The 72,089-nt window shown below is 37.7% G+C and overlaps 1 pseudogene; it reads right to left on the minus strand.

Moving 5' to 3' along the window:
• Nucleotides 1–33,499: 33,499 nt before the first annotated feature.
• Nucleotides 33,500–35,353, minus strand: LOC111891090 (uncharacterized; annotated as a pseudogene).
• Between the last annotated feature and the right edge of the window lie 36,736 nt (nt 35,354–72,089).

Raw genomic sequence — 72,089 nt, forward strand, 5'->3', positions numbered from 1 at the left:
CAAGGATAGAATATATAGGAGGGTGAGTGCGGCTGGAGGTGTGTGTGGTTGGCCTGTGTGCGGCTGGCTGGCCGCACACTCCAGTGTGCGGCCGCACACACCTGATTTGGTGTGCTTGGCCCGTTTTTCCAATGCCACGCTCAATCTAACCCATCCTCCAACACGTATCTCAATTATACTAAGCTTTAAGCACTCTTTTAGACCTAAAACTTCATTATAAAATAGCAAAACGAAGCTAACTTTAATAACAATGAAGAATGAAAGCTAGAAATATCGGGTTGTCACATATGAGTTTATGGTTTCTAAGTTTACAGTAGATGGGATTACAGATCTTAATGTTCTTGGAGCCTTGTTTGTGGTTTTTGAAGATTCAGAGTTTACGGTTGATGAAGATCTTGAGTTTAGAACCGTAAAAGGTGTTTACAGTTGGCAGTAAACTCCCAAAAAGCTCTTAAACACACGTTTTTGCAATAGATTCAGATCCTTTAACCACTTAGAATACCAAAACCAATGTTCGAACAATAAGAATATCAGTTTTAAGCACCCCAAATCTCGATTGAATGAAGCTTGACACCGGTTACTGCTCTGATACCAATTGTAAGGTCCAAATAAGGATCTTTACCAGTAATCAAGCAATAAACAATCACAGAAATAAGAACGAGATGAAAAGAAACCAAGCTTGCACACGATTATATTCAATAAATCGTCAGGTACAACTCAATGGATTGCTCTGTAAACTCTATGGCATCAACAACTACAAAAGACCAACTCCTCTACTATTTATACTCGACTTAGACCGCAAACTGTGTTTGCGACCGTAAACAGGGTTTACGGCCGTAAACTCTGTTTACGGTCGTGAACACACAAAATGACCAAATTCACATAAGCACCACATAAATTGTATTACAGACTCTTGCCAAAACAATATACACTGAAAGCCTAGACCAAACCATTAACTGGACTCTTTAGTGATATTTCCTATCGATATGCCTGGATCTCCCATGATCCCTTGGTTCCTTGTTTAAGGAAACCGCGCCTTCGTTATCACAGAAAATTTCCATAGGCTCCTTTATGGCTGGCACAACTCTAAGATCTCCGATGAAGTTCTTCAACCACATTGCCTCCTTCAACGCTTCGCTCGCTACTATGTACTCTGATTCACACGTGAATCAGCCATGGTCTCTTGCTTGGAACTTTTCCAAGTCGCTGCTTCTCCATTCAGGGTAAAGACCCAGCCCGACTGAGAGCGGAAGGTGTCTCGGTCGGTCTGAAAACTAGCGTCACTATACCCTCATACGCTTAAGTCATCACTCCCACCGAGCATAAGAAACCATTCCTTGGTCCTCCGAAGGTACTTAAGAATATTCTTGACTGCGGTCCAATACGCTCTACCAGGGTTCCTTTGATATCTGTTGACCATGCTCAATGTGAAGCCCACATCAGGGCGAGCACAAGTCATATCATACATGATCGAGCCAACTGCGGAAGCGTAAGGTACTCGACTCATCTCTACTATCTCGGCTACAGTACTTGGGCTTTGAGTCTTACTCAACTTGGTATTGCTTTGGATCGACAACTCCTCCTTCTTGGAATTCTCCATACTAAAACGTTTTAGTACCTTATCCAAGTATGTATTTTGACTAAGTCCTATTAGCCTTTTATGTAACAAACCGTTATTTCAAACCTATGTAATAGTGTAGGTCAATTTGTACTTCTTTTTAAATTAATAAAGAGAAATTTTAGCATACTATGTATATTTACATAATTGACCCTCAAAAATAAATCATTAAATAATCTTAATTGGGATGAACCAAGTGGTAGATATTGTAACAAGGTTTCCTAAAATATAAAGAACACTAAAATCCGAGTTTTAACAAAGAAGTTATGACCAATCGAAAATCCGCTACAAAACCGGCAAAACACTATTCAGTGTTAAAACTAAATTTTTATAAAAGGCTTTTTAGCCTTAACAATCTAAATGAAAGTCGTATTTTACGTTAAACCGAGAACTTTCATAAAACGAACGCCAAATTCTGACTTCGTATGAGGAAGTTATGATTTTTCTAAGTTTCAGTATAGCAGTGTACATCTAAAAACTCGAAATAAAGATCGAGTGGTTTTTAGCCGACACAACCTAAACGAGAATTGAAGGTATCGTCATTAGTAGTACAACGGTAAAAAGACAGACAAAACGGACGTCGGATGAAAAAGTTATGAATTTTTAACGGATTTTCCTATCCCGGTCTGTTAAAAATAATAATATTAAAAATAAATTCAAAATTAGCCAACGAAGTCTAAATGAAAGTCGTAGAGTATAATTTTACCTACGCGTGCATATAAAGAACGTCAAAATCGGAGTTTGTATGCGAAAGTTATGATTTTCGTAACTTTTGGCACAAAAATAAAGAAAAATAGGAAAACCGGGCAATTTCGCATATGACACGTCACCTCGCATGTGGCGGCTGCTGATTGGACCGAAGCCTTGCGTGGCACCTCCTAATTCTACCAACTCCGTGGTTCAATCCCACTCGGACAACCTTGCATGAGACACACCGGACCTCACCCTCGCACGCTCCTCGGATGCCCCCTTCGCACGTGTCTCCTTCCTACTGGACCGAAGTCTAGTCCAATCCGAGCCTCCCACCTTGCGAGTCTGCGGTCCAAAGTAGCCCAAATCCTCGCCACCTGTCTGACACGCATCATCCTTGCATGGCCTCGGGTCCGAAGCTTCGGCCAATATAAGGCATGCGAGGGTTCCGGAATTTTTTACACTTTTCACCCTAAATTTCACTCTCTTTCATATTTTCCACTTCCTTAACCTTATATACAACCCCTAAAGCCCCGGTATCAAGTCTCGAACCCTATGCAAGCCTCGAAGCCCCGAGATTCCCGAGAAGTAACCTCTCTCATGTCGAAACTCTGCCCGATTTGAGCCGGTTTCTAGACAAATAAACTCCTTTCTGGGAAATGAAACCCTGTCCGATTCACCACCTATCAAGTGAGTTCATACCCCTGTATTTTCATAATTTCTACTGCTTTAAGGGGGGAATACAAGTATAACACAAGAACTTTGTGTTACAAATAAATGATTTCAAAGCACGATAAAATGATTTTAAAGCATCAAAAATACTCCAAATATTGAACTCTTTTATAAACTTATATTTTTCCCAAATATTCATATATATATATATATATATATATATATATATATATATATATATACACACACACACACACACACACACACACACACAAATATGAATAGTTGAATACAAATATATAGAGTTAGGTTCAAATGTTTTCACTATCTATTGTGTGCATGTATGACTGATTCTGGACCAATCATTTTAGTTATTTTAAAAAAGTAATTAATGTATATTAAATGATGAAGATGTAATTAATATTCATTACATCTTCAACATGTAATATGCATTAATTACTTTTTTAAAATAACTAAAATGATTGGTCCATAATCAGTCATACATGCACACAATAGGTAGTGAAAACAAAATAACCTAACCCCAAATATATATATATATATATATATATATATATATATATATATATATATATATATATATATATATATTAATATAAGTAAGATTTAAAAGGCTTAGGACTAATAACTCATTCTAGGTCCTTTTCCTTGTTTGGATGTGGACTTATAGTACCGGTTATTTGTCCGAATGTCGTTTAAATTTTACTTATATATAAAATTATATATGTATATAAATATAACAGTTATTTCGTCGGTTTAATTACCCTTTCTAACATGTTGAGCAAAGGATTACACGCAAAAATAGTTAATTACCAATTCATAAAGTACATATAAATTATAATAGTAATAATTTATGATCCATAGAACAATAATTCATGATTCAAGTATACTAGAATAAACTGTTTTACATGAAACAAAGGTTTTGATTCAGAACAAATCAAGGGTTTACACTTGTCAAATACATGTTCGAAACACTAATTCAAGAACATACTGTCAATCATTTATTTCAGAATGATTGGGTTTTCATAAATAATATACAAGTAACATTTACATGCTTTTTATGAGACATTCAATTCAGGTTGTTTAATTCATTTTAGACAACCAAGGTAAAGCCTTGACATTATTGATGGGTTTTCGCCATAAGAACTTTCCTATGTGCGCATGCAAAACCCTAATGCTTGGATCTAGGCTTTCTAATAAACATGCTTTGAATCCAAGTCTTCTAATGACTAATTAGGTTAAATAACAACATTGAAACAGATCTAGAATCATACCTTTGAGTTCCTTTGTTGATCTTGAGGTCTTGGAGCTTCTAGAGTCACAAATGTCACTCCTCTAATGGCTTACAAACGCCAAAGCAAGAAGAATGATTTAGGAGAGAGGAGAGGGGAGGAATTTCGACCAGAGGTTCCTTACTTTAGGTCAAGTCACGAATTCCCTATGCCATGGGGTCTATTTATACTTGTAGACTCCTTAAGGGTTACAACCTAAACCCTAATTGGATAACTTAGACTTTAAGTTAATCCATATCCTTTCCTTGATAACCCTTTGGACGATTTTGGCTTATCATAGCCCTAGAAATCGTCCAAACCTATATCAATAAGGATTTACAGTCTAAAGTTTAACTATCAAACAATTGACAGTTTATACCCCTTTATTTAATTAATCTCTTTAAGTCACCAAATTAATTCTAATTAATTCTATGACTTATATTAATCAAATAACAAATATATTATTCACTATATTATTCCCATAATATATTAATAATATTTACTCTCTCTTATTAAATCATCCTATCAAGTTGCTAAGGTGAAGGCAACCCAAAAGGACCATGCACAACCGGATTAAATACTTGCCTAATATAGTTACAGACTTAGACACTATTCCAACAGTCTCCCACTTGGATAAGTCTAGTAACTATACAAGTACAATTCGGTTTGCAATCATAGCTCTCAAAGACGCTGTCAACTCAGGTCTAATCAATCTTGTCCTTTAGATAAGGGAACGTACAGTCCTCTGTTAGATATCATGCTGACAATCCTATGGAATGGTTAGTCAAGCATTTAGGTTTCTCGATCTCTGATTTATTTGACATAGAACTTAATCGAACACATCAATTCAGTTCTGACCGGGCCCGGCACATAAGTCAAATTAAATCATCGAGCGGCCGAGATATCGCTTTTACCTTCTTAGATAAAAGTTACAGATAAACTTCGACTTATATGCATTTACTTATTCATTAACCAACTATACACAACAAAGCGTTTTATAACACCGAGTTACTGATGCGTTTTCGCATTATCAATGTACAACCAATTAACAAATAATAAACCATATATCTAGGTTTTAAGACTATATGATATTATCGTCTTGCGATCACCCTTTTATATCTTATTCCATAAGGTGATTCCAGCAAGCGCGGGTTTATTCCAATGCTCAAAACTAGTTCATAAGCACTCATGAACGTTGCAGCAACCCTTTGCTATGTCTAACACCATTTAGACAATCTACACACCAATTCATGACAATCTTCATTCATATCTACTTCCAACATATGAATGATTGTGGACAATTTGAACAATTCGATTATTCTTAATAAACTCAATTATTCTGGAAGTCAAAACATGCAAAGTGAAACAATAGTTAAACAATTAACATAAGATAGTAACATTACTCATAAATAAAACTCCTTTATTTATTCATCAAATGTTAATTACATTTATCTATTTCACGTTTCTAATACTATCTAATCTATGCTAATATCATCCTTCAGTCCAATACTCCTAGCATGCTGTAAGTGCTTAACCCTACTCAGTCCCTTCGTAAGCGGATCTGCTGGGTTATCTTCTGATGATATCCTCTTCACTACGAGTTGTCCTTCTTCTACACGATGTCTAATGAAGTGATATTTTCTGTCGATATGTCTTGATCTACCATGATCCCTCGGTTCCTTGGTTAAGGCAACCGCGCCTTCGTTATCACAGAAAATCTCTACTGGCTCCTTTATGGCAGGTACAACTCCAAGATCACCGATGAAGTTCTTTAGCCATATTGCCTCCTTCGACGCTTCGCTCGCTGCAATGTACTCTGATTCGCACGTTGAATCAGCTACGGTTTCTTGCTTGGAACTCTTCCATGTCACTGCTCCTCCATTTAGGGTAAAGACCCAGCCCGACTGCGAACGATAGTTGTCCCGGTCGGTCTGAAAGCTGGCGTCACTATACCCTCGCACCTTCAAGTCATCACTCCCTCCGAGGACTAAGAACCATTCCTTCGTCCTCCGAAGGTACTTAAGGATATTCTTCACCGCAATCCAATGTGCTTTGCCAGGATTCCCTTGATATCTTCTAACCATGCTCAAAGCGAAGGCTACATCAGGGCGAGTACAAGTCATAGCGTACATGATTGAGCCAACTGCGGAAGCGTATGGTACTCAGCTCGTTTCTGCTATCTCAGCTTCGGTACTCGGACTTTGAGTCTTACTCAACTTGGCATTACTTTGTATCGGTAGTTCTCCCTTCTTTGAGTTTTCCATACTAAAACGTTTTAGTACCTTCTCTAAGTAAGTATTCTGACTAAGTCCAATTAGTATCTTACTTCTTTCACCTTATTCCCAAAATGTAATAAGCCTCTCCGAGGTCCTTCATAGCGAAGCACTTCCCGAGCTAGGACTTAACCTCCTGCAGAGTCGGGATGTCGTTTCCTATGAGAAATATGTCATCGACATATAGAGCGAGGAAGCTTACTATACTCCCACTGGCTTTGACATATACACAAGATTCGTCTTCGCTTCGTACAAATCCAAACTCTTTGACTTTCTCATCGAAGCAAAGATTCCATCTGCGAGATGCTTGCTTAAGTCCATAAATGGACTTCTCAAGCTTACACACTCTATTCGGATGCTTCGGATCCACAAACCCCTCGGGCTGAGCCATGTAAACATTCTCAGCCAACTTTCCGTTAAGGAAAGCGGTCTTGACATCCATTTGCCAAATCTCATAATCATGAAATGCGGCAATTGCTAGCATCACTCTAATAGATTTAATCTTCGCAACTGGTGAGAAGGTCTCATCATAGTCAACTCCAGGAGTTTGAGTAAAGCCCTTCGCAACCAATCGTGCTTTATATGTGTGTACGTTCCCATCCACGTCGGTCTTCTTCTTGAAGATCCATTTGCACCCAACGGTCTTACGTCCGGGCACGTTATCAACCAAATTCCAAACTTGGTTATCATACATGGATTGGATCTCGCTATCCATTGCCTCTTTCCATTTCGCAGACTCCGGGCCTGCCATGGCTTCCTTATAGCTATTAGGTTCATCAAGATTTATTAGTGTGCCATCACTAATATACGTGTCCGCTTCGGTAGTAATATGAAAACCATAAAACTGGGGTAGAACTCTAACTCTATCGGAACGTCTAAGAGGTAAGGATTTGTCAATCGGTTCAACCGGAGTTTCCTCCTCGGGTTGAGTGCCAGCGGTAGAGGTTCCTTCATCTATCGACTCTTGAATCTCTTCAAGCTCGATTTGCCTCCCACTGTCTCCTTGGCTTATGAGTTCTCGCTCTCGGAAAACTCCTCTCCTCGCAACGAAGACTACATTGTCCTTCGGTCTATAGAAGAGATATCCAAAGGATGTCTGCGGGTAGCCGATGAAAATACATCGCTCACTTCGAGGTTCAAGCTTGTCGTGAGTATCTCGTCTTACGAAAGCCTCGCAACCCCAAACCTTGATATGTGCCAACGAGGGAGCTTTCCCTGTCCACATCTCGTGAGGTGTTTTGGCAACCTTCTTAGTAGGGACTCGGTTAAGGATATGGGCAGCAGTTTCTAAGGCATACCCCCAAAAAGATTTAGGTAGTGAAGCACGACTCATCATAGAGCGAACCATATCCAATAAGGTTCGATTACGCCTTTCTGCCACACCATTCAACTGCGGTGTCCTAGGAGGCGTCAATTGCGAAACTATTCCACACTCCTTGAGATAATCGTGGAATTCAAGACTTAGGTACTCTCCTCCTCGATCGGATCGAAGCATCTTGATTTTCCTGCCCAATTGATTCTCCACTTCATTCTTGAACTCTTTGAACTTTACAAAGGTTTCTGACTTTTGCTTGATTAAGTAGATATACCTATATCTACTATAGTCATCGGTAAAAGTCACGTAGAAGCGGTTCCCATCCTTTGTGGTTGATCTAAACGGTCCACATACATCGGTATGTATTAGGTCCAATAGACCTTCACCCCTTTCACATGTACTCGTGAAGGGTGATTTAGTCATCTTTCCAAGTAAACAAGACTCGCATGTGTCATCTTCCCTAAGGTCGAATGACTCCAACACTCCATCCTTTTGGAGTTGGGCTATGCGTTTCTTGTTGACATGTCCAAGACGACAATGCCACAAGGATGCTTTATCCATGCTAGTGGAAGAATCAATATTCAAAACATCATTTCCTAAGTTATCAACAATCATAACAGTTTCATATATTCCATTACATGGTATAGCTTCAAAGTAAAAGACACCATTTAGATAAGCCAAAATAGAACCATTCTCATTATTAAAAGAAAATCTAAATCCTTGTCTATATAAACCATGAAATGAAATGATGTTTCTAGCCATTTCTGGCGAATAGCAACAATTGTTCAAATCTAAACATAAATTATTCCTAAGCACTAAAGAATACACTCCAATCTTGGTCACAGGCGATGATCTTCTGTTCCCCATGATTAGATTGATCCTTCCTTGCTCCACATCCCTACTTCTTCTTAGTCCCTGCACATTAGAACAAATGTGATAACCACAACCGGTATCAAGAACCCAAGAAATAGCATGATTAGAATCGTTAGATTTAATTGTGTATATACCTGCGAAAGATTGCTTGATCTTTCCTTCTTTGATTTCTTGCAGGTACTCTGGGCAGCTTCTCTTCCAATGTCCTATCTTGTGGCAGTGGTGGTGCTCTGCCTCCTTCGGGTTAGGGCAGGGCTTAGCGGGATCAACTTTGGTCCCACTAGAAGAGGCACCATCTCGGGCTTTAACCTTGCGATAGTTCTTCGATGAAGCTTTCCTCTTCTTTCCCTTTCCTTGACCAATAGCCAAGACAGGAGCAGCAGGCGGATTGGGAGTTGGTGCAACAGACTTGTATGTGAAGTTGCTCTCAGCGACCCTCAAGAGACCTTGGAGTTTGCTTAGGGTGACCTCTTCTTTGTTCATGTGGTAGGTCATCCTAAATTGGTTGTACATCGGGGGCAAAGAGTGAAGCACCATGTCGATCGCCAAGTCTTCCCCAAAGTCAACATTTAACTTGCGAAGGCGGTCGACATACCTTTGCATCTTTTGCAAGTGCACGGTAAGAGATTCTCCATGACCCATCTTCGCGGAAATCATGTTAGTGAAAATCTCATACCGCTCTTGTCTCGCGTTTTGGTGGTACCTCTCCAATAAGTCTTGGTGCATCTCGTACGGGTACATGTCCTCGTAGGACTTTTGGAATTCGGAGTTCATGGTGGCGATCATGATGCAATGTACCTTCGTTGCATCTCGCTCATGAGTTTCAAAGGCGGTGATTTCGGCTGGAGTAGCGATTTCGTTGTTGATTTTCTTGAGCTTCTCATCAAGGACATACTCCTTGTCCTCATAGCGAGCAATCGTGCGAATGTATCTTATCCATTCGCTAAAGTTCGTTCCATCGAAGGTGACCTTTTGGCAAAGGCTCATCAACGTGAAAGAACTAGCAGCAGCGTTGTTTGCGTTTGACATCTATAATTAGAAAAGGACAAAGATAGATTAGAATATGAATCCCTAATTATCACCCAATAAGAAAAATTAGGGCTAGGATCCAACAATAACATTTACATATTAGAAAAGGGATGCCGTAATCTAACATGCAAATAAATTGAAGGTAAGTGAATGACGATTCACTAATTCTCCATCACAAAAACCTAAACTATTAGTCCTAAGTGTTTTTGAGAATTCCTAGGTTCGGATGAGATTCATTGAAACTATTCAATGGCATGTTTAAATCTCGATATGCCCCTCTTGTTTGTGACTGGGATGCCGAGGATCACAAAGCGGGTGTGAATTACCATGCAAATTCACATGGTGCCTTCATTGTAATGATCACCTATTCGATGTGCCGGTAAACCACACACGCTCCATCGAACTATGATAAACAATGAATCACCATTTGCCACCTTCGCTTAGAACCAATTAGTGTGCCGGTAAACCACACACGCTCCACTAACATCTTAGCAAGGTGCAAAGTGTAATTTCATGGGATTGCATCAATTCACTTTTCCTAAAGTAACTAGGATTGGGAAATTTTAAAATATGTGTAGTTACTTTATATTTCTTATTATACTTTTAATGAGAGGATGAGGTTGCCCTATCCTACCCGTTCGGCTAACGACCCTCCACCAATCAAGCAAGCGGTGGGTGTGAGTGTACACCCATTAAGCGCCATTTTATAGGCCGCAACCTTATACCCACCTTATAGATTGGCTTCGTGAATGAGGCCTACTAACGGTAAGACTAGCATTTAGTTATACATATATATATTATACTAGTAATATCATATTAGTATAGGGTTGTATTTTAAAACTTTTAAAATCTAGGGTTTTGAAATTTAAGTTGTCTAAATTAAACTTTTAATCACAAATATAAATTTCAAAACTTGAGGGCAAGTTTTAAACATTTAAAACATGGAGGATCAAATAACAAATAATTCCAATTAACAATTAATATCCTAATTATCTATATTTGATTTATTCAAGATTTCTTTTGAGATAATTATCAAAATGATCAAAATAATTAATTAATTATCATATAAGGAAATTAAATATTTTATTATAAGATAAATATCTTTAATTAGATCAAGATTGCAGTTATATTTATCATAAAAACGAATTAACGTTGATCTAATTAGTTTATGGAAAGTTTAGATAAGATAATTACAAAGAATTCCCGAATCTGGCCATTCCTGACGCCTGGACTCGCCGAGTACACAAGGGGACTCGCCGAGTCAGGCCTACTCGCTGAGTCCACCTTGGGACTCGCCGAGTTAGTGACTCAGAAACCTAAAAATCGAATTTTGCAGGTTTGTTTCAGTTAATCAAGCAACAATTTAAAGAAAACCAAGCTAGGCTCTGACACCACTGATGGGTTTTAGCCATAAGAACTTTCCTATGTGCGCATGCAAAACCCTAATCAAATAACAAATATATTATTCACTATATTATTCCCATAATATATTAATAATATTTACTCAAATAACAAATATATTATTCACTATATTATTCCCATAATATATTAATAATATTTACTCTCTCTTATTAAATCATCCTATCAAGTTGCTAAGGTGAAGGCAACCCAAAAGGACCATGCACAACCGGATTAAATACTTGCCTAATATAGTTACAGCCTTAGACACTATTCCAACAATTATAACCAGAATCCCCAGCCCGGGGATCGAAACAAGTTGTATGTAGATCAATATCGGGATTGACAACCCCGCACTCAGGCTGCTAGCTACAGTCAGGCATACACGCCAATGAGTGGCAATTGTTATCAACAGTTTAAACGCCCACAAAGCGTTTGTTTCAGGCGATCATGTCTTATTATGGTTATAATAACTCATTAAAAAGATATTAATAACACGTTAGTGTATAAACAACTAAACGTAAGTACATCTTCAAAGTACCAGTTTACAAAATATAAAGTACAATGGTATAGTACAGTTTTCAATAACAGCTGGTGAAGCCAGGCACACTCTCAGTTACAAGTTTTACAAATACAGAACATTGGTTTACAAAATAGAACGGTTTTATGGGAATAAAACTACTTTTCATATACAACAGAAAATATGGGATTTTCTGGAACAGTTTTCATATTCAAGATACAAAGACACCCTTTCAAACATAAAGACTTATGTACTCACTCAACTTATTGTTGATACTCTCTTTTCAAATTACTTGTATTCTCAGGGAAATAATAACAGGTACTCCCCGAGCTTTCTGAGAAGATGGAGCCATTATGAGACATATCTTCTTCTTTTTTATAACTATTTTGGTTTCAATATACAATGATTGAACACATGTAAATACTTATACTTATAAATACAATGGTTTTTTGTACTTTGATTACTATGATGCATGTGTTGTGATACTACAAATGAAGTCCTCCACCCCCGTACGTTTCTGCCGTCTGGTTTGGGGGTGTGACATTTTACTCCTGTTTCTCACTATCCTTATTCCCATAATATAGGCACCCTCTTTGAGGTCCTTCATAGCGAAGAACTTCCCAAGCGAAGACTTAACCTCTTGTAGGGTTGGGATGTCGTTTCCTATGAGTAGTATGTCATCGACATGCAACACGACGAAGCTAACTATACTCCCACTGGCTTTGACATATACACAGGACTCATCCACGCTGCACAGGAAGCCAAACTCTTTGACTTTCTCATCGAAACAAATATTCCATGTACGAGATGCTTGTTTCAATCCATAAATGGAATTCTCAAGCTTACACACTTTATTAGGATGTTTCACATTGACAAAACCCTCTGGTTGACTCATGTAAACATCCTCAGCCAACTTCCCATTAAGGAAAGCGGTTTTGACATCCATCTACCATATTTCATAATCATGAAATGTAGCTATGGCTAGCATAACCCTAATAGATTTTATCTTCGCAACTGGTGAGAAGGTCTCATCATAGTCAACTCCAGGAGTTTGAGTAAAGCCCTTCGCAACCAATCGCGCCTTTTAAGTGCGTACCTTCCCATCCATGTCGGTCTTCTTCTGGAAGATCCATTTGCACCCGACCGTCTTACGACCCGGAACATTGTCAACCAAATTCCAAACTTGGTTGTCATACATGCAATGAATCTCGCTATCCATAGCCTCTTTCCATTTTGTAGACTCCGGGCCTGCCATGGCTTCCTTGTAGCTGTTAGGTTCATCCAAATTTACTAGTGTATTATCACTAATAAACGTATCACCTTCAGTAGTAATATGAAAACCATTAAACTCCGGTGGAAAACTAACTTTATTGGAACGTCTAATAGGTAGGGACTCATCAACAGGTTCCACATGATTTTCCTCCTCAAGTTGAACGCCAGTATTAGAGGTTCGTTTATCGTTCGATTCTTGAAGCTCTTCAAGATCAATTTGCCTCCCACTATCCCCTTCGCTTATGAGTTCTAGCTCTCAGAAAACCCCTCTCCTCACAACGAAGACAACATTGTCACTCGATCTATAGAAGAGATTGTTGGATTAGTGTCTAAGCCCGTAACTATATTTGGTATGTACTTGACCCGGTTGTCCATGGTCCTTTTGAGTTTCCTTCACCAAAGCAACTTGATAGGATGATTTATGGAGAAAGAGTATTAATTATGATTTGTTAGTATATTATATGAATAATATATTAAAGGAGAAATTATATTGTTTAATTAATATTAGTCAAGATTTAATTAAGAATTAGTTTTGTGACTAAAAGACATTAATTAAACTTAGGGGGCTGGAATTATAATTATAAGATAATTGCAATTAGGCTATGGATCACCTTGGAACATAGGTCGGACGAATTCTGTGGGAAGCCCATAAGGAATTCGTCCAAGGGGTGTTCTAAAGGGCGTCCATGGGTTGCTTGGATCCTAAGCAGTCAAATTAGGGTTTCCTTGTTTGATAACTCTAATGGCCTCACTATATAGATACCCCAATGGCCCCCAAAAACGTGGTGAACTCTTTTGGAAGAACCCTAGGACATTTTTGGTGCTCCTCCTCCTTCTCGTTAGTCATTCTCTTGCTCTTTGTGTTTGTAAACCATTAGAGGAGTGACATTTATGACTCTAAGGTCCAAGGAAAGAAGATTGAAGAGATTCAAGCCATTCTACAAGAGGTAATCATCTAGAACTGTTCTTGCATGTCAATTTCAAAATTATTATGCCAGATCTAGGGCTTATAAGTGTTGGATGGATTGCATGTATAATAGAGAAACCTAGATCCAAGCTTTAGGGTTTGCATGACCACATAGGATGTTCTTTTGTATAAAACCCATCAGTGGTATCAGAGCCTTGATTGATTTCTATTGTATTTGATGTGTACATGTTCATCTATTGCTTGAAAAATCTATTTCTGCCCTCTGCCCCACTGAACTCAGAGAGTCACTTGCTGGACTCGGCGAGTCCAAACAGTGACTCAGCGAGTCGGGGAGTCGGACAGAGGGAAAATCAGGATTTTTGCTGTTTTTAATGAAGGATAATTACCAAAAACATTTTTCATTAATAAAATCCGATTTTTATCAATATTTGGTGATTATCCTTACCAAAATAGAAGATAATTGTCAAAATTAAGATAATTACCTGTTTTATAAGATAAATATTAATTATTTGTAATTTTGTTTTAAATTATCTAGTAAGAAATTGAATTAGGTCAAATTGAGATAATTACCAATTATTTGATTAATTTTAATTATTTGTAATTTGATCTTAATAGTTTTGAAAAGTTTCAAAACTTGCCCTCAAGTTTTGGAATTTCAATTTTTGATTAAAAGTTTAACTTTGAAATATTTAAATTCTAAGCCCTAATGATTTGAAATGTTTCAAAACTTTCCCTCAAGTTTTGGAATTTAAATTCTAATTAAAAGTTTAATTTTAAAATGTTAATTTCCAAAACCCTAATTTTTTAAAAAGTCCAGATTGCACCCTTATGGTTTTATTAAATTAATTTAGTGTATAATTAAAAGAGAGTTAATAAATCCATATGGTTTACATTTAATTAAATTAAAAAATATAATTTGTTAAATTAGACCACATAGTATTTTAAAAGTGTAAAATACATCCTTATACTATATATAAAATTAAAAGTCTAATATTATATATGTATAACTAAAATGCCAGTCTTACTGTTAGTAGGCCTCATTCATGAACCTGGTCTATAAGGGGTGTTTAAGGAAGCGGCCTGTAAAATGATCGTCATTGGGTATCCACTCTTACCCACCGCACTCTTGACTAGTGGAGGGTCATTAGCCGAACGGGTAGGATAGGGCAAACCTTTTCCATTAAAAGTATAATGAATTATAAAGTAACTAAATGGTTTTACAAAATTCCCAATCTTAGTTACTTTAGGCAAAAGTGAATTTGATGCAATTCCATGAAATTAAACTTTGTACCCTTGCTAAGACGTTAGTGGAGCGTGTGTGGTTAACCGACACACTAAATGGGTTCTAAGCAAAGGTAGCAAAGGGTGACTCGATGTTTTTCATAGTTCGTTGGAGTGTGTGTGGTTAACCGGCACATCAAATAGGTGACTGTAACATTGGGGGCACCATGTCAGTTTGCATGGTTATTCGCACCCTATTTTTTGATCCTCGGCTTCCTAGTCACAAATCGATGGGCATATCGAGATTTAAACATTCCATTGAAAAGTTCAATGAATCTCAAAGGATTTAGGAGTTTTCAATACATTTAAAACTTGATCTCTTTTTCGTTTTTCATGGTAGAAAATTAGTAAATCGTCATTCACTTACCTTCAAATGTTTTGCAATTTAGGTTACGCCATCCCTCTTCCAAGTTGTAGAGTATTGTGTTAGGTTCTAGCCTTAATATCTCATTTGGGTGTTTTATTAAGGACTCAATCAATCAACTAACTTGAATTTTCTCCTGTTTTGTAGATGTCAAAGTACGACAACTACGGTCTTCCCAAATCCCTTGGAACAAGCTTTCCACATGAAGATGATATTCCATGATTTGATCGAGGAACAAAAGATCATGCTTCACTTCCTCCTCCTCCTATTGTTCTCCCTAACCCACAAGTTCAAAGGCTTGAAAAGTTCAAGCTCACTCAAACCCTTTTGGCAAGTAAATATGAAGTAGGAAAGTCAGTGTGTGCACACGTCTTTGAGATGAAGTCACACATTGATAGGTTAGGAATGTTGGGCGTCGATCTCTTAGAAAAGTTGGGTGTTGACTTGGTTCTTCACTCACTTCCCGACTCATATGGTAAGTTTGTTAGAGAGTACTATATGATGGAACACGACGTGTCCCTCATTGATTTGACTTATTTGCTTATTGCTGCTGAATCAGCAATGATTTGGCACACTAGTAGAGAAAATTTGTCTGGTAAATCAATTTCCCAACCTTCTACGGGCAATGGCAACATTGGATGTCTAAAAAAGTTTTCTTTATGCAAGAGAAAGGTTGTGTCTGAGATAGTCCAGTGTAACATTCCAGAAGAATCCATTTGTTTCTACTGCCAAAAGTAGGGACATTGGTTACGAAGCTGCCCTATCTACCTAAGTGATCCAAGAGATGGGAGAGTCAAGATGTATGACTCTGCTTCAGGTAAAATCTAGTATCTAACTCTATTAAGTTCGGAGATTCTAAATACATGATGTGATAAGATTACATTTGGTGTTTTGTAGGATCGAAGAAAAGAGAGGAAGCTTAAAGGAAGAATTAAGCTGAGTCTGATCACGAAGAAATGGATTTCGATTGCATGATTCGATGATTGGATTTTTAGAGCTGCAACTTTTAGAGTTATGATATATTGCTTAGGAATATGTAATAGCGTAGTTTTCATTTGATTTGCATTGTAAGGACAAGTTTTTCCGCACCTTTATAAATAAAACAACTTTTGGTTTTGTCTTATTTATATATTTCCTTGCAATGGGATGAATGAAAATTGACGTTTGTGTATTTCTAGTTTTAGCAATGTTGAAATGGATGTGATTCTTAGTTATGTTATTTGTGGTAATGTCGAGAATTTCCCAAATAGGGAAAGATTCTTGTCACCCGAGTTTCAATTGGACAGAAACTTGGAATCATACAGCATGTATTGTATGACGAATGAGAACCTTCATATTTGGAAAATTAAGACTATGTCCTTGACAAAGAGTCAAGTGAAGGACTAGGAGAACTGGTACAAAATGTTGTGCACTAGTCAAGTCCACCACAAAGAATGATAAAATTATTCATCATGATTTACTAAAAGTCTAGTAAATGTGGTTATGCTTACACGATTAAGTGTGATTCTGAATCATTGAAATGTTTCAATGTACAGCGGAACGAATAAGAAGAATCAATTAGGCAGAAAGATAAAAGTTTCTCCAATCTAAGAAGAAGGGAGTACTTTTGTATCGGGTTTTATGATCGTCTTAATGATTAAGAACCATATCACAATTGATCCTCTAAGGACATCTTAGTGCACTAGTATATCTAATAAGAGGAATCGGAAATTGTTGAAATGGATAAATCAAAAGGATGAGTCATACTTCGTTCAGAAAATCAAGTCTTAGAGTCATACTCCAAGATTGTGAATTGAGTGACACATCTTAAGAAGGTCTAACACACTCATCAAATGTGAAGTAGAAAATTGTTTTTCTTACTCTTACACATTTGAAATTAGTAAGTTGTGATGTCTTGGAGAAGACAAAGACCAACTAAGACCAACTGTGTGTAGTGATTTGTCTTGATATAGACACACACTAATTCTTGAATATTTGTTTTATCAATAAATGTTTCTTGATGAGAGAATCTAAAATGTCAAGAGGTTAGTGGGAGTCTAAATGATCTTGAAAAGTTTCAAGAACTAATCAAGAGTAAACCTATTAAACACTAGCATATGACTTGAGGATTGTAGCCTATCGTGTTGACATATTCTTGTTTCAGTGCCAATCCAGTTGAGTTGATTATGCATATGAGTTCTACGAGTTCTCAATAGACTGCATAAGGCAAGAACCTTGCTCAATGAAAGTACATTGACTGGCATGGGTGAGCTGCTAAATAACTTGGAAACAATGGTGGGACCCTTGATGGCAAAAAATTAAGTATTAACAAGTTCTGTCCATAAGAGTTTAGATTTGTCAAAAACATTATCTTATGATTATGGTTATGACAAATTCGCATGGATAGGAACACAAGCACCATAAAGTCTAACTACCATAAGGTTTCTCTCCTTCATGAAAATGATTGTTAGGAAACGCTTTCACTAAGAGAGAATTTAAGGAGATAGCGATTATGTAAATTGCATTCTTATAACGACGTAAATTTTCAAAACAATTTTTCATTTTAAAACATAATTTCATTCAAGACAAAACCATAAAATCCAATGTAACATGGTCATTATACAAAACATATCAAATCCCAAGATCAAAACATATCCAAATTTGTCTGTGTGTGTACGAGTCACGCCGGCGCCTTCCCACGGTCCTCACTAGTACCTGAAACACATTACACATAAACACTATAAGCAAGAAGCTTAGTGAGTTCCCCAAATACCACTTACACACAAACGCCTTTCCAGGCCATACTCTACACGACCTTCCGGTCCATATGTCCTAGGGGACTTCCGTCCCAGTCCCAGTAGACCTTCCGGTCCTACTCATACAGTCCTTCCGGTCCATGACTCCCCGACCTTCTGGTCCATGTCATAATGCCTTCCGGGCCATATCATACATAGCATACATAAAACATACATAACGCAAACAGAACATGCAACACATAGCATACAGTACATGCATCTCATAGCATACAAGACCTTCTGGTCACACATAGGTACCTTTCCAGGTACAGTATAGTGAGAAGACTCACCTCGGGTAAATCTCGAACTCTGTGAGATAAGATCTAGCCTCCGCCTAATCATAACAAACACTTCTCATTAATACATTTCCCCAAGGCTAGACTCTTTCCTTTCCTATCATTCTCAGAAGGGTAAAAGACCATTTTACCCCTCTCATGGCTCAAATACCCAAAAGTTGACGAAACCCTAAAAGTCAACAAAAGTCAACCTTCCGAGGTACACAGCGCGTACCAGATCTGTACGATGAGCGTACCCAGAGGCTTCACAGAATCGGGTTACGCGGCCCCTTATGCCGCGCGTACTGGGATTACGCCCAGTGTAACTCCCAGTTTTCTCCTCCTTTTCATTTAGGTCTTAATCGGTTAAGACTTGCGTCCAAAATTCAAATCTGACTTCTCTAATACGACTTAATTCATAAAGTTGGTGACTTTAAGCCTTTGCATGGCTGTGGAAGTCACCAACACCCAAAACACTCCATTTACAACATTAAAGGTCCATATCTCATGCATGAACAACCTTTAACAACCAAGACTGGATTTTTATCACATAACAACACTAAATGAGCTAGTATGGGACAGATTTCGGCTTCTATGAGCTCAACTACTCAAAAAGCTATGAACTTGGGGACCAAAAACCCTAAAACTTCTCTCTACAAAGCATGAACAGAAAAGATGCAAAGCTTGAAGCTTTTTACCTCATAATGAAGCTTCTTTCACTGCTAAACTTAGATCCAAAAGCTTGAGCTCCAACCCTTCCTCTTCTAAGGCTATCACTTTGCTCCAAATGGCCAAGAACATAATACACAGCCCTCCTAGACACTCCCTTTCTATATGAACGAGATTTAGGGTTTTGAAATGGTAAAGCTCTGGAAAAGGTGGCCAACAAAAGGGCCTTAAGGTTGCTTAAATAGGGAGGCTCAACATATTAGGGTTTCTCTTCTGGGCCGGGTCGCCCCGCGTACCTGGCGACCCTTCCCGCTCAAGACGCTGACGAGTACGCTGACCGTACACCCCAGTACGCCCCGCGTACTCGCCAAACATGCATTTCCTTAACAAGGGCCAAATGTTCTAACTGCTCAAAGATGAAGGTTCATAAGGTATACCTGATTTTTGGGATGTTACAATTCTCCCCCACTAGAACCAGACTTCGCCCTCGAAGTCTCATGCTGTGAACAACTCCGGATGCTGCTCCCGCATCTCCGACTCCGACTCCTAGGTCAGCTCAGACCCTTTTCCGATGTTACCACTGGTCCTGCACCAAGGGCACTTCCTTGTTCCTCATAACCTTGATCTTCCGATCCAATATTGCGATCGGCTTCTCGGCACAATTCAGACTCGTGTCCACCTGGATATCCTCTAATGGTACCACTACCGACTCATCGGCTATACACTTCCTCAGCTGCGACACGTGGAAGGTATTATGAATCTGGTCCAACTTCGCAGGTAGCTCCAAACGGTATGCTACTCTGCCCACCCTCGCGATCACCTTAAACGGCCCAATATACTGGGGCCCCAGCTTGCCCCTCTTCCTGAATCGAATCACTCCTTTCCAAGGAAACACTTTCAGGAGTACAAAATCCCCGACCTGGAACTCGAGCTCGAATCGTCGCCTATCCGCATAACTCTTCTGGCAACTCTGAGCGGTCAACAACCTTTGTCTGACCCGCTGTATCTGCTCTGTCGTCTGAAGCACTATCTCCGTACTCCCCATCACACATTGCCCTACCTCACCCCAGCAAATGGGAGTCCGACACCTCCTCCCATACAACAGCTCAAAGGGTGCCATACCAATGCGCGAGTGATGGTTGTTGTTATAGGAAAACTCATCCAAGGGAAAATACATGTCCCAACTCCCTCCGAAGTCCAATACACATGCCCGAAGCATGTCCTCGAACGTCTGAATCGTCCGCTCACTCTGTCCGTCCATCTGTGGGTGGTATACGGTACTAAAATGCAGCCTCGTACCCAATTCCTTGTGAAACTTCTTCCAGAATCTGGAAGTAAAACACACATCTTGGTCTTAAACAATCGAGATCGGTACTCCATGCTGCGATACCACCTCCCTCACGTACAGCTCTGCCAGCCTCTCAGCAGAAGAACTCCCACTGATAGCAAGAAAGTGAGCGCTCTTCGTCAACCTGTCCACAATCACCCAAATTGCATCGACACCTCTTGCAGTCCTTGGCAATTTGGTGATAAAATCCATGGTAATCTGTTCCCACTTCCACACGGGAATCTCTAATGGCTGCAACTTACCATGTGGACGCTGGTGTTCGGCCTTAACCTTGCGACAGGTCAAGCACCTCTCCACGAACCATGCGACATCTCTCTTCATACAGGGCCACCAATATTCCATTTTTAGGTCCAAAAACATCTTAGTGGCCCCGGGATGGATCGAGAACCTCGATCTATGTGCCTCCTCCATCAAGATGGTACGCATTCCGCCCACAAACGGTACCCAAATCCGACCCTGAAAGGTCATAAGTCCTTGACTATCGGTAACGAACTCCGATAACTGCCCGATCACCCATTCCCTTTTGTGGTTCTCCGGTCTAACGGCCTTCGCCTGGGCCCCTCGAATGGTGTCCAACACCGGAGTCATCATTTTCAATCTCATGCAAACGTCTCATATCGGGGCGCTCTCTGCCCTACGGCTCAAGGCATCGGCTACAACATTAGCCTTGCCCTGGTGGTATAGGATCTCACAATCATAATCCTTTACCACTTCCAACCATCTCCTCTGGCGCATATTCAGGTTGGGCTGATCCATCAAGTACTTCAAACTCTTGTGGTCCGTGTATATGGTACACCGAACCCCATACAGATAGTGACGCCAGATCTTAAGGGTGAACACCACAGCCCCCAGCTCCAGGTCGTGGATGGGATACCTCGTCTCATGAGGCTTCAGCTACCTCGATGCATATGCTATCACATGCCCCCTCTGCATAAGCACTACTCCTAACCCGGATATCGATGCATCACAGTACACCACGAAATCCTCCATCCCTTCCGGGAGTGCAAGCACCGGAGCTTCACACAATCTCTGGCAAAGTGTCTCAAATGAGGTCTACTGCTTCGGACCCCAAGAAAAAGCGACACCCTTCCGGGTCAACTTGGTGAGTGGCACGGCGATCTTGGAGAAATCCCCGATAAATCTCCGATAATAGCCGGCCAATCCTAGGAAGCTCCTGATCTCGGTGGGCGATCTCGACACCTCCCACCTCATGACCGCCTCAATCTTGGCCGGATCGACCAAAATCCCATTTTGGTTGACAAGATGCCCCAAGAACTGGACCTCTCGTAACCAGAACTTGCACTTGGAGAATTTGGCATAAAGCCTCTACAATCTCAGAACCCCAAGGATCTGGGATCTCCCTCAAATGCTCCTCATGCTGCTCTCTAGATCTCGAATACACCAAAATAACATCAATGAACACGATCACCGACCGATCCAGCATCGGCCTGCACACCCTGTTCATGAGATCCATGAACTCTGCTGGCGCATTAGTGAGCCCAAAAGGCATCACCACGAACTCGTAATGCCCATAACGAGTTGTGAACACCGTCTTCTTGATATCTTCATCCTGAACCCTCATCTGATGATAACCCGACCTCAAGTCTATCTTGGAAAGCCAATTCGCCCCCTGCAACTGATCGAACAGATCATCGATCCTCGGTAACGGATAATGGTTCTTGACCGTCACCTTGTTCAACTCCCGGTAGTCAATGCACATCCGGTGTGAACCATCCTTTTTCTTGACAAAAAGGATCGGCGCTCCCCAAGGCGAGATACTCGGTCAAATAAACCCCTTCCCCAGCAGCTCCTGAAGCTGCGAGGATAATTCCTGCATCTCTGGCGGTGCGAGGCGATAAGGCGCCTTGGCGATAGGTGCTGCTCCCGGAACCAAATCGATACGGAACTCCACTTGCCTCTTGGGAGGCACACCCGACAATTCCTTGGGAAAAACATCCGGGAACTCGCACACTATCGGAACCTCATCAATTGAACTTGACCTCCCAGCGGCCACTCACGTGTCCATCACATAGGCTACAAATCCACTGCAGCCCTGCTGCAAACTCTATCTCGCCCTGGCAGCCGAACAAAACGCTGACCCATATCAGGTTCCCTCGCCATACACCATAAGTACTACCCCACTAGGGTCTCGTATCGTCACCAACTAACGCTCGCAGTCTATAACAGCTCCAAATCGGCTCAACCAATCCATGCCCACTATAACACACACGTCCCCCATTGCAATCGGGACCAGATCTATCGGGAACTCCACACCGAATATCTCAAGGATACATCCTCGAATCACATCCGTAGCATACACCACTCGCTCGTCAGCTATAGAAACTCACAAAGGTCGACTCAACACCTCTCGACGGATACTAATGTACTGACTAAATGCCAAGGACACAAATGACCAACTCACACCCGAGTCAAATAACATCAAAGCAAGTACAGAACTCACAAGAAAAGTACCTACGCATATCATCATATAAGCACAATATCTCAACTCAAAAAAAAAAGATAAATACATAATACATACCGGCACAACATCGGGCGCTGCGCGGACCTCCTCCGCAGTCAACTGGAAAGCTCTCCCACGAGCCTTCAGAGCCTCGGTCTTCACTGGCCAAACCTCGGTAACCCTAGCAATAGGCGCAGATCCCTGTGTTGAACCCTGATGCAACTGCAGACAATCGGCCTTCCGATGGCCAGTCTGGTTGCAATGAAAGCAAACCATAAATCCCTTGGGGCAATCCTTGGCGATATGCCCCTCCTTGCCACATTTGTAGCAAGCACCCGATCGGCAGACCCCCTCATGTCCCTTACCGCACTTCCTGCAAGTGCGGCTCTTCTGGACTCCAGTCCTTGAATCAGCGAACTTGGTCTGCTTGGCTGCCGGCTGAGACTGAGCCGGCTGCCGATCCATCCTCTGAGACTCGGCCTCCTCCCTGGCCTGAGTCTCCAACTCAATCTCCCTCTTCCGGGCATTTTCCTGGAGCTCAGCAAATGTCCGGTACGTCGAGTTCGACACGAACTCCCGAATTTCTCTCCTCATAACGCCCATATACTGGCTCATATGTTCCTACTCAGTAGACACCTGCTCAGGGCAGAACATTTCCCTCTCATGAAACTTCCTCATAATCACAGTGAGCGAATCAGTACCCTGCTTGAGGGTCAAGAACTCCTGAACCAACCGCTCCCTCCCCACCAGGGGAACATACTCATCTCAGAACATGGTGGTGAACCTCTCCCAGGTCACCTCTATGATCTCTGCAACTGTAAAGCTTTCCGTCACGAACTTCCACCAGTCCTTCGCTCCCAAGCGAAGCTGGTTCAATGCGAATCGAACCCTCAGATGCTCCGGACATGAACACGTATAGAAGCATCCCTCAATATCAGCAATCCATCTCATCGCAGCGATCGGATCCTATGTCCCATAAAACTCAGGTGGCTTCGTGTTGCTGAACTCCCAAAACAACAACGAGTCACCACCCTGAGGCCTAGCAGCAACCACAGCTGAGGTAGCTACAGCGGCTGCAGCCTCAGTCACCGCGACATACTGCTCATCGAAGGTCTCAATCAGTGTGGTCTTGATAGACCCAAACATCTCTGGAATCTCGGCCCTGATCGCCGCCGCCACCTCATCGTGGATCATCTGACGAAGCTCCTCTTCACTCACACCGCTCACCTCAGGTCTGTGGCGTGTCCCAACCATGATGTCTTTGTAATATAACATAATAATATCAAAGACTCATTCGAGCATGCTCGCACTCGATAACTCAACCCTACTTGTTCCTTAGTACCCAAAGGATTCTTACTTAGAGTGCGCACTGATCCGTTGTCTTCGGTAGTACGGGCCCTTATACTACCGTCTACACCGCATCAGTATTCACCCTAAGTCCTCCTCCTTGGATTCCAGATCACAGGTACTCTATATTTCACAGGCATAGGCTACCCTTCGGTAGACCTCTTATCAGCCCCTCACTGCTACCTACTCACTCTCAAGCATCACATAGTAGCACAGTCCTTCCTAGGCTAATGCATCACAAAATCAGGCCACTCTAGTCCTAATATGAATGCCTAGCCAACTCTAGCATGCATAACATATTATATCTCATAACACATAACGTAAGGGCATTTTGGGGATTCACCGTTCGGGCACTGGCTGACTGTACACACTGCTCCGCTCTGGTTGTCTCAAAATCTCTTGATTTTTAGAAAAAAAATAGCTTTATCGTTTGAAAATTTTCTCAAATCCTCAGTTTGAGTTCAGATACGCCCGAAGGTCCATCCGAGTCCCTCAAACTAAGGCTCTGATACCAACTTGTAACGACATAAATTTTCAAAACAATTTTTCATTTTTTAAACATAATTTCATTCAAGATAAAACCATAAAATCCAATGTAACATGGTGATTATACAAAACATATCAAATCCCAAGATCAAAACATATCCAAATCCGTCTGTGTGTACGAGTCACGTCGGCACTTTCCCACGGTCCTCACTAGTACCTGAAACACATTACACATAAACACTATAAGCAAGAAGCTTAGTGAGTTCCCCAAATACCACTTACACACATACGCCTTTCCAGGCCATACTCTACACGACCTTCCGGTCCATGTGTCTCAGGGGACTTCCGTCCCAGTCCCGGTAGACCTTCCGGTCCTACTCATATAGACCTTCCGGTCCATGACTCCCTGACCTTCCGGTCCATGTCATAGTGCCTTCCGGCCCATATCATACATAGCATACATATCACATACATAACGCAAACAGAACATGCAATGTATAGCATACAGTACATGCATCTCATAGCATACAAGACCTTCTGGTCACACATAGGTACCTTTCCGGGTACAGTATAGTGAGAAGACTCACCTCGAGTAAATCTCGGACTCTGTGAGATAAGATCTAGCCTCCGCCTAATCATTACAAACACTTCTCATTAATACATTTCCCCAAGGCTAGACTCTTTCCTTTCCTATCATTCTCAGAAGGGTAAAAGACCATTTTACCCCTCTCATGGCTCAAATACCCAAAAGTTGACGAAACCCTAAAAGTCAACAAAAGTCAACCTTCCGAGGTACACGGCGCGTACCAGATCTGTACGCTGAGCGTACCCAGAGGCTTCACAGAATCGGGTTACGCGGCCCCTTATGCCGCACGTACTGGGATTACGCCCAGCGTAACTCCCAGCTTTCGCCTCCTTTTCATTTAGGTCTTAATCGGTTAGGACTTGCATCCAAAATCCAGATCTGACTTCTCTAATACGACTTAATCCATAAAGTTGGTGACTTTAAGCCTTTGCATGGCTGTGGAAGTCATCAACATCCAAAACACTCCATTTCCAACCTTAAAAGGTCCATATCTCATGCATGAACAACCTTTAACAACCAAGACTGGATTTTTATCACATAACAACACTAAATGAGCTAGTCTGGGATAGATCTTGGCTTCTATGAGCTCAACTACTCAAAAAGCTATGAAGTTGGGGACCAAAAACCCTAAAACTTCTCTCTACAAAGCATGAACAGAAAAGATGCAAAGCTTGAAGCTTTTTACCTCAAAATGAAGCTTCTTTCACTGCTAAACTCGGATCCAAAAGCTTGAGCTCCAAACCTTCCTCTTCCAAGGCTATCACTTTGCTCCAAATGGCCAACAACACAATACAAAGCCCTCCTAGACACTCCCTTGCTATATGAACGAGATTTAGGGTTTTGAAATGGTAAATCTCTAGAAAAGGTGGCCAACAAAAGGGCCTTAAGGTTGCTTAAATAGGGAGGCTCAACATATTAGGGTTTCTCTTCTGGGCCGGGTACGCCCCGCGTACACATTGGTACGCCCCGCGTACCTGGCGACCCTTCCCACTCAAGACGCGGACGAGTACGTTGAGCATACACCCCAGTACGCCCCGCATACTCGCCAAAAATGCATTTCCTTAACAAGGTCCAAATGTGCTAACTGCTCAAAGATGAAGGTTCATAAGGTATACCTGATTTTTGGGATGTTACAATTCTCAAACCCGATTATGATTACGGCATCCCTCTTCATAGTTCGAATTGTGAGATTTGGCAATTAGTTTAAACATTTAAGACTTTTTTCTATAAGTGCTGAAATTGTTTAGACACACATATAAGCTATCTAAGGAAAGTTGTATGAGGTTGAGAAGCTTAGATAAAGGCTTATCGTAGCATATCGTATTAGAAATAAGTATTGTTTTCTAAAAGTCCAAATGTTTTTTGAATATGTGTCAAAGCTAGTGGGAGCATAAATGTTATGCTGGTATGGAAACAATTATCATGTTAGTGGGAGCATGATTATTATTTTAAGTATTGCAAGTTGGCAATATTAATTATAGAAAAACAAAAGTTTCACCTTGCAAAGTTGCAGGGTTTAAAAATTGTTTTTGCTATAATTAAGGGAGAGAATGTTATACTTCGTTTCCAATCTAAAAGCTTAGATCGAGAAATTTTAATTGAATTTAGTCAAGGATATATTTATTATTTGCATTCTCAAAGTTCGATTATGATTACGGCATCCCTCTTCATAGTTCGAGTTTTGAGAACAAAGCAAATAGGAATATTATGACAATATTATAGCAAGAAGCTGATAAAGTATCATGTTTTTCATTATGAATCGTATCCCATATGCTTTGGGTATAGGTTCGATTTCATATGCTGTAATATTCGACCGTTCTAAAATTTTCCAAATGCCTAGGGCATTTAGATGGAAAAATGGAATACAACCGGATTTGACTAAAATAATTAAACAACTGTGAAGGACAAACTAAGGTTCTCTAAGGATTGGTCACTTGTGGGCAGTTAGAAGTATAGTAACGAATGGACCATAATGGCCTTATTATGACTAGATATGATTCTATTAATAATGAGTTTTTGTATGGAAAATATGGAAATGCTTCCATATTGGGAGTTGGATATCGAGAATCTATGTCACTTGGATCGCTTCATGGATTTTATAGTGAGTGATTGGTGAGATGATAATATCTTGTATTCTTCAAATCGAGATGTGTGAGTTGTATTCTGCAAGTCGGTTGCACATTGATAATGTGCAAACGCACCAGTAACTTGGTGTTACAAAACATATTGTTGTGTGTGATTTGATGAGCCCATATATCGCTTTTACTCTTTTAGGATAAAAGAAACAGATAAACTTCGACTTATATGCATTTACTATTCACTCATCAAATCATACACAACAATGCATTTTATAACATCAAGTAACTGATGCATTTACGCACTATCAATGCATAACCTACTCGCAAACAATAAACCATATATCTAGGTTTAAAGAGTATATGATATTATCGTCTTACGATCACTCGTGATAAATTCCATGAAGTGATACAAGTAAGCGTGGGTTTAATCTAATGCGCAAATCTTTTTTCATAAGCATTCATGAACGTTGCAACAAACTTTTGTTATGTCTAATACACTTTAGACAGTCTACAAACCAATTCATGGCAGTCTTCTTTCATATCTACTTCCAACATGTGAACGACTGTGGACTGTTCGAATAATCTTATTATTCAGGAAGTCAAAACATACAAAATGAAACAATAGGTAAATAATTAACACAAGATAGTAACTTTACTTATAAATAATACTCCTTTATGGAGAAAGAGGATTAATTATGATTTATTAATATATTATATGAATAATATATTAAAGGAGAAATCATATTTTTAAATAATATTAGTCAAGAATTAATTAAGAATTAGTTTTGTAACTAAAAGACATTAATTAAACTTAGGGGACTGGAATTGTAATTATAAGATAATTGTAATTGGGCTATGGATCACCTTGGAACATAGGTTGGACGAATTCTATGGGAAGCCGATAAGGAATTCGTCCAAGGGGTGTTCTAAAGGGAGTCCATGGGCTGCTTGGATCCAAAGCAGTCAAATTAGGGTTTCCTTGTTTGATAACCCTAATGGCCTCACTATATATAAACACATATGGCCCCAAAAAAGTGTTGAACTCTTTTGGAAGAACCCTAGGACGTTTTTGGTGCTCCTCCTCCTTCTCATTAGTCATTCTCTTGCTCTTGGTGTTTGTAAACCATTAGAGGAGTGATATTTGTGACTCTAAGCTCCAAGGAAAGAAGATTGAAGAGATTCAAGCCATTCTACAAGAGTTAATCATCTAGAATAGTTCTTACATGTCAATTTCAAAATTAGTATGCCAGATCTAGGGTTTATAAGTCTTGGATGAATTGCATGTACGATAGAGAAACTTAGATCCAAGCTTTAGGGTTTGCATGAGCACATAGGATGTTCTTTTGTATAAAACCCATCTGAGATATCCAAAGGACTTCTATGTATAGTTGATGAAAATACACCGCTCACTACGAGGTTAGAGCTTGTTGTGAGTCTCTTGTCTTATGAAAGCCTTGCAACCCCAAACCTTGATATGTGCCAGTGATGGAGCTTTCTCTGTCCACATCTCGTGAGGTGTTTTAGCAACCTTCTTTGTAGGGACCAGGTTAAGGATATGGGCGGCAGTATCTAAGGCATACCCCCAAAATGAGATAGGTAACAAAGCACAAATCATCATGGAACGAACCATGTCCAACAAGGATTGATTATGCCTCTCAGCCACACCATTCAACTGCGGTGTTCTAGGTGGCATCAATTGCGAAACGATTCTGCATTTCTTGAGGTAGTCGTGGAATTCAAGACTAAGGTACTCACCACCTCGATCGGATCGGAGCATCTTGATTTTCCTGCTCAGCTAATTCTCCACTTCCTGCTTAAACTCTTTAAACTTTTCAAAGGTTTCTGACTTGTACTTGATTAAGTAGATATAACCGTATCTGCTATAATCATCGGTGAAAGTCACATACAAGCGGCTTGCATCCCTCATGGTGGATCTAAAGAGTCCACACACATCGGTGTGTATGAGATCCAATAAACCCTCACCCCTTTCACAAGTACCAGTGAAGGGTGACTTGGTCATCTTTCCAAGTAAACAAGACTCACACATGTCATCTTCCCTAAGGTCGAATGATTCCAACACTCCATCCTTTTGGAGTTGGGCTTTGCGTTTCTTGTTGACATGTCCAAGACGACAATGCCACAAGCATGCTTTATCCAAATCATTGGAAGAATCGATATACAACACATCATTTCCTAAGTTGTCTACAACCATCAAAGTTTCATATATTCCATTACAAGGCAATGCGTCAAAATAGAAAACACCATTAAAGAAAGAATTAAAGAACCTTTTTCATTATCAAACAAAAATCTAAAACCTTGTTTATATAAACCATGAAAAGAAATGATGTTTCTTTCCATTTCTGGCGAATAGTAACAATTATTCAAATCTAGTCCTAACCCACTACTAAGCACTAAAGAGTAAACTCCAATCTTGGTGACAGGCGACGCTCTTTTGTTCCCCATGATCAAGTTTATCTTCCAATGCTCCACATCCCTACTTCTTCTTAGGCCTTGCAAATTAGAACAAATGTGAAAACCACATCCTGTATCGAGAACCCAAGAAATAGCATGTGATGAGTTATTAGATTGAATAGTATAAGTACCTGTGAAGGATGGTTTTATCTTTCCATCCTTGATGTCGTGCAGATACTTTGGGCATCTTCGTTTCCAATGCCCTTTCTCATGGCAGTAGTAGCACTCTGCATCCTTTGGGTTGAAGGAGGGTGCAGCGAGACCAGCCTTGGCTCCACTAGAAGAGGTGTCATCTTAGGACTTTCCCTTATGATGGATCTTGGAAGGAGCCTTCCTCTTCTAACCCTTCCCCTGCCCAATAGCCAAGATGGGGGCAGCAACAGTAGGAGTTGATGCAACAGATTTTTCCTTGAGGTTTCTCTCAGCAGGCCTTGAAGCTTAATCAAAGTGACCTCCTCCTTGTTAATGTGGTTGGTCGTGCGGAACTGGTTGTAACAAGGAGGTAAGGAGTGAAGAATGATATCAATCACCAGCTCTTTATCAAAGTTAACATTTAACTTTAGCAGGCGGTCGACATATCTCTGCATTTTCTGTAGGTGGGTCGTGATGGACTCTCCGTCCTTCATCTTGGTAGTGATCATCGAAGTGATGATCTTGTACCACTCCTGCCTGGCACTTTGGTGGTACCTGTCCAGTAAGTCCTAATGCATCTCATAAGGGTAGTAGTCCTTGTAGGACTTTTGGAGTTCGGCAGTCATAGTCGCGAGCATGATGCAATGGACTTTCGTAGCATCGCGCTCACGAGCCTCAAAGGCAGCGATCTCCTCGGGGATAGTAGTGTTGACATTCAGTTCTTTCAGCTCCTTGTCGAGGACATACTCCTTGTCCTCGTAGTGGGTAACCATTCGAATGTTGCGGATCCAATCATTGATATTGGACCCATCGAAAATCACCCTCCCACAAAAATTCATGAGTGAGAATGAGTCGGAAGAGTTCGAGCAGGAAGCGTTATTGTTGTTTGAGGTAGACATCTGAAAAAGAAGAGAGACAAAGTTTGATTAGATAAGAATCCCCAATTAAACACCCAAATGAGAAATTAGGGCTAGGATCCAACAACATTATTCACAATTTAGAAGAGGGATGTCGTAATCTAAATAGTAAATAATTTGAAGGTAAGTGAATGATGATTCACTAATTCCCACCATGAAAAATGAAAGAAGATTAAGTTTTAAATGTATTGAACTCCTAGATCTTTTGAGATTCATTGAACTTTTCAATGACATGTTTAAATCTCGATATGCCCTTCAAGTTTGTGACTGGGATACTGAGGATCCCAAACAAGGTATGAATAACCATGCAAACGTACTTGGTGCCCTCAATGTTACAGTCAGCTAATCAATGTGTCGGTTAGCCACACACGCTGCATTGATCTATGACAAACATCGAGTCACCCTTTGCCACCTTTGCTAGACCCAAATTAGTGTGCTAGTTAACCACACACGCTCCACTAACGTCTTAGCAATGGTACAAAGTGTAATTTCATGGAATAGTATCATTTTCACATTTTTCCTAAAGTAACTAAGATTGAGAATTTTATAAAAAAACATTTAGTTACTTTATTAACAATTATACTTTTAATGAGGAATTAGTTGCCCTATCCTACCCGTTCGGCTAACGACCCTCCACCAATCAAGGAAGCAGTGGGTGAGAGTAGACACCCATTAAACTGTCATTTTATAGGTAGCAACCTTATACCCCCCTTATAAATCGGCTTCGTGAATGAGGTCTACTAACGGTAAGACTGGCATTAATCTTATACACATATATAATCATTATTCTTATAATATTATAATAGTATATAAGGGTTGAATTTTAAACTTGTAAAATTCTAGGGTTTAGAATTTAAATATTTCAAAATTAAACTTTTTAATCAAAATTTAAATTCAAAAACTTGAGGGCAAGTTTTGAAACTTTTCAAAAACTTTCTAGATCAAAATTCAGATAATTTAATTAAACAACTAATTGATGATTATCTAGTTTTGACCTAATCCAATTCCATGGCAAGATAATTCTTTCAAATAATTTAAATAATTAAATTTTATCATATAAGACAATAATTATCTAATTAATTGACAATTATCTTCTATATTGATAAGGATAATCACATCATATTAATAAAATTCAGATTTTATCAATCAAAAACGTTTTTAGTAATTATCCGAAGTCAAAGTTGGCCAAAATCCCGAAATTTCCTTGGTCTGACTCTCCGATTCGCCGAGTCACCATCTAGACTCATCGAGTTCATCAGGTGACTCGACGAGTTTGTTAGGCAGAAAGCAAAATTTTTGATATGAAGCAATGAATAATCATACAATGCATCAAATAAATAGAAACCAATAAATGCTCTAATACCATTGATGGGGTTTGAGCAATACATCAGTCATACGGTGCATATGCAAACCCTAAAGCTTTGGATCTAGGTTTCTCTATTGTACATGAAAATCATCCAAAGCTTACAACCCTAATCTAGCATACAACAAAACTTGAAAATAACATAAATAACCAATAAAAATGTTACCTTCATTGTTGCTTGAAGATCTTTAGCTTATGAGAACCTAGCACCTCAAATGTTATGCCTCTAACGGATCACAAACACCAAAGAAAATTGGATGATCTTGGAGAGAGGGGATGAGAGGCTCAAAATCCGCTTTAAGACTTCTTAGGGTTTATAGTCGCCAATTTCTGAAGCCCTAGGGGTCCTTATATAGTGGAGCTGCTAGGGGTTCATCCAAAACCTTAATTGGATAGCTTAGGCCTTAAGCAGTCCAATGGAACCTTTTGGAATAAGGCCTTGAACAATTTCAAGGTGGGCTTCCACCCTAATTTCGTCCACCCCTTTATCCATATGATCCACAACCCAAAATCCAATTATCTTATAATTATACCAGACCCCTAAGTTTAATTAATATCTTTTGATCACAAAATTAATTTCTTAATTAATTCTTGACCAAAATTAATGAATCAACATGATTTCTCTTTTAATATATATTGATATAATATATTAATAAACCATAATATCCTCTTTCTCCACTAATCATCCAGTCAAGTTGCTCTGATGAAGACAACCCAAAAGGACCATGCTATAACCGGGTCATGTACATACCAAATATAGTAATGGACTTAGACACTAATCCAACAATAAGTTCATCTTCTTCAACAAAAACAACATTGCTTCCAATAACTTCTGCAATAATTTGCCCTTAAGAAGATTTGAGACGATTTATGTGCCTAATTTTCCCTTGAGAAGCATAACATGTTCACACATCTAAATATTATGTTTCAAGAAGAAGCTCACTCACAAATTAAATTAAACATGCACTAAAACTCAAGCTTTTATGACACAAACATTTGATCAAACAATTTGATTGCGAAATACACACTTGTTTGAAAAAAAAGTAAAGGAAATGTACCTTAGTTCAAACTACCTTGAAAATCCCTTCAAGTATTTAGGATCTCGTTTTGCCCATTCTTGAAACTTCTTAAACCACCGATCCAAGATATCCATTGGTACTGCAAATTTGCTTCCATCAACTTCATAAAAAGATTGCATAAAAATAAACAAATTCTCGCCAACCTTTACAACCAGCCTATCGATCTTTTTCTCTGATGACATATCAAGTGATAGGAAAGAGGCCAGGTGTTCAACGAAAAATGTCAATTTTTGCCGAGAGAGTGGAGACGTCAAGGGTGGTCAGCTCTTTCCGAAGTTCTTCGCCACCTAGATCAGGCCAGAGGAGGGAGCCGATGGCGAAAGGGTGGGCTATGGTTACTACGTCGACGAATTTGAAAGGGGAGTCATGCGATAGGATGCAGACAACTAGGGATTTATCGGGTGGAAGATTGAAGCTATTGAGGAGGAAGATGCACAATTGGCGAATTGAATCATAAGCCTCACTTGCAAAAGAGGTGGGTATTTGTGGTATTAGGCGAAACGGGTTGTGGTGTTATAGGGATGGCCTGTAGATAAACAGGGGATAAATTAGGTTAAAAGTCAATGCTATCATGATTATAGGGAGTATTTGTGGATTATACTTACCAAATTACTAAGTAACCCTTATTGATTTATCTAATTATTTAATTTTTTTATTTAATTTTGATTAGCTCACAATCATTTCCACATCTACACAGTAATTAGTTAGAATACTTGAACATTTCTATCTCTCTCTCTCTCTCTCTCTCTCTCTCTCTCTGTGTGTGTGTGTGTGTGTGTCTATATATATATATATATATATATATATATATATATATATATATATATATATATATATATATATATATATATATATATAGGGAAGAGTTATTTGGAAAACAAAAAATCCCTAAAAATCATAAAAATGCATAAAAAAATACCTAGACATTACAAAACTTTTTTTCAATTTTTTTATCAAAAAATCGCAGCCTTTTTGAAAATTCCGCTGAAAAAAAAAATAAAAAATCAATTTTTTTTTGTAAAATTTTCAACGATTTTATGTTAAAAGCTGCGATTTTTTGATAAAAAAATTCAAAAAAAAGTTTTGTGATCTCTAAGTATTTTTTATGCATTTTTATGATTTTTAGGGTTTTTTTTGTTTTCCATACAACCTAAACTTATACATATATATATATATATATATATATATATATATATATATATATATATATATATATATATATATATATATATATACATATATATATATATACATACATATATATATATATATACATACATATATATATATATATATATATATATATATATATATATTATACCTTAATATACATATTTGGTCAAAGGCTGAAATTCAAGAGGTACAACCCTTAATGGATGATATACAACAACTTTAAGCATTCCAAAAAGATCAGATCTTATGTGGTCAATCATTGAAGAAGTCAAGAGAATGACTTCAATTTACTAACCGTAAGCAATTTTTTTGGCACATATTTCGGCTTTTGACCTTGTCATTCTCATTTGAATTCATCAGCTGGCCACCTACAAAAATCCTATGCTCACGATTTCCATCACAACAATCGCATATATCACCTAAATTTGTTTTCTAGAAACCGAACTACAAAATTTTACATCCACCAACAATCACCACTCTTACGTTGCTGCTAAATCGGCTGCCTTCATCCACCCATTGTCTGGTAAACCTACCACCACCATCATTTTTTCATACCACTCATTACCACCATTTCCACCGCCAGCAAACCACAACACTATCATGTGTATTTCCCCTGAACTTTTCCATTTCCCTGCTCTAAAGAAACCCTTGAAAGTTTGCTCTAATGCCATCATGAGTTCATATTCGTTGATGACTAACGGCTTCGCCACCTATTGCGATCTACCATCTTCCCCCACCGGCCTACCCCTCATCTCAAACTTTCATCTAAAATTTTGAATTTAATAAACCCACACTCCACTGTCACTACCACCACCACTCAGTTCGCCGTCATCATCTCATATGTCGACCCTTCGTTCCCGGTACCACCTCTGTTGGTTGGTCCAATTCCACTCCCCGGTGGTCAGTGTTTCATTCGCCATCCCTGTAAATGTACATATAAACCTTCACACCTTCTCTTCAATAACCTCAATCCCTCATTTAAAAAAATCTCACTTCAGAACCTTTGTTCAAATGATTCTTAAGACTATGAAGATTTAAACATGTACTCATCACTCTTTGTACCTATTTAGAGGTAAGCATCGTATCTATCTATTGTTTTTGATATTCTGGTAAAACAATGATCAGATGATTACCAGATTTATTAATCAATTTCACTATATACTGTGTTGAATTTATGTTTTTCTTAGTATAAGCTCCCACGATTTTAGAACCAGCATCGATTCCAAGCGCTAATTTTCACTCTCCATTCTGATTTGAAGGTAAGCAACAACTCTATCATTCTTTTGGACCCTTCCGATGTATCTTTTATATTTATTAATCTAGGGTTTTTATTTGTTTTTATTATGTGCTGTTGCATTTCTAATTGTTTTGATTTCCGTCTCAATGATCATTTTACATGGATTTGGTGCATTTTATCCAGTAGGTGGCAAATCAATGATATGTTAAAAGTTTTGTAAATAGCCAGGCCTAATGATCCTCCCATCAATAATGAAGTTCAGGTTTTGGATCCGATTCTAGCCACCATGACCTTCAAACCCACTCACCACGGTTGTGTATGATAGTGTTTGTGTTCTTGAAGATGGTATTCTGTATGATAGTGTTTGAATCTTCCCAAGGAGGTAATGATAATATCAGACCCTTTTAGAATGGCTGTGAAACTTCAATTGAGTTTTACACAGTCAAAACTGATTGGAGCCTTTGTGGTAATTAAAAGAAATGTTTTGAACAATTATGCATTATTCTATCTGTTTAATCTTTGTGTTTAATCTAAATAAATGTTTTTTGTATATAAACATAGTGACAATTACAAATACAGGTCTGGTAAAGCATTAGGGATTCATGTTACTCAAACATTATCATGTCAATCCTCATAACGGACATAGGAAGGTTGTTCTACTGCCCATAAGGGAACCTGCTATTCAAATACAAGTTGAATCCATCTATTTTTTTTTCTACTTCTACATATGGTTATTTTAATGTTTGTTAATGTTGTTGTTGTTCAGTGTTTGTATGGTGGTCCTCCAAAGGGTCCACAATTAAAGGAATTGCAACGAGGAGAAGGCATTGTTGGGGTTACTCCTGCAGGTAGACTTAACGACATTCTTGAACTTAGGAAGGTTGACTTTCTTCAATTCGCACTCTTTATGGTATGCTTGATATGGGTTTTGAATCTCAAATAAGGAAGATTGTAGATGAAATAGCCCGCCCCTAGCAGACAAAGTCTCATGTATACCACAACCATTTGGCCAAATGAAATTAAAAAAATTGTGGGTGATCTTCTTATCAACATTGTTCAGGCCAACATAGGCAATGAAGTTGAGCTTGCTGCAAACAGGTTCATTACACAGGATTTGTCTGCATGGCTCGAACATGGAATAGCTAAAGCTTGAGCTGGAGTCGGAGCTGAACCTGATGCTGAAGTTTATGACCAATTTAGCCTTTGTAGTCCCTCCTTTACATGATTAAATGATATTTTTATGAAGTAAGTTTATTTTACCCTCAATGACCATTTTACCCTTTATAATCAAATCTTCTAAAACTTTCCTCTTCATATACACATTGTACCTTCAAAACATGCAAATATGCCTATATTTACCTATTTATGAATTGCTTTTTAGATTGTTTTGTACTTGAAATGATAATAATAGTCGAATTTGTTTGTAATATAGTGACCGTATGTAAAATAAACTTACCTCATCGTTACATTATTTATAGAAATTTAAAACAATTTGACAATTGGTAATCTTTTTTTTTTTAATTTTTTTTACCTTTAATCGTTTTTGGTTTGTCTTTTTGATTTATGGTTCTGTTAATAAGTTAAGTCAGGTAAAGAAGGTAAAGTTCTTAATTTCTTAAGTAAACAATATGCACATTCCATATATGACATTCTTTTACTTGGATTCAAACCGTTTAGGTAATCAAGGTCATATATCTCTTGATTTTTTAGTTTATTACTTTTTATGACTGTGATTTTTTTATATATAAATATTTTTGATTTTTGTTTTATTCACTGCAATTTTAAATATAGTTAGCAATCGTTGGTTAAATTGTATTGGAATTTATTATTTGATGAAGAAAAAGATGAAGCACGTGAAAACTTGAAGAAGACAGGGACAAAAAGATCAATTACAGTGTTTAGATTTAGTAAACTATTTGAGCAAATGAATTAATCATCTCTAGAAACTCATTTCTGAAAAAAAAAAAAAAATTTCGCACCCGGCGCTTGGCGCGAATAAACGGCTAGTATATATATATATATATATATATATATATATATATATATATATATATATATATATATATATATATATATATATATATATATATATATATATATATATAAAGTCTTAAACACAATCATCAAGCTTGATGTACAACATATCAATGCTATAAGTCTTAATTAAGAGGTACAAATTGTTGAACACTTGGTACTAGCCATCTATGCATGAGCTGGCCATTAATTTTGCTGATGCGTTGAAAAAAATAGAAAGACAAAACTATCATCCAATCAAAACTCATCACACGGATCACAATCTATTCTCTATTATCTTTCTCATTCAACGGATAAGAACAAAACTCCAACAAACATAACATTAATCAACGGCTGCAAACCAATATAAGGAAAACAAATTCTTAATACCGTTCCAAAATTATAATCTATCTTACATTTTTTGTTTGTCTTAAAATAATAATTCATCTCTAAAAATAAATAATTTTTTATCAAAATACCCCTTATTATTACTTAACCAACAAAGCATTTAATGGAACATTAAATGCAAAGTAAAGACAAAACTGTCATTTATTATATAAAGTTAATGGTAATTAATACTCCCTCCGTCCCAAAATTATAGTCCATCTTTCCTTTTTGGTTTGTCCAAAAATAATAATCCATTTCTAAAAATAAATATTCTCTCCGTCCCAAAATTATAGTCCATCTTTTCTTTTTGGTTTGTCCCAAAATAATAGTCCACTTCTAAAAATAAATAACATTTTTACTAAAATACCCCCTCATTATTACTTAACCAACTAAGCATTTAATGAAACATTAAATGCAAAGTAAGGATAAAACTGTTATTTTATTAAATAAAGTTAATGGTAATTAATGTTTTTCTTAATCCATGTGTTTTTTGTCTATGGACAATATTATCGGAACGGAGGGAGTATTTTTCTTAATCTATATGTTTTTTTATCTGTAGACAATAATATTAGGACGGATGTAGTATTTAAAACATCACACGGATTGTAATTTTGGGTGTTCCATTTTGTCTCCGTATTTATAAACTCTCTTTTTAAGCATTCATTTTCATTCTAAACAAGAACCCACACTCTTACAAATTGTTGTAAATCTTAAAGCTTGATTATATGGTAGTCGTCGCTTTCTTGTATTTTTAAATTTCATATTTGCAGACCCAGAGTTGAACACCTATGTATTTTTGCTTCTTGTGTATTTGATTTATATCTTTTTTTTCTTTTGATTTTTCATGTTTTTCTTTATTTATTTTCTAGGCTAAAATTTGTAAACTAAAAAAGCTTCTTGAATCATCGTTTCTTTCATTCTTTTGCTTTGTCCCATATAGAAGGCTAAATAATAAGGAATATTACAAATACATGTAAATCAGTGCATATAAATTTGTATTTATAAGTTGTTGTGATTAAATTCTAGAAAAAGAACGCATGAATTCTAATCGGCGCTTCATGTTTGCAGTATTTTTCTAGCCTTCATTTGCTTTGATTTTATTTAATGTTCTTTATTATCTGAAAGTTTTCAAAAAGAGATCATCATGCTTTATCTTGTCTTCTTTTAATTTACACATTCTTATTTTTATGTTGAGTTACAACAATTTATTAAATTACTCTTTATTGAACAGTCTTTTAAAATAAATATCTAAACTCACTTATTTCTTATTTCAAAACCCACTTATTTCTTATTTCAAAACTCCTTTGTTTGTTCATACATAGAATCTTTTAGATACGAAGAACCAAAAAGTTAAAATATGAAAGAAATCTTGTCCTCTACGTTTTGAAAATTGATTTTAATGAAAAAGAGTAGTTGCTTCGATCAGATATGACAAACCCTGATATATAAGAAATTAATCAACAAAACAAAAACAATTCAGCAATAAACTAAACAAAAAAAAAAGTAGAAAAGGTAATCTTCAAATGAAACTTTGATTTTCTCAAAATACAAAAAACATAAGAACCTCAACCAAATAAACAAAAAAAAAAAAAAAACATAAGAAAACCTGCATAAAAATGATTAGAAAATCATTCTTATGTGAAATAATTGGTAAGAAAATATATTACTAAGTATGTGAAATATTGATTTTATATTTTCTTACCAATTATTATGACAAATTGACATTATGTGTCTAGGATTTTGTTGGGATTAACATATAAAATTAATTTAAATGTTTTATATTCTATCGATTTATAATGAAAAGATATTGCGAACAAAATATCAATTTATCAATTTAAAAACTCTATCCCCATAAACTTATTTGAAAAGATATCTTACATGTAAATCCTTTTAGCTATATAATTTAATATTTAACTGGCGCATTGCAAAAGAATGAAAAAGAAAAATAAGAAAAAAGAATATATAATTTAATATTTAACTTCTTATATTTTCATATCATCTATAGTTTTGAAAAACATGTAATATTTTTATTTTAAACGTAGTTTGATATTTTTTATATTTAATATAATATATTTTTATCTTTTTAATTCGAAATGAAACAAATAAAATGGAAATTTATCATCATCTTAATATTATTCGTTGAAAGGAAATTAATCGTTGTTTGTTGCCAAATGAAGAGTAATAGATGAAAATTACTATTTGTTGCTCATCTAGAGACCGCTGATCGCCGAAAAGAACAAATCGTCAGATGAAATAAATCGAATGGAAACCTGTTGACGACTGCCGAAATGAAAATAACTTTCGTTCAAAAACTAATCGCCGGAATGAAACAAAATGCCGCCGCCACATCGCACGGGTACGCTACTAGTATATATATATATATATATATATATATATATATATATATATATATATATATATATATATATATATATATATATTAAATTATTTTCATAATTGTATGTGTATTAAATGATATCCATAATTATAATTATGTTTTTGTAGAAACTAATTAAATTCGTCATTAATGTCAGCAATAACTTTCTTTAATTCGTATCTAGGTTTTTATGTATGCGTTCGTTTTATATTTCAGGACCCACTCACCTTAAAATACCATAAAGTTCAATGGAACATGAAGAACGAGAGTGTATTTTGCAAGAATACAGTCTCATTATGGTAGAATACACTCTCATTCTTCTAAATACAAGTTAATTCTGAAAGAATATTATTGTTGACATAAATAACAAATTTAATTAGTTTCTATACAATAATTATAAATATGGATATCATTTAATATACATATAATATTTACTAAATTCTTATTGGTACATTCTAACACACAAATAGATGTGAAAAACATTTGAATCTAGCTCTCTCTCTCTCTCTCTCTCTCTCTCTCTATATATATATATATATATATATATATATATATATATATATATATATATATATATATATATATATATATATATATATATATATATATATATATTTACTATATTATTAAACATATTCAACATTTCTTGAAATTTAAGAGATACCATTGTTTTAACATAATGTACATTAATATTAAGCTTACAGTCTACATATCATACGTACGTATTTATTTTACGATACCTAAATATATATTTTACAATATTACAAGCGGTTACCCTAATCTCCTTTACACAACAGCCACCATCAAACCAAATCTCTACCGTCTCTCTCTTGGTTTCGTTGCTGAATGTCTCAGCGCCTCCATCGTCGCCACCTGACTCCGGCAACATCACACACCCGTAGCGCACCACCATCTGTCTCCACCAAACATATAATCGACCCCCTGGAAGTCCACCTTTTCTGTCGCCTATATCCTTCACCCCTGTTGTCTCCCCCGCTTCTACCTTCTGTCAATACGAGTAGCCCTAACCCTATCCTGCTGCCACGTTCAACCATCATCTGGTCGTCGTCGCTACAACCTATTAGCGGGTCACTGTCCACCATTTCGTTCGATTCTTAGCAAACCACAACGATCGGATGAGATCAATAAAAGTTGGCTTCTCCTCAAATTACAACATCAAACAATCTTCGCTCCAATCTATAACTCTCTTTCTATTTTCTTTTCTTATGCCGTAATTTATGTCCTAAAACCCTATTTTTTTCTAAATCGTTAGTCAGACAAAGGATTATTCTTCTTCCAAATGTTAATTTTGTGTAAATCGCCCTTTTGGGTGTTGATGAGTTGTTGCTTAAGTTTACAGCTTATGTTAGGTTTTACGAGGTTTGTGCTCCTAAAAAAGGAGACTAGGTTTATGTATCTACAGCACCTGCAACTATTGGACAACTTGTTGGTCAACTCAATAAGTTACATGGATGTTATGTGGTTGGAAGCACTGGAACAACCCAGAAAGTACATATTACCTGTTTCTTATTTACTTAATGAGCTTAATGATTAAACACTTAATATGGACATATACATGGCTGATGACTGTTTTGTTTTTACTTAACCTGAAGAAATTCCTTATCTATTTCTTACTGTTGAACTTGTTGTTTGTAGGCTGACTATCAATTTTTCTGCAAATTATTTCCTTATCTACCCAAGAAGTTGCAAGTGCAACCATGGATCGACAACCAAAAGTTCTGATGCTCAGCCTAGAGACAAATTCAAACGTGATAGTCTTTACGTAGACAAGTAGGGGAAATTAAGAAACTTCAATCATAAAAAAGTTTCAAGGAATAAGTTCCTTTTTCATTATCGCAGAATCTAAAGTATTGCTTTAATGATCTTATGAAATGCATATTGTATTGCTTTTGTATAGGTGGTTCTTTAAGGGGACAGGGATGGAAATATGGATCAGGGTTTGTGGATGGAATATTTCCTATGTTGAGTCCTGATGCACAAGAGATTTTAAACTTCATGAAAAAGGAAACTAATGTGAACAAGGTATGGGATGCTCTTAGTAGTCTTCCTCCCACTCACACTACATGGGATGATATCATCAGTGTTGCTGTTTAATTTCGTCTCAATAAAAGATGGGATCCAATCATATTAGTAAGAACCATTTTGTTGTCTTTGTATTACATTTATGACACATTGGTTTGACCATTTGTCAACATCTACTCTCATTACTGATGTGTGAATGGATTAGTGAGAGCCTATTGTACATCTGGATTACTAGACAAAGCTGAAGATGTCTTTATGGAAATGTTGATGTTTATGCTTATAATGCATTTATGGAAGCTTACAGGTCATCTTTTAACACTTTCATCTTGTGGGTCTCGTTTATTATGATATTTTTTGTCACAATTTAACAAATTTTGTATATTTTTCCAACAGCCGGGCAGGTTTTCCTTATGGTGCTGCAAAAATCTTTTCATTAATGTAGCATATGGGATGCGAACCATGTGGTGTGAGTCAATTTTCAGGTTTCAAGTCAAATTTTACACTTCTATATTCTCAGGAAATGCAACTGAAAAACCAGAATTAGAAAACTATTGCAGTGCTCAAGTATTTGAAGGACACCCGTTCATCGTAGAAGCCGGAGTTAGTCTGGGAGGAAAAGATGTCAAGCAAGTAAGTTTATGTAATAAGTGGTCATATTTAACACATTAATTAATTACAAATGTAAAAAGCAAAAGATTTTGACAAAGATGTTGAACATTTTAGGTTTTAAATATCTTCCAGTTTGCAAATCGTGTTCTACTGCTGTTTGAGCAAGGTGTTGATGTTGTCACCAGAACTGCCATGAAGAGAATCAAGTGAGACTTTGTATATTTTTTTCACTTTACTTTGAAGCAGTTTTCCTAATTTATGTTGTCATTTTCAGTTGGAATAGTTACAAAATTAATTAGACACAGGATAAAATCGGGGTTTTTGTTAGCATTGTAAGCACAAAAATTCCATTCAAAGGGACTGGAAAGGAATCTATTGGAGATGACATGAGCGAGATTGCTAATGTTGTCTGTGACAACCAAAAACTTTCATTCTGTACGATTGGTCAATTTTTATCAATGTTAAATTCGATTTCGTCACTTTTTACGTCATTTAAGGGTTCGTTTAAGTGTTCTAAGCCTGAGTACAGTCGGGATCGAGATTAGGAATGAGTCAACATGTCGTAAAGAAACAAAACCGGGCCATACACCCTCCTGAGAGGCGTGTACGACCGCACACCCACCCCCCAGCCGCACACTCCCCTCTATATATAGAGGGTAACCCCCTTCATTCATTCCTTTCTTTTGGCTGCACTCTACTTTCTCTCTCTAAAAATCTCATCCAAGAACACTCCAAAGGCCTCAAAAACATGAAGAACTCCATCATTTAGCTTGTTATTCAGGTAAAACACCTAAATCTAAGCCTAAATTCATCATGTTCTTCATCACTTGAAGGTGTACGGCCGCACACCTTCATAAGGTGGCCGTATACACTTCAAAAACCCTCCAAAGTGAGAGTTTTGGCCCTCTATCTCCTAGTTGGACTTGGTTTGAGCCTTGAAACACTTGAAAATCGACGTTTGGAGCATAAACGAAGAGTGTACGGTCGTACACTCCTGTATGCAGCCGCACACATGCCCTGGCCGCACACTCTGGCCGCACACATCTTCTGTACGGCCGCACACCCACCTTTATGGCCAAACACCCACTTTAATGCTCATATTTGGCCTTAAACTTGCAAAGACCACTGAGTGTGGGACCTAGAACACTTAGTACAATCGTTTCCAAGACCTTAGGGTGGTTTCCCGTCATGATTAGTCATGAAATACCCTAATCTAATATGCATATGTGTTACCATATGATTAATAGGGTCCACTTGCGTACGAAACATCAGTTGACACTCAGCACTCATATCGATCGTACACTCGAATCCTACGTTAAACTGTGAGTTCATACCCATATACTTTTCCGAGTTTTTCATGTTTTCAAGGGGGAATACAAGTTAAACATAAAATTTTACATAACTTAAAAACTGATGCAATTACAACGATTTTCTATCAAACAATTAGACACTTTGTCCCTTTTGTAATATGCGGAGCATCAGGGACGTTTTCTAATCATAATTGCATAGTTTTCAAAACAATACATGAACGTAACAAACCATTCAAACTATAATAGGTATAGTTTGGGATTTCATTACCAGTCTTACAGATTCAAAATTCATGCAAAGTCAAACATATAAAATGTGTCAGATTTAGTTTATCCATTACTACAAATACAAAACTAGAGTATCTTGCTAAATAATTATTTTGTATATAATTATTTATACTCTACACCGTTACAAACGATTTTGAACTCGAGAACAACCAAACAACACGTAAACTAGTTAATACAGGATTGTGAGACTTATCTTCGTTATGCCCTTTGGGGTACCAATAAATCCTCTCTGGTAGTATAACCAGAGTCACCTGGAGGGAGAGCATGAAATTTGTGAATAGATCTATTCGGGACCGACAATCCCACCCCTGAACTGTTAGCTATAGTTATGCGGGCACGCCTGGGGTGACAAATTTTGTAATCGTACGATGTCTGAAGAAACGTCAAGGAGGTCACCGGTCATATTAGTATGGTTATATGAATCACAATATGTATACACTAACCTTTTTTTACAGGATTTCTTTCTTCTATAGTTTTATTTTAATTAATAAAACTATCTATCTACTTACTGGAGGGTATTCCAAGGACACAACCTTTGGTTTTATTTTAAGTAATAAAACTACTATACATACTGGTGGTAGCCAGGGTTTTCGAACAGAACTTACATTACATGTTGGCGGTAGCCAGGGTTTTCGAACAGATCTTACATTACATACTAGTGGTAGCCAGGATTTTCGAACAGAACATACTTTTCATAACAGAAACCAACAAACATGTTAGAAAATATTGGATTTTCTTGGCAAGCATGCATACATATTTCAGAACTTGATAACAATGGTTTTCGATACAAACGACATCTTACTTATAATGGAAGGAAACCATTTATACAAATTCAGTGACTAGTTTTCAATACACAAAAACATGCTTATGAACTCACCAGCTTTATGCTGATACGTTTTCAAAACCGCTTGTATTCTCAGGGCAACGATAGACAGGTACTTTGCCAGCTTTTGGAGAAGACGAAGCATTTTTGGAGTCTCTTCTTTATCTTTTGCTATATACTATTATGTACAACTATGTTCTCAAACCAGATGTAAATATTCATATTGTAATGTAATAGTTATGTTTACTTTGATTGCTATGATATGATTGTTGTGATACTACGTATGACATCACCCGCCCCCGGACGTTTCCGCCGTTGTTTTTCTGACGGTTCGGGGGTGTGGCACTGTCAAGGTAGGTTTACAGTTTATCACCTAAATTCTCAATATGTTCTATTTTTTTAGGATAACAATGTATTAACTCTAGAGTTGCAAGTTGAAGGGAATGGTTCATGTCCCAAGTATTATTCATCTACACACAATAAAACTATTTCCCTTAAGCATTTCTTATATATTAACCTTATTATTTGTTCTATTGATGTCCTTCAATTGGTCATCTCGTGGATTCTCACTGCAATGGGAACCTTTTGGTGGTTATTTTCTGTACTTTTTGTTTCAGATTGATGTAAATTTCCATAGGAAATTCATTAAGCATGGGTCATTAAGCCCTCCATATCATCAAATTTAAGGAGGTAAAGATAAATATTAATAGTTTTGACCCCAAATTAAAGCCCTCAAGAGCAAACAAGTTTTTTAGATTTTTCTAAGTAGATTTATATAATAAGAAGTTATTTTGAATGTACAAAGTTCAAAATAGGATGGGACTTTTTGTCCAACGATTGGATGTCTCAGGTGATTCTCTATTACTTATATGTATGATAGGCTTATGAGGGGACTAAATGGTCTTTAATGTCATTTCGTTGTGTTCTTTTTGTTGTAGCATCCTACTTTTTCATCTTTCTATTTTTGTAAAACTAAAATGATGTAAAAAAGAAAAAAAAAATCGGAAGTACTATGTTGTAATTGGTTAATGTTTTCAAAGTATGATGTTATATATGCCTTATAACCGGTTCATTAAAAAATGACTTCACAATTGTAACATTGTACTTTCAAGAAATGGATCATGTTAGTCATCTTTGCTTTTGATGCAGGTAAAGAGAAAGTGAGATGATGAAGATTGAGAAAATTAAGCAGAAAACGATTTAATGAGGTTCAAGATTGTTTGATTTAGTGGCAGTAAGATAAGTTTTCAGGGTTGTGTATGATTAAAACTCAAAATCAAATGTAAAAATGATTTATTGATAAAAAGAAGAAAAGCAGACATGATATTTATAAGAAAAGGTTAAATAATTTATATGATATTTTGGTTTATTTTGAAATAATTTTTTGGGCGTCGCTGATTATTGGATTCAGGACATGTGTTTGTAAGATGTGTCAATTTTTCTATATGTATTTTGTAGATCTACGTGCTCTATTTGTGGTTGTGTTGCAGATCTATCGGTATAAAGATTTGTTTATGTATAAATCTATGCATAAACTTTTTGGAACTCTGATTATTATTGTTTTGATATATTATCATAACCATCTATCTGACTTTCGTTTTTGCTTTGTAGGAGATGACAAAATGCAGTAAAGAAAAGAAAAACGGAGCACTCATTATTATTGTTTCGATACTTTATAAAAGGGTTATTGTCAGTGTAACCCAATCAACTCTTAGGTTTTGGTTTAAAAGGTCCCTTATGTTGTTTTTAGTAGTTTAGGTCAGCAAACTATTAAAATACGTATCAAAAACACCATTTTTTCAAAGACGAAGGGGTAAATCGGTAACCATGCTGATTTGGAAATCCAAATGGATCTTGATCATAATAACATGTACACATGAGTGCTATGTACAAGTCAACGATGCATCTCACTTCCTACAACACAAAGACTTTTCTGGAACTCTTTACCCACCGTTCAAACATCAGTCATCTCAATCTATTTCTCTATCTCTCTTAATTTTTCTAGAAATCTTCTTCTCATTTGTGTGTTTGTTAACGTGAAATAAGCAGCAAATATCTATTATTCCTTACAAACTTAGACACGTCAATTTACCAAAGAAATGAACAGAAAGCAGATGATTATGGCAGAAAGGAGTCCCAAGTATCAACCGCAACCACATACGAGGAAAACTCCATCATTCTCATCCTTTATCCAAGAGTCCATTCTCCTCTCAATTGCTGATAAATAGAGGATTATATGATGATAAATTACACAGTTTATTAGATTACAATGTGATAAATTACACCAGATGCAACAAAACGGAGCAACGTATAGGACTATGTTTCCTGGATCTGCACACCCAACTCAAAACGGAGAAACAAATTACAATGTGATAAGAATCCTTTCTCCTCTCAATTGCCAATAAACAGAGGATTACATGATGATAAATTACACTGTTTATCAGATTACAATGTGATAAATTACACCAGATGCAACAAAACGGAGCAACATATAGGACTATGTTTCGTGGATCTACACACCCAATTCAAAACACACACATATGAACAACAAGAAGAGGGAAGAAAAACGATTGGGGCAAATGCTTACTACTTTATAGCTGATAGAGAAGTACAGAAAGCAAAAACTGATTACAGGGGAATGAAAAGATAAACTACTTATACTCTAAAATCAGGCTCATGCCATTTAATTGCCTTAAGAATCGGACTCCATAATCTCCTTTATACTATGTACTGCATCCCGAAAGACCAATTCACCAATTTTGACCAAGTCACAATTACTTTCAATACTTAGCATCCCAACTTTATCAGTTTCTATTCAGAATTTATGAGAACTATTTGTTTTATCGAGTGTTAATTCGTCAACTCATAGCTAGAGGGAAACCACAGATATGTTCACGATATCGACATATCGTGATTGATGTCTATGGAGTTGTAGATTTATAATGAAAGGAGTTGCAAGTATATAACTTCTGATGCCAAGTTTGATTTAATTTCGTAATGGGCAGAGAAATTAGTATTACAGAAACTTTTGGTGAGGATTTCAAAAGTGCAATTTCAAGTCTATTGATAGATGAAGAACCTAAATTTGCTGGGTTTTGAACATTGATCACCAGTTTTGCAGAGTGTTTACCTCGAAATTAGTTATGAAATGGCTATTACTGAAGGTTGAAGCAAATTTTCCTAGCCTCAGTCCTAATTAGAGAGTAAGATTTTTCTTAAGTTAAAAAACAAAAAGAAAAAAAAAAGTCATGTGAAACCGGACTTCATAATCTCCTTCTGACTATGTACTGCATCCCGAAAGACTAGGTCACCAAGTTTACACTTCATTCTTACCGGTGAAACCGGGAATAAAAGTCCTCATACCCTCTTTTAACAGGTAAAACTAGAGTTTAAGCACCTAAAACGCCAAAAAAATATAAGGGACATTTTAAAACAAAATTTGATAGTTGATTGGGTCAACATTAACCCTTTATAAAAATATAGTTCCCTAATTTGTTTAAACCTCCATCTATTTACATTGTGACATTTAAAATACATTTCTTGAACTTTTGTAATTAATTTTTTCCCTTCATAATATTAGTTAAAGAAAACTCTTAAGTTTTTTGTAACTTTTGGATATATACGATTTTAGAATTTAGTTGTAACTGAAATAACTTTATTCGGTTTGATTTTTAATTTGCTAAATTTAAGATCTATGTGTTTATCGTTGAGAAAACATGTTTTAATTCGGATTAATATTGTTATTTCAATCAATAAACATAAGAGCAAGACAATTATAAATGTTGGTGTTTTTCCACAACAATTAATATCTTAATATATTCTTTACAAAAACATTTGCAAAAAGCTTTAAAAAAACATTACTAAATAGTAAAAAATATACGAAATCCCATGATTCGGTTTTTTAAAAGTCTCTGTCGGATTGACGATAATCATCAAAAAAAAACTATGATTAAATAATATAACGAAAAACATTAAAAATAAGCTAACAAAGCGTCAAAAATAAACAAATAATAGTAGATAATAAGATGATTTTAAATGACCTAAATAAATTAATTTAAAAAAAGGTGAAACCAATCTATATTAAGTTTATTAAAATAAAAAAATGTGATGGGAAATAAGTGATGGGTATTTATCAAAAAGAATTAATTGGTGTGCTACTACAAAACAATCCATCAAAAAGCTGAAATAAACTATCTAACATAAAAATGAAATTGATCGGAACTATCTGGCACCGCCGCATCGCACGGGTCCGCTACTAGTATATATATATATATATATATATATATATATATATATATATATATATATATATATATATATATATATATATATATATATATATATATATATATATATAGGTTCAAATGTTTTTACTATCTATTGTGTGCCTGTATGATTGATTCTGGACCAATAATTTTAGTTATTTTAAAAAAGTAATTAATGCTTATTAAATGCTGAATATGTAATTAATACCTATTATATCTTCAACATGTAATATGCATTAATTACTTTCTTAAAATAACTAAAATGATTGGTCCAGAATCAGTAATACATGCACACAATAGATAGTGAAAACAAAATAACCTAACCCTATATATATATATATATATATATATATATATATATATATATATATATATATATATATATATATATATATATAGTTAGGTTCAAATGTTTTTAGCAAGTATTGTGTGCCTAAATGCACCAATGAGAATTCAGGAATTAATAAATCATTAAATAAATTAAAAAGGGTATAATGGTAAACTTGATTTATCTAATTATGGTAAAAAAATATTTCAATTAATCTCTCCCTAATTAGTTAAACCCTACCAAACTAACATCCCTTTATCAGTCGGCCGTCGATCACAAAATCGAAACAGCGTCGACAGAGCCTTAAGAGGCCATCGGTGGCCTTGCTGGTCGAAACACGAGTGTGAAGGGGGTGGCGGTTCACGTCTTCAATAGCAGCTTCGCAACACTGGTGGTGGAGGCAAAAGGCTGACAGCGGTGGAGGAAGTAAGAGGGGTGAAGATGGCGGCTGGGTAAACTCCGAATGGATGGTGGCGGCTAGAGAGAAGACGGGTTAGGGTTAGGGTATGGGAGCTCAGAGCCGACAAGAGATCCAGAAACAAAGAAGAAATACTCTTCGGATCGGTACCATACTTTTGATACAGGGGAATTCAAGATGATGTCCAGAAATTACACAACCATTGACAACCAGAATGTTTATGGATCTGTTCCTGTAAAACTTCTTCTCCTCTTCTTCAATTGCGTTTTCATCACTTCGGTACTAGATCTGAACCCTAATTTATTCATTGGTAGCTGGATTATATTGTAAGCATTAAGTAATTTGGTTGTTGGTTGTTGCAGATTCAACTCTCCAAACCTTTCCCCCATCTGGAACACAAGGCAAGATCTCAGGTGCTTCTGGACCTCCCCGCGATGCCGATGGTGTGTGTTTAAATTCTTGAAGCATCTTATTAGTTTTCAATTATCTATTGCAATTTAGTAACTTCAGTTAATGGATCTCATTTAGTTCAACTACATAGTTAAATCCATATAAAATTCATCAGTTTTAGGGCTTAGATTACTAGCATTTTAAGTTTCTTCTGTATTTGAATACATCATGACTTAGTTTATTCAAAACCATTCTGCAAGAATAGTTTATTCCTTAAGAATATTCAAAACCATTCTGCAAGAATAGTTTATTCTGTAAGAATATTTATTCATGTATTCTATTATAATGCATTGAATTGTTCAATTTTTGAAAAATGATTATCTTTTCTTTTTGGATTTAGATTTTGAAGAAGCTAACATTGATGTGGAAAAGGAAGAAAACATATAGAACGAGAGTATATTATACCAGAATGTGTTATGCTACAATGTATAAAATGTTGCTTAAAAATAATATTCTTTCAGAATAGATTAGTGTTTTTGCTATATTTTGATGTTTTTTTTTTTATTTTTTCTTTCAGAATGTTGTTATTATTCAATGAATCACAATCATACAATGTAATTATTGATATATTATTAGTTCAAGAATTGATTTGTGTATTTTTTTCAGAATGTATTTACTAGTTTATGGTTGGCATTCTGCCATTCTGACAGAATAAAATCGAAAAATATATTTACTAGTTTATGGTTCACATTCTATCATTCTGACAGAATAAAATCGGATTTTTAAATTTGAATTAATCTAAAATATTTAAATTTTAAAAAAAATAAAGGAATTAATCATCCCTAAAAATCCGAAAATTTCCTTTTTTAATAAACGTTAATTGACTAAAATGCCCTTATGTTGAAATTTGTGTGATTATACGGTACATGCTATCATATTCTACTATCATAGACACTCAGATCATGACCTTTGATTATATTCTATCCGATGGTCCAGATCTGTGCATTCTGGCACACAATAGTTACTAGAAACAATATAACCTAACCCTATATATATATATATATATATATATATATATATATATATATATATGTTCAAGTTCATTTGAGACCATTCTAATTTTAAGAGACTGTGAGGCCAAATCTAAAAATAATTTTAAAATGCAAAATAAAAGAAAAAATCCAAAAATTCTTTTTTTAAATATTATTTTCGGAACTTGAATTAACTAAAAAAAATAAAAAAAAATAAAAAAAATAAAAAAAATTATGTTTTTTTTTGAAAAATACGTGAAATATTCTAAATAGAATATTACACTAACATATTCTAAAAAATAATTTTAAAATGCAGAATAAATGGAAAAATCTAAAAATTCTTTTTTTAAATATTATTTCGGAACTTGAATTAACTAAAAAAAATAAAAAAAATAAAAAAAATAAAAAAAAATAAAAAAAATTCTATTTTTTTTGAAAAATACGTGAAATATTCTAAATAGAATATTACACTGTACATATTATAAAAATAATTTTAAAATGCAAAATAAATGCAAAAATCAAAAAATTCTTTTTTTAAATATTATTTTCGGAACTTGAATTACCTAAAAAAAATTAGAAAAAATAAAAAAAATAAAAAAATGCGTCTCACGGTCTCACAAAATATAGATGGTCTCAAATTAACCTAACCCTATATCTATATATATATATATATATATATATATATATATATATATATATAGTTAAGTTATTTTGTTTTCATTATCTATTGTGTGCATGTATGATTGATTCTGGACCAATAATTTTAGTTATTTTAAAAAAATAATTAATACATATTACATACTGAAGATATAAAGGGTATTAATTACATCTTCAACATTTAATATGCATTAATTACTTTCTTAAAATAACTAAAATGATTGGTCCAGAATCAATCATACATGCACATAATAGATAGTGAAAACATTTGAACCTAACTCTCTTTCTCTCTCTTTTCTCTCTCTCTCTCTCTCTCTCTCTCTCTCTCTATATATATATATATATATATATATATATATATATATATATATATATATATATATATATATATATATATAACATTCTTCATTTCCTTTTTCGTCTAGCACCTGTATTTACAAATGTATATATTTTTCTAATATACATAAAGTCAAACGCTTTATTTATTATTGCAACGAGAGTATATTCCAAAATTAAACTTCTAAACAACTTTTTTTGTAATAATAAAAGAATAATAAAATTGTACACGGATAGTTTATTTACATTTTCAAAAGCGTCTTCGTGTTTCCACGATTATGTGAATGGATAAGAATATCAAGCTGCCGATATAAATATAGAAAAAACCCAAAATGGAATTCAAATATATGTAGTTGACAAATAAAAAGATTATTAGCTCTTTTTTCAACTATTGAAATATCTTTATTTAAGTTGGCACTTGTTAACAATAAAAATATATAACAATACAACTATCCGATTACTGTTTGTCTTTGTCTGTAACTTGACAAACAAAGAGCAATCAAAAAGCTGATTTTTCAAATGAATAACATGCAAAGTAAATTGAATTGCATTCTTTATCCACGTATTCTTTTTTTTTTTTTTTTTTTTTTAAATTAAAAAAATGCAGCATACGTGATTATAACTAATTATAAAATAAAAATATAATCAGGTTAGATTTCAACGTTTAACTAAGAAATAAAATCTCTGTGCAAATTTGACATATGATTAATTGGAATGTATTTTATAAGGAATGCCATATTTTATTTATGTTTTTTATTCGTCTAATTCAAAAAGAAATACTTTAATTTTTATATTTTTAATTTTAACTGAAAGGAAAGAATCTATTTTTTTCCAGTAGATAAATCAAAAACTAAAAATAAAAAATACCACCTCATTTTGTAATGTTACCGGTTTTTTTAGTTGCTTAAATAGGTATCATTTTGTCAATGAAAGAAAATTTTAGGGAAAATGTTTCAAAATCAATAACATAAAATTTACTCGTTATGTCACTATGGGTGTTTTTGGTATGGAGCATTTGAGAGTTTTTAGCTTCTAACGTTTGACAAAACGTTCCGTTTTGAGCAGAAATTATTGTTCGACACTATAAGTTTCTAGCGTTTAGTTTAAACAAAACGCTTCAACTTCAAATACTACTTCATGTAACGTTTAACAAAACGCTACAAGCTATCCGCTACCCGCTACCAGCTAATTTTACCGAATACATCCTAAAATTTTAACTGCATCTAATTCCCCAATAATTTTTTTCCATTATTTTATCGATTCGTGTACACAACCCGTGGCGTGGACTCCATATGGGTTGGTAACTCAGTATCACAGATATTAATGATACGATAGAATAAAAAAAAATATTGGTCAATTTGTGCAAATAAAACATCGGCAAGCTAATAGATAAATTTTATTTAATCGTCTGCAATTTTGGATCATTTTCCTAAAATTTAATAAGAACGTTGATATTGATAGTAAAGTCAACTGGCAAAATAGGATGGGCTATTGGTAACCATGTAGGGCTCTTTTTAGCTGCATAAAATATTCGTACTACACAATATTTTAATTTTATCTATAGTTTACTTGAATAAACTATTTTAGTAAATAACGCAATTAATATAAAATCCCAAAAAATATATATGAAAGTCATGTTAACCTAACACTTTATAACTACTTTTAATAGATAAACAAGCAAAGGTCCCATAAGTAAATACTTGGTTGTCTCAAAATTATAGTTTATTTTTTTTTTTGGTTTGTTTCAAAATAATAGTCTATTTTAAAAAAAATAACGTTTTTAAAAAAATATCATCTTATTATTAGTTAACCAACTAAACATTTAATGGAACATTGAATAGAAAGTAATGATAAAACTATCATTTTATTATATAAAGTTAATGATAATTAATATTTTCTTAATTTTCTGCGTACAATAATTTTAGGACCGAAGAAGCAAATAGATTCAATTTCAAAATGGAATTACGCACTCTAAACTCCTTTGCTTTTATTAGTTTTCTTATTCCTAGTCTAACAAACGAACCTTATATGTTGATGCATATTTCTACAAAACAATATTTAATGTAATAAATTGATTTGAATATTAACTAAATACTTAGAATATAGTTAAACAAAACTATTCTTTTTCTTTGAAATCAAAATTAGTATTTAGCCAAATTCAATAGTTATTTTTACCGTTGAAAAACTTTTCTGTATAAGTTTTTTTATTTTCTATTAAAAAAATATTTTGAGTTTTCTCCAATAACAAATTGCCAATAAGGTCAGTTTTGTTTTTAATAAATAATCAAAGTTGTGTTTAAATCGATAAAAGATTTGTCAAAAAATTCAAATTATAATAGTTGTCATAAAGTTCAAAATTTTATATAATAGTTTTCTTGAAAAAGACAATTAAACGGGAAAAATAAATATTTTCAATGGTCAAATTAAAAATAAAAGTATATTGGGTTTTATAGAGTTTGGCCTTATTATTTTCAAAAATAATCAGGAATAGATTAAAAAAATTAATTTAAAAATTAAACCTTGAACCTTTGATGTGTCATTTACAATCTTTAATATTGTAACATTTTAAGAATCACAAAAATTTTAAACTTTTCAAAACACCCCATGATCATAAATTGTTTACAAAATCATTGTTTTCAAAGTGTTTACAATATCAAAGTATCCCAAATTCATAAGGTCATGAAGCAGGAGGATGTGTACGGTCACGTATTCACCTTCTCATGATCATCAGAAGTACTTGAAACAATAAACTAAGCCGTAAGGCAAAGCTTAGTGAGTTCCCCCAAAGTACCACCACATAAAACATATCAAACAAAAACATGCATACATGAGCCTTCAGCCTAATTGGACGACCTCGCAGGGCCTATAGCCTATATGGACCACTTCTAAGCCTTCAGCATGACTAGATGACCTCGCAGGGCCAACAGCCTATCCGAACCACTCGTCGGACCTTCAGCCTAATTAGACCGCCTCGCAGGGTCTGCAGTTTATCCGGACCGCCTCAATATGTTGGCCTTTAGCACAAAGCAGGATCACCTCAACCCAACCAACCATAACATGCCGACATACACATAACAGATAAACAGATAACCAGGCAACAGACAAACTGCCAGATCTACAGATCACTACCGCATGCTAACATCCTATATATCAAGATATCGATCTAACAGATCTTTACAACATAATAACATACTATCATATAACAAAATATTCAATTGAATGGGCCAACCTTCGTACCTTCTCCTCGTAAGTACAGTGAAGAAGACCCACCTCTCAATCTGAACAATAGTTGATGAGGTCCCGACTCCGAATCTCCGCTCTAACCAACACCTATCCATCCAAATGTCCAATTCTCAAACACAATGCAAAATACCCGAACTACCCTCAAGTCAAACTTGGTCAACCTTGGCGAAAGTCAAAGTCAAAGTCAACACCTAGCCGAGCCAACCCGACCGAGTTGACTTAGCTGAGTACGTTGGGCATACTCTTCTGTATGTGGGGCGTCCTCCGTGTTTGACCATCTTACGAGGCGTTGGCCGCATATGTGCAACATACCACTTGGTATCCCCACCATACGCGCCCTGTTCAGCCCATTTTCCATTAAGATCTTAATACTCCACATCTTCACGTCCAAAGTCAAATCCAAGGCTAAAATGTCATCATGAATCATAAAGTTTCCAACTTTATGACTTTGCATGGCCATTAAGTGCTTAAAACACAAACCCTCAACATCTTAATGCATTAAGACCGTTTATAGCTTTCATGGAGTGGAACTAACCCTCAAGACTACATTTTTATTACTCAAGATCACCCCTCCTAAGGTCTGAAAGGAAGACTTATTGGGTCAATAACATGTTATGCTCAAGAATCACCATTTTTGGACAAAAAGTGTCTTAAAGGAGGAAATGACTAGATCTACAAGATGGAGTGATCAAGATGCAAACTTTTAACCTTCTGGAGGTTGCTATCAAGAAGGAAATATTAGATCAAAGATGATTCCCAAACTCCAAGCTCTTCTCACCATACTTTTCTTTTTCAAGGAAACTTCGAAACACTCCAAAGGGCTCCAAAATGCACTCTTTCACTTAGGGTTTGCTTGGGGTCGTTTCTCACTTAGGGTTTGCTTAGGGTTTGCCTAGCATACACAATATACGCTCAGCATACAACACTTGGGTGAAATTAGTATATTGCCACTATGGGCCATTTTGCAATACTTTCTAATCCCAAGGGCTAAAATAAAATATAATTCAAACTTAGGGTGGAAATAGAAATTACCTTGACATTGGGATGTTATAAATTCTCCACCACTTAGACTAGAATTCATCCTCGAAGTCAGCCATCATAAATAACTCAAGGTAATGCTCTCGCATCTCAGCCTCCGGCTCCAAGGTCCACTTAGAGCCTCTCCGTTGTTGCCACTGAACCTTTACCAAATGTATCTCCATGTTGTGTAGAACCTTCATTTTCCTCTCTAATATAGCCACCAGCCTTTCAATATAATTTAGATGCTCATCGACCTGAATATCATCCAAGGGGACCACTGCCTCACCGTCCAACACAATTCTGCAACTGAGAGACATGGAAAGTGTTGTGGATCTGACATAGCTCACTCGACAAGTCCGACCGGTAGGCCACCATGCATACCCTTCCTATCACATGAAACGGTCCAATATACTGAGGACCCAATTTCCCCTTTTCCTGGAGCATATCACACCCTTCCAGGGTGAGACCTTTAGTAATACTATATTGTCGACCTGAAATACCAATTCTAATCGGCGTCGGTCAGCATAACTCTTATGCCGACGCTGAGCTGTTTGAATTCTCTGCATGATCTGGTGAATAAGCTCCATGGTCTGAAGGACTACTTCGGTCCTTCCCATAACCCTGTGACAAATATCTCCCCAACATACTAGGGTACGCCATCTTTGATCATACAAGAGCTCAAAAGGTGGGGCACCAATGTTGGAGTGATAGCTGTTGTTGTAGGAGAACTCCACAAGAGGTAGGTAGGAATCCCAACTTCCACCAAAATCTATGACACAAGCCCGCAATATGTCCTCGAGTGTTTGGATGGTCCGCTTACTCTAACCTTCGGTCTGTGGGTTATAAGTCGTGTTGAAATGTAGCCTCATACCCAGTTGATCGTGGAACTTTTACCAGTATTGGGAAATAAACTGAACATCTCGGTCTAAGACAATGGAAACCAGAACCCCATGATGAGCAACAATATCCCGAACATACACATCGTGTAATACCCCGCATTTTGAAGACCTAGAAAGGAAAGCAAAACCTCAAAATAAGGAAGTGACTCGTCAAGTAGGTGGAGTGACTCGACGAGTAGGAGCGCGACTTGGATCGTGGGTCAACTGACCTACTCGACGAGTCAGAGGACTGACTCGGCGAGTTGGTCAGGTTTTGGGAAAACCCAAAATTTGGGCCTTGTACCCTATTTTAAGGAGCATTATAACCCTTCATCAGCCTCCTGGATGCTCTCTCAAGACCAAAATGAAACCCTAGTGCCTTCCATGAGTTTGTGAGCCATTGTAAGAATTTTTGAGTGTTGTGAAGCTTGAAGAAGAAGGTGAAGCCTTGGGGATATAAGAAGAGACTAGTAGATCCAAAAACCTCTTGCATTCTCCTCCATTTTCTGGTAAGAAATTTTCCACCTTGATCATTATTCATGTAGATCTCTTCTTTGTCACTTTTGGCGGTTTTTGGTCCAAGAACCCTAGCATGAGAGGAATGGACGTCCCAAGGGCTTGTGTTTTCAGATCTAGCACCACTAAGGGTTGTTATGGAATAAAGATGCAAGCTTTATGCCATAGGGATTCCCATACAAGTTTAAGAAGTGTTCTTTTGGCCTTTTTAGCTCAAAAGGCCATGAGTGGAGGTAAAAGGCAGAAACTTTGCATGGTTATGAGGTGGGTGGGTCCAGATCTATGTTTTTGATGCTTTAAGACCCTCTGAATAGAGTTGTACCTTAGGGGACTCAATGAGTTTCTCTTTGGACTCGACAAGTCGGGACGTGGTTCCCCATATTCCTGTTTCTGTGTAAGGGGGGTTGAATCTTGAAGAGGATTCCGCCAGTTTGGGTTCATGGTGGACCTGAAGATCATCGCACCCGATGAGTTCAAGGAGGAACTCGACGAGTCTATGGCAATCTCCTTAATTTATGAAGGTGGACTCGGCGAGTTCAAAGAGGAACTCGGCGAGTCAGATGAAGGAAGGTCCCGATGTGTTGAAGGTGCACTCAGCGAGTTCAAGGAGAACTCGATGAGTAGGATCGAAGTCCAGAGTTTTCTGTGGACTGTGGGACTCGACGAGTTGGTGGGTCAACTCGGCTAGTTGGGTCAACTTGGGGCGTTGACTTTTACAAAGTTTGACCTGGTTTGACTTTTGAGGGTATTGTGGTTTAAGTGCTATTTTGGGTGTTGATAGTTCGGGGAGCCGAAGGATCAGCGGTTCAGGAGTTGCCGGATAGCGGTCAGAAGTGTTCAGATGTCTTTAACAGTGTTCAGATCTCTTCTTTGTCACTTTTGGCGGTTTTTGGTCCAAGAACCCTAGCATGAGAGGAATGGACATCCCAAGGGCTTGTGTTTTTAGATCTAGCACCACTAAGGGTTGTTATGGAATAAAGGTGCAAGCATTATGCCATAGGGATTCCCATACAAGCTTAAGAAGTGTTCTTTTGGCCTTTTTAGCTCAAAAGGCCATGAGTGGAGGTAAAAGGCAGGAACTTTGCATGGTTATGAGGTGGGTGGGTCCAGATCTATGTTTTTGATGCTTTAAGACCCTCTGAATAGAGTTGTACCTTAGGGGACTCGACGAGTTTCTCTTTGGACTCGACGAGTCGGGACGTTGTTCCCCAATATTCCTGTTTCTGTGTAAGGGGGGTTGAATCTTGAATAGGATTCCGCCAGTTTGGGTTCTTGGTGGACATGAAGATCATCGCACCCAACGAGTTCAAGGACGAACTCGGCGAGTCTAAGGCAATCTCCTTAATTTATGAAGGTGGACTCGGCGAGTTCAAAGAGGAACTTGGCGAGTTAGATGAAGGAGGGTCCCGATATGTTAAAGGTGCACTCGGCGAGTTCAAGGAGAACTCGATGAATAGGATCGAAGTCTAGAGTTTTCTGTGGACTGTGGGACTCGACGAGTTGGTGGGCCAACTCGATGAGTTGGTGGATCAACTCGGCTAGTTGGGTCAACTTGGGGCGTTGACTTTTACCAAGTTTGACCTGGTTTGACTTTTGAGGGTATTGTGGTCTAAGTGCTATTTTGGGTGTTGATAGTTCGGGGAGCTGAAGGATCAGCAGTTCAGGAGTTTCCGGATAGCAATCAGAAGTGTTCAAATGTCTTCAGCAGTGCAAGGTGAGTCTCCTCACTGTTTGTATGGGTCTAAGGCACCAATGCCGACCCATTATCTTTATGTTTATGTATAGTAGGAAGACCCACGGGTTATCCCTAGGCACTTATTTTTATATGTTCCGGGTTACGACCTGATGTCGAACGAGGCCCGAGGAAGGTTAGAATGCTAGAGGTCTTTGTGATTCTTGCATGAGTAGGTATGATGGATTCAGGACCGGGGATCTGATGTTGGGGTAAGCTCGTAGTATGATTAGATGATAGTATGTTTTTGGTTTGGGTGTCCAATGCCAGGGCAATCCCGAGGAAGATCCTTACGTTGTATGTTAGATTATACTTATTGTCTCTGTGATACTTGTATGTGCCTGGTAGGGAGGTGAGTGTGGGCGAGGTCACGTATCTCATCACTAGCTGAGTATGGATGGGGTTCCATATCTCAACATTAGCAGAGTAGGGACGAGACCCGCAATAGGAAGGGAGTGAGTGTGGGCGGGGGCCCCTATCTCACTACTAGTAGGAGTATGGATGGGGTTCCACAACTTTAGTAGCAGAGCAGGGGAGGGGCCCTAGTTAGGTGAGGCCTTAGACGATTGTACAGTTAGAGAGTGTTTATTTATGTACTAGTACGCTATTTGATTGTATGTATGCGTGTAGTGGGCGAGGCTCAGAGACAGGCAAGGCTTAAGAGAGACATATTTGTACACCTAGAGGGGCTCGATGCCAGGTGGGATCTGATGCCAGGCGAGGCCCGATACCGGGCAAGGCCCGATGCAGCGGGCAGGGGCCCAATACGTGGTTATGTGTATATGGTATGTGGTAGGTTGGGGAACTCACTAAGCTTCGTGCTTACGGTTTTAAGTTTTGCTTTCAGGTACTTTCGATAGCGGAGGGAAGAGCTCGAGTTGATTGCATGGCACACACACACCAAATGAGTTTTAGCTTGGGATGTTTACTCTGATAAAATGAATAAGTGTTTTGAAATGATACTTTGATTTGTTATATAATCGTTTAGTTATGGTTGAAATGATTTAATACTTATGGTTTTATTAATGTTTTAAAATAAAATTTTGAGCCTTGGTTTGAGGGATTCGGGCACACTCTCGGGTGTGACTGAACTCAAACTAAGGACTTGGTAAGGAAATTTTCAAAGGAATTGTTTTTATAAAAAGAACTCTAAAAAGAAAAAGGATTTAAAAAAAGGAATAAGAATTTTAAAAAAGAAAAGGGTGTGGTGCATGCAATCAACCCAACTCAAGTAAGTTCTTCCAAATTACCCATACAAGTTTATGTTATGATATGATTATGTGATCAACATGTTAGATGTAGGGCTAAGGATCTAGGAGGATGCATTATATGCCTGTTATATGTCTTTATTGAGCTGCATGCTAGTATCGATTAGACAGTGGTAGGATAGCCTGTTTAGGTTATTATATGAGCTTAGAACCACATGCTAGTACAAATTCTTGTTGTGTGGATAGAATTGCTTGATTATGTTCTGGTTAGATTTCCTGTTTTGTCCGAATTCTACTTGCTTTGTGCTTTGTGGGACTCTGAGTGATGGGAGTTAGCCATTAGGTGAGTACGTGAAGTCACATGTGACCAGGGTTGAATAATCTCAGTGTGCTGGATTTGGCCCTATTACGTAACTCTTGTCTGAGTCCAACCGTTGTAGGAAAGAGTCCTTTACTCGAAAGATTATCTGAGTCTCGTCACATGTGATGGTATTTAGGTAGTGGCTAATTGGCTAATTGGTTCGGGTTGGAGGTTACCTTGGGGCAAGCCTAGGATGAGAGTAGTGCTGGGAGCAGCAGTAGTAGTAAGGGACTTGGTGGAGTCGGCAATTCTTGAGGAAAGCACGGATAGATGTGGAAGGTAGTATGGGCTCGTACTATTGAAAGCAGAGGATCTATACACGATTCAAGAAGGGTTGAGATAAAACCAGGGAACTTGTAGTGTGTATGTGTGTGATCCCTCAACAGTGATGTGTTTTTTGATGGTTGTTATATTACGTTTTCAGCATGGTGACGTTGCGTGAGAGACCAGTAGGTGGTTCAAGCACCGACGAAGGATCACGCTAGGATTCAGGAACCGAGCAACTCGAGGAGCGGATGAGGGAATTTGTATTAGCTGAGATTACTCGAAGTATTCTAGACCAAACTCCTGTGATCTTTGGTACGGTCAAGGAGGGCATACTAGAGATTTTGGATGAGAGGCTGGGAGCTTTCCGCAGTGAGATGATGGCCATGATAAGAGCATGTACATTGACATTTAGAGAGTTCAGAGCTTGTGGAGCTCCAGATTACCATGGGGCTAGGGACCCCATTGCTAGCAACAAATCAATGGTTGGCTGATGTCACCAACGCTTTTCGTTCTATTCAGTGTACCGAGGGGGACAAGGTTCGACTCGCCTCCTATCTTCTGAAAGACAGAGTGCGGGATTGGTGGGAGGAGGTTGGTCATGCTATCGGGGATGATGTCACGTTGGACGCGATGACATGGAGCGATTTCTCGGCCAGGTTCAAGGCCGAGTTTGCATCGGTGATTGAGGTGTAGCAGTTAGCCTAGGAGTTTCAGGATTTGCGGTAGACTACAGGGACAGTGGAGGAAATCACCGCCAAGCTCAGGGAGAGAGCCCTTCTAGTTCCGCAGTATGTGGCGGATGAGGAAATGAAGAAGTCTCGGTACCATGAGATGTTGAGGAGTGATATCAGTCAGTTTGTTAGTCGGTCCAGCTGCAAAACGATGGAAGACATGATCGCTCAGGCTAGAGAAAGAGAGATTGATCTTGAGACAGAAAAGAAGATAAAGTTGGTAGAGGTTCAGATATCTATGGGATCGGGCAAGAGGCCCAAGACATTAGATTCTATATTGAGAGGTCCTCAGGATCGGGGCCGCTGTGGCAAGTGCGGCAGGACGCACGAGGGTGCGTGTAGGAGTGGCAGCAGTGGTGATTCTGGTTGCTTCAAGAGCGGCAGGACTGGTCATTTTAGCAAGGATTGTACTGCTACCACCACCCTGCGACCTTGAGGATCACCGACGGTCGGCAGGGCCGGACAGAGGCGCCTGCTGCGATGAGTAGGGTGTATCAGTTGGTTTCAGAGGTGGTGCGAGTAGCCCCTGATGTTTCAGGTAAGTGTCTCTCATTTCTTTGTCAGCTTATGTTATGATTTTATTGTTATGGTTCTGCATCGATATTGTTAATGATATTTCGGAATTTTGTGGCCTGCTTGTGATTGAGTTATATGCCATCTGCATCCCCTGGATTTTAGAATGATAGTTAGGGGTTGTTACCTTTTTAGAGTAGGTTAATCAGGATGCAGTAACTGTATCATGATAATTGTGGGTTGACCATAGAGTGGCCAGAGGATGTTAAGGAGAATTAGGAATTCTTCCAAGTTGTGAGCTGTGAGGAGCTAGTCAAGTCGAAGTGGGGGAGAGCCACCCGAGTGGCCAAGGGCAGAAGTAAGTGCAAAACTAGGTTGGTTTTGCAGTCTTGGTGAGGAAGAAAGTAGCTCAAGTAGCTACTTGGATTGAGGAGAATGCAAGTTGGGAGTTGGGGAAACCTTTCCAACCTTGAGTGCGTGTATTCGTGATTAGTTGATGACTGGTTCGGGGAAACCAAGTCGGAGAGCTTCCGGCAAGGTCCAAGATTAGTAAGGATATAAGACTACAGGATAGCCGCAGCATTCCCCAGCAGCGAGTCGGTGAGGGAAGTGTTGTAAGGTTGCGGGTAAGCCGTAGCATTCATTAGCAGCTTAATTAGCGGAGTGTGGGCGGGGGCCTGTATGTCCTAGTTCGCAGAGTGTGGGCAGGGGCTTGTATCTCCAATTTAGCATGATAAGCTTCAGGAAAGGATAGCAAGTTGTGATTAGAGGAGGAGTGGGCTTGCATAGTCCTGGATAGGTGAAACCTGTGGGAGAGGCCGCTCCGAAGTATAGTTTGGGGTGAGACCTGTAGGCGAGGCACGTGTACTTATAGCAACATGTGTGACTTGGTAGAGACCTTAGGGTTAAGGTAGGGGATAGAGGATCCCAAATATTCTAGAGCCAGAGTGGCTAGGTTGGTAGAGCAGTTCAGGTAGTTGTAGTATCTTTAGAAGTCGCTGAGAGTGACTAAGGGATTGTTCTTGTGTTCGGTAACTGGTGGGGGACCGGTATTTCAGGTAATGGTATATCAGTTGGGACCAGGGTGGTCTCGGTTCATCCGGAAGGCAGATGGGAGTCATCAGGACTTCAGACAGGAATGATGATAAGGGATTTTGTGTATAGAGCAGTGAGCTGGTCGGGAGATGCTAAGGTTCTCACCGCGGGATCCAATAATCTCAGAATGAATGATTTGGCTCGGTGATGCAGCTCTTGTCTGAGTCTTAACCATTGCAAAGAGGTATCTTCTACTTGAAGGATTATCCGATTCACACACTGGGTGGATCTTTCAGTATTGGAGCATCGTATGTGGACTTATTATGTGAGTGTTGGTGGGATGGTCGGCACCGGGAGTGGCCGGGATTGCAGTTACAATAGAAAATTTATCCTTGATGGAGTTTGGAAAGGTTTAATGCTCGTGGAAAGATGCCTTGGGAAGGCTAATTGTAGCGCAGGGTAAAAGGGGTGAACCCCTTGTATACCAAGTGCAAGTACTCGGGAAGTACGGGTAGGGTTACCGGTTGAGTAAGAGTGTCGTACTCGAGGGTAGTAATGATCGAATTATTCCAAAGATGATATTTTAAGGATTGGGCCATCCAGACAAGGTATGCGATGTTTAGAAACGCCATGAGAAGTTGTGGAGTTGTTAATCGGAGTGGTCCTCCAAGGTTTGGACCGAATGGGCGAAGTGTGTAACTAATGGTAAAGTTGTAAGCGGATTGTAAGGTAGTTGACTGTGGCGGACTTCAAGGATGAGGTCTAGTTTTAGTGGGGGAGAGTTATAACACCCCAAATTCAGATGACCCAAAAAAGAAAGAAAAAACCTCAAAATAAGGAAGTGACTCGTCGAGTAAGTGCAGTGACTCGACGAGTAAGAGCGCGACTTGGATCGCGGGTCAAGTGACCTACTCGACGAGTCAGAGGACTGACTCAACGAGTTGGTTAGGTTTTGGGAAAACCCTAAATTCGGGCCTTGTACCCTATTTTAAGGAACATTATAACCCTTCATCAGCCTCCTGGATGCTCTCTCAAGACCAGAACGAAACCCTAGTGCCTTCCATGAGTTTGTGAGCCATTGTTAGAATTTTTGAGTGTTGTGAAGCTTGAAGAAGAAGGTGAAGCCTTGAGGATATAAGAAGAGACTAGTAGATCCAGAAACCTCTTGCATTCTCCTCCATTTTCTGGTAAGAAAGCGTCCACCTTGATAATTATTCATGTAGATCTCTTCTTTGTCACTATTGGCGGTTTTTGGTCCAAGAACCCTAGCATGAGAGGAATGGACATCCCAAGGGCTTGTGTTTTCAGATCTAGCACCACTAAGGCCTGTTATGGCATAAAGGTGAAAGCTTTTTTCCATAGGGATTCCCATGCAAGTGTAAGAAGTGTTTTTTTTGGCCTTTTTAGCTCAATAGGCCATGAGTGGAGATAAAAGGCAGAAACTTTGCATGGTTATGAGGTGGTTGGTTCCAGATCTAATTTTTGGATGCTTTAAGACCCTCTGAAATCGTCCGAATAGAGTTGTACCTTAGGGAACTCGACGAGTTGGTCTTTGGACTCGGCGAGTCGGGATGTGGTTCCCTAATATTCCTGTTTCTGTGTAAGGGGGGTTGAATCTTGAAGAGGATTCCGCTATTTTGGGTTCTTGGTGGACCTGAAGATCATTGCACGCGATGAGTTCAAGGAGGAACTCGGTGAGTCTAAGGCAATCTCCTTAATTTATGAAGGTGGACTCGGCGACTTCAAAGAGGAACTCGACAAGTCAGATGAAGGAGGGTCCCGATGTGTCGAAGGTGCACTCGGCGAGTTCAAGGAGAACTCGATGAGTAGGATCGAAGTCCAGAGTTTTGTGTAGATTTTGGGACTCGATGAGTTGATGGGTCAACTCGGGGCGTTGGCTTTGACCTGGTTTGACTTTTGAGGGTTTTGTGGTCTAAGTTCTATTTTGGGTGTTGATAGTTAGGGGAGCCGAAGGATCAGCAGTTCAGGAATTGTCGGATAGCAGTCAGAAGTGTTCAGCTAGTCTTCAGCAGTGCAAGGAGAGTCTCCTCACTGTTTCTATGGGTCTAAGGTACCAATGTCGGCCCATTATGTTTATGTTTATGTATAGTAGGACGACCCGGGGGTTAGCCCTAGGCACTTATTGTTATATGTTTCGGGTGACGACCTGATGCCGGGCAAGGCCCGATGAAGGTTAGAATGCCAGAGGTCTTTGTGATTCTTACATGAGTAGGTATGATAGATTCAGGACCGGGGGTCCGTTGTTGGGGTAAGCCCGTAATATGATTAGATGATAGTATATTTCCAGTCCAGGGGTCCGATGCCTGGGCAATCCCAAGGAAGATCCTTATGTTGTATGTTAGATTATACTTGTTGTCTATGTGATACTTGTATGTGCCTGGTAGGGAGGTGAGTGTGGGCGAAGTCCCGTATCTCATCACTAGCTGAGTATGGATGGGGTTCCATATCTCAACATAAGCAGAGTAGGGGCGAGGCCCGCAATAGGAAGGGAGTAAGTGTGGGCGGGGCCTTGTATCTCATTACTAGTAGGAGTATGGACGGGGTTTTACAACTTTAGTAGTAGAGCAAGGGTGGGGCCTTAGTTAGGCAAGGCATTAGACCAGTGTACAGTTAGAGAGTGTTTACTTTTGTACTAGTATGCTATTTGATTGTATGTATGTGTGTAGCGGGCGAGGATCGGAGATAGGCAGGGATTAAGAGAGACAGATCTGTATACATAGCGGGGATCGATGCCAGGTGGGACCTGATGCCAAGCGGGGCCTGATGTCGGGCAGGGCCCGATGCCGGGCAAGACCCGATAAAGCAGGCGGGGACCTAGTACGTGGTTATGTGTTCATGGTTATGCGTATATAGTATGTGGTAGGTTGGGGAAATCACTAAGCTTCGTGCTTATGGTTTTCGGTTTTGGTTTCAGGTACTTCCGGTAGCAGAGGGAAGAGCTCGGGGTGATTGCATGGCATACACACACCGAATGAGTTTTAGCCTGGGATGTTTACTCTGATAAAACAAACAAGTGTTTTGAAATGATACTCTGATTTGTTATATAATCCTTTATTTATGGTTGAAATGATTTAATACTTATGGTTTTATTAATGTTTTAAAAGAAATTTTTGGCCGTGATTTTTGGGAGGTTACACATTGGCCAACGTTTTGGCCGAAGAGCTATCCCAGATTGCCAAAAAGTGGGCACTCTTGGTCAATCGATCCATGATGGCCCATATAGCATCAAAACCATTGACAGCTTGGTGATAAAATCTATGGTGATGTCTTCCCACTTCCAAATGGGAACGTCCAGAGGTTGCAACTTGCCATGCAACCTCAGATGTTCGACCTTCACCATTCTATAGGTCAACCACGTCTCGACATACCAGGCTATCTCCCTCTTCATACACAACCACCAGTAACTCAATTACAAATCTCGATACATCTTGGTGGCTACCGGGTGTATAGAAAAGCGAGACTTATGAGCATCCTCCAACACTATCTCCCTAACCCCTCCAGAAATTGGAACCCGAATCCGACTGCATCGAGTCAACAATCCTCGACTATCGGTGACAAACTTGTCGATCTCACCCCTGATCATTTCTTGTTTCTAGCTCTCCTTCCTACCTCCCTCTTCTCGTGCCTCTCTTATTAAACACAAAAGCAGAGAATCAACAAATATCCTCATACACATCTCCCCAAATGAAGATCCAGCCGACTTGCAAATTAAGGCATCCGCTACCACATTCGCTTTACCCAGATGGTAAAGAATCTCAAAGCCATAATCGTTGACCATGTCCAGATACCTGTGATGCCTCATGTTTAGGTTCTGCTGGTCCATAAGATATTACAAACTCTTTGATCCATGTAAATAGTACAACACAACATATAAAGATATTGTCTCTAAATCTTAAGGGAAAGCACCACTGCCCCAACTCCAGGTTATGAGTAGGATATCGCACCTCATGCGGCTTCAGCTACCAAGAAGAATAAGCAATCACTTGCACTCTCTGCATAAGGACGACCCCTAAACTAGTGATGGATGCATCACATAATATCAAAAAATCATCGACACCCTCTGGAAGGGTCAACATCGGGGCCTCACATAACCTCTTCCTCAGCGTCTTAAAAGGAACCTACTGCTCGGGGCCCCATCGAAAATCCCTCCCCCTCCTTGTTAGATGAGTGATGGGTACTGCGATCTTGGAGAAGTCCAGAACAAATATCTGATCCTATCCTGCCAAACCCAAGAAACTCTTGTTATCTGAAAGAGATTTCAGAACCTCCCACTGCATCACAACCTTAATCTTGGTCGGATTAACCAACATCCCATCCTCGAAAATGAGATGTCCCAGGAACTGGACCTATCGTAAACAAAGCTCACACTTCGAAAGCTTGGCATTCAGCAGTTCTCACCTTAATACTCCCAAAATCTTTCGAAGGTGCTCCTCGTGCTGCTCTCTGGTCTTGTAATACACCAAGAGATCATCAATTAACACTATAATAGATCGGTTGAGCATCGGCCTGTACACCCGATTCATCAAATCCATAAACATTTCAGGCACATTAGTGAGCCTAAATGGTATCACCACGAACATGTAATGCCCATACCGTGTCTAGAACACGATCTTCTCCATGTCCTCCTCTCTCACCCTCACCTGATGATACCCCGACCTCAAGTTGATCTTGAAGAACCAAGATGTTCCCTATAGGTGATAAAAGAGGTCATCAATATGTGGAAGGGGGTAACGGTTCTTTATCGTTAACTTGTACAACTCTAGTTAATTAATGCACATCTGGTGTGAACCATCCTTTTTCTTGACAAATAGTCTCGACGCTCCCTATGGCGAACTACTCGATCTGATAAACTGCTTGCCTAAGAGCTCCTAAAGCTTATAAGACAACTCCTGCATCTCAGGTGGTGCCAAGCGGTACGATGCCTTGGAAATCGAAGCCGCACCTGGAACTAGATCAATCCTGAACTCAACCTGCCTCTCGGGAGGCACATCGGGTAACTCCTTCGGGAATATATCGTCAAACTCCCTAATAATTGGTACATTTGAAACTGATACATGCTTACTTACCCAAGTATCAACCACATAATCAAGGTAACCCGCACACCCATGCTGAATATACTTCTGAACCCTGCTTGTCGAACAATGTCACACCCCCAAACCTCGGATGGCGGAAACGTCCGAGGGTGGTGGACTTCATGCGTAGTATTAAGACATACGAGTATAATAGTGATCATAGTACATACAACCAATCATAAATATAATATAAAAAAAGGTTACATAGTTTCAACTGTTACATGTTTCGAAATCGATTACAATATGACATCAAAAATAGTTTGTCAAAATCCGAAGCGTTTCATCCTCAAAAGCTTGAGGTTAGCTGATTTCATTGATTACCTGAGAATACACGTAAATATCAAAAGGGGTGTCAACAATTAAATTGGTGAGTGCATAATCTTTTTGCATGTAGGATTAAAAAGCTTTCTTTGTAAATGAATGTATATGTTTCAAGAAAAATCCAATATTTTCCTTATGAAATGAGTGTAGTCTTAGTACCCAAGGACCGAAATGTACAAGTAAATTTCCATACTTATAGTAGTAAAGGTGGTTTTAAATTTACATAAAACCCATGTTAAATAATAAATTCCCATAAACTATATGTTTCATTATCTCCCTATGTGAGTCGTTATAACCATGCTATGACATAGAAGACATGTGATGACGTTCTTTAGGCATCAGAATGTTATGACATTTGTCACCCCTGACCTGCCCGCCGAGCTGTTGCAAGCATCTTGTGTGCGAGATTGTCAATCCTAATACAAATCTATACACAACTATCACGCTCTCCGTACAAGAGACTATGGCTATAACTACATGAATTTTACCAGTACTCTAAGAGTACAATGAAGTAGTGTCTCACAATTTGAGTTAACGACTTTACGCGTAAAGTAAATGAAAAATCCTTTTTCTGTAGTGTAAATGAACCCTTATAGAATGTGATTATAGTGACAATGTACCATAAACTATAATTACTATAGTTTATCATAAATATATTTGTAGCGAAAGAAAACCCTTTCATGAATGTCTATTTCTGTTTCGTGAAATCGTCTAACAGGTAATACATTCAACACACAAAAATCTTATTGCTATACACCTTACTCGGCATATTACAAGGTGTTCGTAAATTGGAAGCTGTTTAAATAGTTGTAGGATGTATTTTAGTGTTGTAACTTGTATTCTCCCCCATAAAACTTGAATAAATCGTGAAAATGTAAGGGTATGAATTCACCTTATGTGATCCTTTGAGAAGGACGTGAAAGAAGAGAGGTTTCCAAGTAGCTTGGGTGCGGGATTGCCAATCCCAATATAGATCTATACACAACTATCACGCTCTCCCTGCAAGAGACTCTGGCTATAACTACATGAATTTTACCAGTACTCTAAGAGTACAATGAAGTAGTGTCTCACAATTTGATTTAACGACTTTACGCGTAAAGTAAATGAAAAATCCTTTTTCTGTAGTGTAAATGTACCCTTATAGAATGTGATTATAGTGACAATGTACCATAAACTATAATTACTATAGTTTATCATAAATATATTTGTAGCGAAAGAAAACCCTTTCATGAATGTCTATTTCTGTTTCGTGAAATCGTCTAACAGGTAATACATTCAACACACAAAAATCTTATTGCTATACACCTTACTCGACATATTACAAGGTGTTCGTAAATTGGAAGCTGTTTAAATAGTTTTAGGATGTATTTTAGTGTTGTAACTTGTATTCACCCCCATAAAACTTGAATAAATCGTGAAAATGTAAGGGTATGAATTCACCTTATGTGATCCTTTGAGAAGGACGTGAAAGAAGAGAGGTTTCCAAGTCAAGAACACTTGGAAAAAGAGCTTGAAGATTTGAAGTTCCTGGGAATGATAATGGCGATAATTGTATAAGATTTTTGTGAATAGAGTGATGGAGGGTGGAATATTCGAGAGTGGAAATGGAGAACTTACCGAGAGTAAAGTGAAAGTCGAGAACTTCCTGGAGATCTTTGAGTTTTAGAGAGAAAATGGGGGGGGGGGGGAAGTGTGCCTTTGGAGGATATAAGTGGGGTTTTATAGGTGATGTTTAAGGATCTAATGAGTGGATTTGGGGCAGGGAAATCTGATGGAGTGTTGGGAGAAAGATATTGATTTAATTAATAACATTTTGGAAAAGTCAACCAACCCTTGAAGAATATCTTGTACAAAATACATGTTTATAGCGAGAAATTCTACCAAAGTATAATTAAAAAAACGAGTCTTAGACATCATAATCGTGTCTTAACTATTCGAGATTGGTAAGTGAGATAGGGTCCTCGGAGTCAGGAGAGCCCG

This window comes from Lactuca sativa, chromosome 3 (genome assembly GCF_002870075.4).
Source record: "Lactuca sativa cultivar Salinas chromosome 3, Lsat_Salinas_v11, whole genome shotgun sequence".
Taxonomy (NCBI): domain Eukaryota; kingdom Viridiplantae; phylum Streptophyta; class Magnoliopsida; order Asterales; family Asteraceae; genus Lactuca; species Lactuca sativa.